Below are 68,245 nucleotides of genomic sequence, written 5' to 3'. Positions count from 1 at the left end.
CAAGGGAGCCGGCCTAACAGGAGACTGTGCCCAGGATGCAGCTGAGTCTGAAGGGCACACAGGAGGCCTCTGAGGGCTTGCCCCCGCCTCGTGCGAGCAAACTGAGCAGCCCACTGTGGGCCCAGGAGGTCCCCACAGAGGTCAGCTCCCCACAAACCTTCCAAGGACTGTGCTGCTCAGTTAACAGCCCCCACCACCACCACCACCACCCGGCCCTGGAAGAAAGAGGAGTATGCATCTTATTGCAGGTCTAGGTAGGGCAAGGAAGGGGCAGAGGGGCCAGGTTAAAGCCCACCATGACTTGGCATTGGGTACCAATTTCAATGGAGTCTTCTTACATTGTTCAAGCTCTCCTGGGGTGTTGACCACCTGCAGGCTCAGCTCGGCAGCACGGAGGCCCTGGCCTGGTGCCGTGGAGTTTTCTAGTGATTTTACTTGAGGAGCAGGTGTCATGGGCCTAATGGCCCCATTGAAACAGTGTGAAGCCAAGAGGGGGGCCCCAGGTAGGGATTAGAATGGGGTCCAGAACTCAAGGTGTCTAGGAAATACTAGAAAGACATATAAGATATCCTCACCCCTTTCCCCCCAACAGGTGTGAGTTGGGGGAAGGGGCACATGGAGCAGGAACATGAAGAGCTGTTTTGTACAGCAACAGCTTTGCAGCTAACCTCTGGCATGGTCATTTGACATATCTATAACCTTTAACTGGTTGCATGGATATGTTAAATAGCTGTGGCCATGCTCTGAGCCAGGGGGATGGAAGGGACTTCCCCCCAAGATGTAACTGGTGGGCAGGTCCCCCGGGGTTACAGCACTTGCGTGGGAGCTTGGAAAAGATTGGCTCCATGACATGGGGCCACACCTGCCCAGACTCACAATGGCAGCCCAGTAAACTTGGAATAATACAGGAATGCTGGCAGGCGTAATGGATTGTAGGAGGAAATGGAGGTACAGAGGAAGATTGGCGCAGGGATTTAAACCCAGACTTGGCAGCCATGAGAGGGAGAACCACGTGGTTTTGCCAGTGTGCAGACCCCCACAGCTTAGGTGAAAAGAGAACCACGTGGCTTTGGCGAGAGTGAGGACCCCACAGCTTTGGGGTGCACTTCTTGACCATGTGGCTTAGGAAACAGGAGAGACTTTGCCTGGAAGAAAATGGGTACAAAGAACTCTTGCCAGTAGGCCATGAGAAGGTGCCACATGGCTTTGGATTAATTAGGGATCTTGCCTGGACAGCAACACAGCTGATGGTGCCAGCAGCCTGAATCATGGACGTCTACTTCTTTTCCTGAGATACAGTACCCCAAATTAGGGCAGGGGAGAAGGGAGCACTGTAGGTATCTGTGGGTATCCAAAAGGACTGATATTTTAATGAAGACATTAGGTCACTACTTTAAGTCTGCATAGCATTAAATAAACATTTTCTTTCCTTTTCACAAATCTCTGGCATTGAGAGACATCTTTCCTATGGTGATGGACAATCGAACCTGGTGGGGGGTCCTTTCCGTAATAGGATATCGCACCCCCTTGGCCCTGCGTGTGTGCTCTGCAACACCACTGCACCTTCCCTCAGGGAGGAGGGCCTCCCACCTCAAATGTCTGGGTGTAAGCAAAAGGGGACCATCGTACCATTCCATTGTTAGGTGGCCCTAAGAGTGCCTTGCACACAGTAGGTGGTTTTTGACTCTTGTTGAAAGCTGGGTAGCACAGAGTCTCCAGTCCTGGGAGCAGGATGTGCAGCTGCCTTAAAGCCAGATAAGGACCCGCTCTGTGGGATGTGAAAGCCTCCGGGTTGGGCCCCGCGGGAGCAGGACCTGCCCTAGACCACACAGAAGTCCCTGAAGTGGCTGATCGGAGAGGACGATGTCAGCTTGGAAGACCAGGCACTGAANCTAAGAGTGCCTTGCACACAGTAGGTGATTTTTGACTCTTGTTGAAAGCTGGATAGCACAGAGTCTCCAGTCCTGGGAGCAGGATGTGCAGCTGCCTTAAAGCCAGATAAGGACCCGCTCTGTGGGATGTGAAAGCCTCCGGGTTGGGCCCCGCGGGAGCAGGACCTGCCCTAGACCACACAGAAGTCCCTGAAGTGGCTGATCAGAGAGGACGATGTCAGCTTGGAAGACTAGGCACTGAAGTCCGGGAAAAGCAGAGCCTGCCTACCTTCACCCCAGGGTACAGATAGGCAAACTGAGTCTTAAAAAAAATTGGTCTTGGCTGGTGTAGCTCAGTGGATTGAGTGCGGGCCTGTGAATCAAAGGGTCAATGGTTCAATTCCCAGTCAAGACACCTGCCTGGGATGCAGGCCAGGTCCCCAGTGGTGGGTATGCGAAAGGCAACACCACAAATAGATGTTTCTCTCCCTTTCTTTCTCCCCTCCTCTCTCTCTAAAAAGAAATAAAATAAAATCTTTTTTAAAAAAGGATAGTGTTTAAAAACGGTGCCTTGTGCCCACCTCGGAGCTCATCTGCTCTCATGCTCGTCCTTTCATTTCTCCCTCAGTTTCTAGCTCTGAAAAGCATCGCAGCCACACCTGGCCCAGGTCAGGCACCCCACCTCTGCCTGCCTCTAGAACAGGGGCCGGCAGACTTTGCTAAGGGTCAGAGAGTGAGTGTCTTAGACTCTGCAGTCCACAGGTCCCCACAGCTCTGGGTTGCAGCTCCTCCACTCTGCCTGGTGACCAGAGAGCTGCCGGAGACAGTATGTAAATGAGTGGGCGTGGCTGCGGTCCTTTGTTTACAATCACCGAAATTTGAATTTCATATAATTTCCACATGTCATGAAATATGACTCTTCCTTAATTTTGTTTTCGACCATTAGAAAATGTAAGAAACTATTCTTAGCTCAAAGGCTGTACAAACATAGGCAGAGGGCCAGATTGGGCCCTCAGGCCACAGTTTGCCAATGTCCTGTTCTAGAATGTGCTGTCTGGGGGGACTGGGACTTCCAGAGCCACGGAGGCTGTAAGTCCTGTCACTCCAAAATAAGGGTGGTAATAGAGTGACGAACCGCTGTGGTTTCCCAGGACTGAGGGGTTTCCTGGGATGTGGGATTTTGGGCGCTGTGACCAGGACAGCCCCAGGCAAACCAGGACACTTGGTCACCCTAGGGGGTAATCATTAACCCAAAGAGACAAGCTGCAGGCCCTGGTCTAATGTGGCCCCCGGGGGGGCCTGCCCCATGCACTTGTGGTTTGTGGTAGGGCCTGTCCCGCTCGACCTGGCCCTCAGCAGGGAGATGCCCCCTCCTCCCAGTGAGAAAGCCTCTGTGGTCTGGGTGCTCTTAAAAGGCAGGAAGTTGAATCATCAGCCCCGGTAACGTCTCCCTCAGCCTGTGGGTCCGTCCCCAGGAGCTGGCTCTGCACTTTGTTTGCTGCTTCCTCTGGCCAGGAAAGCTCCAGAGGGAGGCTTCTGAGGGAAGGAGAGCCATTGAGACAGGTGGGGAGGAGAGTGGTATGTCAGGGCCACCCGGGCTCTCCCCCAGCTCTGTCCTGAGCTTGCTGTGTGGCCTCCAGTGACTCCCTCACCTCCTCTGTTTCTCGGCTCGGGCTTCTGCCACAGAAATGCTGACTCTCCAAATCGCCTTGAATGAAGAGTGTGCACGGTGACCAAAGTGAGCGCATCCTGGGTCCCTGCAGGGTTGTGTCCACTTTAGGACCAGGGATGCAGGGTGCTCAGACACACATCCCTGTCTCCCACTCTCCAGGGAGCAGAACCTGACCAGGCACCCAGGTTTGGGCTGCAGAGGCCCCAGAAGGCCAGCGAGTCTGGATCCCGAGGGCTGGAGGAGACGGGCAGCAGAGGAGAAGCAGGTTGGAAAGGGATGCTCGTAATGATGAGAATCGGGCCATCTGTTGTTTATCCAGCACTCAGTATGTGCCAGCCTTTGGATGAGCTCAGCTGATCCTCACGACGACCCTTTAAGACAAGAACCGTTATTTCTACTATATAAAGTGAGGCAAGTGAAACCCCGAGAGGTTAAGGACCTTGCCAGTGCTCACGCAGCTACCAAGTAGTGGAGCAGGTATTAACCATTTGTTAGACTGTGGCTTTGAGGCCTGGAGTCTGTGGCCTACAGTGGCACAGGGGAGGGATGAGCTCCCCAGAGAAGTCAAGGACAGGGTGGGGGCGAGTGTTCTTCCCTCCTGGTGCTGCACAGGGACCTCTGGAAAATACTTCGAGGTCTAGGGTCTAGTGGGCTTGGGGATCGGCCCCCTGACAAAGCAGATCACACCTCGTGCACTCTCCAGGTTGTCTCTTAGGGCCTAGTGAGGACACTGAGCACACAGCAGGATTTCGCTGCAGAGCAGGACCTGAGCTTTTACTGTTTGGTTCTCAGGCCCGGCATTCAGGCCACTGAGCCACACCAGCCAGGGCAGCATTTACTTTTTGAGCAAAGGCAAGTCAGCCCTGTGCCAAAGGTACCCCTGGATGTCTCTGTGCTCTCTCCTGCCCCAGCCTCGGTGCCACACTCACACTCAGGGGTGGCACGGGCCATGGGTCACAAGGCCCATGTCCTGTAAGGGAGGGGACGATGAGAGCTCTGTAGGTTTAACCACACTTAGCAGAGGACCAAGCCCACGAGGGGCCGGTGGAGTCACTAACAGGGTGTGCTTTCTGGAGCGGAGGGAGCCCCTGACTTAGCCTTCCTGGGTAATCAAGCAGGGAGACCACTGTGGAGAAAGAGGCCAACCCAGCTACCCAGGCCACTGTCCCCTTGTGAGCAGCAAGTTCAAAGCCAGGCTTAGGCAAACTCATCAGCATTTCTTACCTTCTCTGGGGCACCATGAGATTCTGCACGAAGCCCCGAAGCTGAGAAGGGCTTTGTTCATGTCTGCTCTGTGGCCGCAGACTGGTAGTCCGCGGATGGGGGTTCTAGAGGCTTTGTTAGCCTGAAGACCTACTAGGGGCCAGGCCTAGACTGAAGACTTGAGCTAGAGGTAGGGGGCCTGCAACCTGGGTGCAGTGGCTGAGGCCACCCTTCTGGCCCCCACCTGGGCCTGCATTAGACCCGCAGGCCTCAGGAGCCAAACTGTCCTTGCAGACACTTAGATTCCATTACCTGGCTATTTTGGGCAGACCTGAGCTAGACTTGATTATGGCAAATCTGAAATAGTTCCTTATTAGATGCGGCTGGCTCTCCCTTCCAAATGAACTTTCTGAGGACCCTTGGGGTTTTGTGGTGAGCACATCTGCCATCCTACTGTCCAGTCCCTCTGGCAGGAAAGCAAGAGTGGACCAGGAGCCCAGCCTCACCCAGGGCCTGTGCACAGGGTGTGAGCTCCAACGCTACCTGTGAGGCTGAGGGCCGGGAGGCACCATGCCTCCGGCCAGGCGTGGGTGGGCTCTGCCTCTTTCCTGCCTGCAGCGCCTTCCCACCAGAAAAAGGGCCGAACAGGACTGGCTGGTTAAGGACACTGTGGGACTATGTACAGCGAATGACAGTTCTGGGTTTCTCCCTACTCCGTGTGAGTGGCAGCCTGGGTGTGGGACCTGGGAGGCCCCAGTCTTTCCTTGGTCCGAAGGCCACTAACAGTCCAGTGGCTAAGAACATGTGGAGGGGGCCCTCTTCAGCCAGGGAGGTGCAGGACAAAGCAGGGCGGGTGGGAGAGAAGGAAGAGGCTGAGCTTCACGTAGACCCTGGGGTCTGAGTGCATCTCTGTCAGGGCAGGGCTGGGCCCCCCGGGCCGCCCCAGCTTCCCCTACCACACAGCCTGCACCTCTGGACGAGGCTCTGCAGGACGGCCTGCCCCTTCGACCCCTCCTGCTCCTGGGGGCCAGTTTCCAATAGGACTCGACTGAGGTATCACCAGGCTACCAAACTCTGGAGGCAGACCCAGCCCAGCTATGCCTGGCAGAGCCTCTGCTCTGGAGTGTTCGCCCTTGTCAGGGGTAGATGCCGACCGACCTGCCAGTGCTGGGATTTCTGACCCAGGGCAGGTGGGTGAGGGTGTCATGTGGGTCGGGGGGCCTTTTGCAAGTCCCTCAAATTTTGTCAGGTGGACAGGGCTCCACTGTAGCCCCGGTCACTGGTGGGGCCAAGTGGGCTCAAGGGGCCCCCAAGTGGTTGGAGCTCCTGGGATGTAGAGTGTGGCCAGAGCAGGGGAGACCACCCATCAGTCAGGACAGTTGGTGTAGGATGGCTGTGCCACGGAGGCGGGAGCGCGTGCCTGTCGTGGGGACATCCAGGCTGCGTGAGAAGGCTGGGCGGGGTGGCGAGGAGGGAACGGGCACATAGGTGAGAAGCTGGACTCCAGGCCTCCCTGATCTTGCCCTTGGCGTAGAACAGGGAGGAGGCTGATGGGGGATGGGTAAAGAGATGCCCCCCACTTCCCAGGCACCCTGCTGTGGACTCAGTGAGCCCTCTGGGCTGTGAGTGTCTTGGAAACCAGGGGAAGGTGCCAGCACTTCCGGTCAGTGTCTGAGAACATGTGCCTAAGAGGTGGGCCTGCTCACTGAGAGAGAAAAGGTGTCAAGACAAGGGGAGTGTGGGAGCAAGAGTCTGGGGGCACCGTGCCAGGCGGACAGAAGGACCAGTGAGCCCCCCTCAGGAGCTGTGTGCGAAGGCAGCAAGGGAGGAGGTGGTGAACGGTGCAGAGCTCTGGCCCTGAGCTTCAGGCCCTTCCGGGCCTTTGCCTACAGTTATGAGTTGAATTGTGTCCCCACAAAAGATATATCTTTCTCAGCCCCCTTATCCGAACGTTACCTTTTTTGGAAATAGGGTCTTTGCAGGTTTAATTGAGCTGAGATGAGGTCATTAGGGCGGGCCCTATTCCAGTAGGACAGATGTCCTTGTAAGGCAGGGGCGTCAAACTCATTTTCACCAGGGGCCACAGCAGCCTCGCAGTGGCCTTCCAAGGGCCAAATGTCATTTTAGGACTGTATAGATGTAACTACTCCTTAACTAGGGGCAAGGAGTCCTGCATTTGGCCCCTGGAAGACCACCACGAGGCTGATGTGGCCCCCAGTGAAAAGGAGTTCGATGCTCCCGCTGCGAGGAGAAGGAAATCGAGACACCGGCACAGGTGCACAGGGCCAAGGCCACGTTGGGGGAGGCTGCCGCAGCCACTGAGCACCTGGCATCACCGGAAGCTGGGAGAGGCCAGAAAGGCTCATCCCCTGGAGGCTTTGGGGGAGCAAGGCCCTGCCAACACCCTGACTTCTAACTTCCAGCCTCTGCCGCTGTGAGAGAACACATTTCTGTTGTTTGAAGCTACCCCTTGTGCGGCGCCCCCTTTGTTATGGCAGCCCTGGGAGACTGCCACACCAGGCTGGTTCTTTTTAAAAAAGCAAATTTATATATATATATATTTTTTTTTTTAATTTATTTTTAGAGAGAGGGGAAGGGAGGGAGAAAGGGAGAGAAACACTGGCTGCCTCTCACACTCCCCTAACTGTGGACCTGGCCTGGAACACTGACATGTGCCCTGACTGGGAATCAAACCAGTGACACTTTGGTTCGCAGGCCCAGGCTCAGTCCACTAAGCCACACCAGCCATGGTCATACTAGGCTGCTTCTGCTGCCTGGAACACCCTTCCACCCTATCCCTTCCAGCTACACCTCTCGCCACCTTCCAGGTCCATCACCTGCTCCATGCAGGGAGAGTTGAGTGTGACTTCTCTGTGTAACCCTACGCTGAGGCCCCCTTGTCCAGCAGATCCGTGAGGTTTGCTGGCCAGCCTTCCTCCCCGACTAGACAGTAAGCTCCCCAGGGCAGGGCCTGACCGTAGCAGGACAGCATAGACCTGGTACTCAGTGGGCACTCAGTCAATGTGGGGTGAATGGAGGCATAGTCAAGGGGTGCCAAGCCCCTCTCGGACTGGGATGGGCCTTCCACAGCCTGGCCCATCTGGGGTGAGCACTGGACCCACCAAAGAGAGGTACCAGCATCATTTACACAGGCCACCCCCAGCTTCTCCACTACCCTGTCCCCTCCTGGCCCTGTGTGGAGCTGAATGACTTGGGGAAATTCCCAACCTCCCTTTTCAGTGGGCCATTGGCCCTGTGAATTTGCCACAACATAACTGCGCAGGTCCCTCCAACAAGGGGACTGTGTCCGTGGCTCGATGACTCATGCACACTGCTCCATCCCGCAGCCTTGGGCGGGACCCAGGGCTGGGGACAGTGCCAGCCAGCGCAGGCTAGGAGCTTGGACATCCCTTTGCCCCAACCCAGTCCCCAGGAACAGAGTGTACTCACAGCTCCGGGACACAAATCTGGAAGCAAGGAGGCCACTCTCACTCGAACTGAGATCTGAGTGATGAAAGGAGCAGACAGAGAAACAGTTCAAAGGCCCTGAGGTAGGAAGGAGCTTGGTGTGGTCCAGATGGAAAAGAAGGGAGGGGAGGTGGGAGCAGGATGAAAAAGAGGCAGTGGAGGACATGTGGTTAGACGGGCCCACCTGGGAAACCAGGACCGGCTCTCCATTCAACATCCTTAAACTAGCCAACCTGCAAAGCCCCTTGGCTGTGTGTAAGTTTAACACATTCCGCGTTCTGCGCAGCACGACGCAGACATTTTGAGGGAGGGGACACTACTCTGCCTACCAGCGTCTCTCTCTCATCCTCTCGTCTTTCTCTCGCACATAGTTGCTGCGTTTCTGTTTTCCTACCCACCTACTTATGTGGGACTGTTGGCCTTTTCCTCTGGCCACAGTTTCTCTCTCTTCCTACCTCTTTCTCAAGTGTGAGCAGGTTATCTGTCAATCTACCATTCTCCCTGGCTTGAATCTTTCAATCTGATCCTTGCCTTGCCCTTCGGTCATCTCGTGAACTGACTTTGAAATGCAGTCTATCGTTCAGTTGTCTGTCCATGACGAGTTATCAAGCATCTGGCTCCATATTTGTGCATGTGCCACACGTGGGCATTCTCCCTCAATGTACAAATAAATTAAATAAATACTCCTTGAGTATTTAAGACATGCTTGCCATGTGCCTGGTTCTGTGTCCTGTGTGGGGGAGACGAAGGGCTGGTGGCAGCCCAGGAGCCATCGTGGGTCCTTCTTCATCACCATCACCACCACCACCACCATCACTGCCGATCTGTGCACACTGTCCGGTCTTGTTATCCACGTGGGGACCATCCCTATAAGGACCTCCCTGCCCAATCCAGGCTGTTCTAGCCTGCCCGTGGCTGCATGAATAACGCAGACTTATTTTAACTTGGTCTTAGATAAAGTGTGGGTAGAAAAATATATCTGCTGGCAACCATCTTATGCATCAAGTAACAAACCCTAAATTTAAATGGAAATTATTTTTAGGTTGTCTGGGCAGATAGCGCGGAAGATGGGGACTCCAGAGATGTGACATCAGGCCTGCGTGGGCATATGCAGACACACAACACACACGTGGGCACACACAGGCACACGTGTGCCCTCTCTTCTTCCCTCTTCCTCCATGTAGTGGCTCCTTCCTGGCTGCCTCCTTTTCTCCCACAGCCGACCAGGGCCAGAGCAGACACTTCACTGACTCATGACCTACCTCACCTTGTTTCCAGTCTAGGAATCTCACCTCTCCACCTTGGCTGTGAGGTCTACCGGGGCAAGAACTGTGCCTGCTCTTTCTTGGACACGCCCCCACTAGCCTGGCCAGCCAGAGGAATGGACACCTAAGAGCTGCTGGCCTTTCCTTGATCTCTGAGGGCAGTTGGGGAACAGGGAGGTGACAAGTTAGATGCCCAATAACAGAGGCTCTCCAGAGAAGCCCCCCCCACCCCAAGGAGACTGCCTCTCTTGCCCCAGTTGATGCCAGGGTAATGCAGGGCTTTTCCCGGTAGAACTCTCCTGGAGGAGCTGTACCAGCTGGACAGGCTGTCTGGAGGTGGCCCCGCCGGCAACTCACTGGACGAGAATCCCCTCGCTTCCAGGCATCCCCACTGCACAGGCCTCCAGCACCAGGTCCTGTCCGAGCCGCTCCCCAGGGCCCTGGCTGGAGATCTGGCACAATGGGAAGCTGCTTACCGCCTGCCGGAGCTGCAGGTCCAGCAGTTGTAGTGCCTAAGACCAGCCCAGGCTCATGAGCCACTCTGGCCACAGCGCTAAGGGAGGACGGGCTTGCTCACCCGTGCCTGCAGGAGGCTCCCAGGGCAAACACCTTGCATCCTGGAGCACTTCCCAGCAGTGGAGGCTGGTCAAGGCGAGGACACCATTGAGGAAGCCTTGACTGGGGTGAGGCATTTCAGGGCCAGCCGGCCCTGTTGCTTCTGGTTCCATACTGTGCCTGGGTCCCTATCTGTATACCTGATCCCATGCACATCCAAGGTATTCCCTCTCCCATCCTATGGTATCCTCAGGGCAGAGGTCTCATCCAACACATCTCTGTAGCCTGGAGCTAGCAACAATGGGAGTTGTGTGCAGAGCCTATCTGTATTGGTTCGAAGCCCACACCAATATCCCCAGCCCAGAGCCCTGGCCTCACACAGTCTCCACCTCCGTCACCCAGCCCAGGGCCTTCACTCAGTAAGTTTCATGAACTGTGTAGGGCCCACCAGGTAATGAATTATCCCCACACTTGCTGCCTAAAGGAGCCAGGCTGGGCCAGACATCCTCAAGCCAAATAAATGTGCTGGGAAGAGATGGCACTCACTGTCGGAGGAGGGTGTCACACTCGAGGCCAGGCTGCTTGGAAACTTCTCTCTTCCTACAATGGTTCCCACCCCAACCTGGCCCACACCCACGTCCCAGTGGACAGAAGGCCAAGTGGGGGTTTCCACGCCCTGCTGGATCTCAGCCTCCATGGGAAGGCTCCGACATGGACTTGCAATCTCAGGCTGGGCCAGCTATAGAAGCCAAGAGGACCTTTCCATGGGGACCCAAAGAGAGCCAAATGGGCCCCATGCCACCCCAGAGTCACCACTGGGGCTCGATCAGACAGCAGGCTTCTCACCCCTGCCCTCCAGGGTGACCCTCTGTCCCACCCCTTGGTTGGGAGCACGTCCCTCTGTCCCAGTGATGCTCCTGTCCCTGCAGAGTTCAAGAGCCTGTGGGGCCGCCCGCACTGCTCAACTGCAAAGGGCTTTGGGGGCCCCACTCCTGCCCAAATCTCCACAGCCCCTACCCCACCCCCTGGCCCTCCCATCACAGGCAGCCTGTCATCAGCTTGGCAGGTATCTTCCCACACACCTTGGTTTTTTCCATGAAATTACATATAGCTGGGTGTCTGTCTCGGGATAAAAAGGTAGACTTTTGCAAGTCTTTTTTAACGTGAATGCGATCATATTGTGCGTATTAGCCTGAAACTTGCTTTATTTCCAGGTGTGTAATAAAGTGGTTCATTATTTGTATGTTCTGAAACTTGCTTTCCACGGCACTCTTACTAGGGTTCTTTGTGCATCAGACACACAAAACCACACGATGATTCTCCTTTGTATTGTCTTCTTTTTGCACCTTGGCGGACATTCAACCTCTTTCCAGTTTTTCACTGCTACCACCTTCGCTGCCACGACATTCCGAAACATCTTCTCAGGCCCTCGTCAGAGGGTCTGTCAAGTGCAGATCCCTGAGAGGGGAGTGCACACCATTGTCCCCTCCTTCGACTTGGGGCAGCGGCAGGGGCTCACCTTTCACCCTCTGGTGCCAGTACCAGCGCACTTTTCTGTACAGAGGGCGGTCCCCTCTGGGGGAAGGGCCCTAGAACCAGCTGGGAGCTGCACGTTCTGCAGTCCCCTGCACTGCCGGGGCCCAGGCAGACCCCGCCCATCTCCTGGAACATCCTCCACCTCCTGTCCCACCTGAATTGTCATCTATCTGCAGGTCGATCCAGACGCCTTTTCAAGAAACCCTCTTGACCATTCCACCCCACAGGCTCCCAAGATGGCTCGTTTGGCCTTGATTGTCCTGCACAGGCTTAAAGGGCTCATCTTCCTAAAGGGGCCAAAGTCCCTTGAAGACAGACTGCCCTAAGACAGAACCTTGCTCGTACCAGAGCTTGTTACATGCATGCTGTTTTTAATAAAGCCACGTTCGTTACCTCCAGTGTCACTACGACCTCCTCAGCAAATGAAGGCGAGGGTCTTTGAAGACAGCCAGAACGGGGGATTTGCTTTGATTCATTGGAAACCCTGGGAAAGGGTTGAGAGGGGTTTGCTTGAACTGTTCAACTTGACTTGGAGCCAGTGGCTTTGGTTCTTGGTGGTTCTTGGATGCGGTCAGGCCCCTCAGCTCCGAGTGGGGCGTCTCACACTCTGATTCTCGCCAAGCTGGCCTCTGACTTGGCTGGAGTTACTGTCTGCTGCCAGTTTCCGGGGAGGCATTTGGAGGCCCCAGGGGTCTGCACTGCCTTCTGCCATCTGTGGCCACTGGGCCGGGTCTGAGACTCTGAGGAGGGACAGGTGGCCTGGCTGGCACATCATCCAGACATCTCCTGGGGCTGGTCAGCACCACCTCTAAACCAGTTGGCACAGGCTCTGGAGGAGCACCTCTCCCAGGAGCGCGTTTAGAGTGCGCACAGGGAAAGCCAAGGCTGGATCTTGCTAAGGCAGTGTCTGCAGCCACAGACACAGCCCTGGGCAGCTCTCTCTATCCCAAACCCTCACTGCTGCCTCTGCCTGGAGACTCGGAGGCAGAAGCAGATGGATTTGCCCTCTCTTGAATGTTAAATTATGTGCTTTGCATGGAATAGGCAGCCAGCAGATATTTACCGAATGACCAACAGAACGAATGTTCTCCCTTTCTCAGAAGAGGCCACCTAGAGCCACAGACTGCATGTGGGAGACAGAAGAGAGTGTGAGCAAGCCACACCTGCTGCATCTGTACAATCTTCCCAGGTTTTGTTCTCTGCCTTCGGGACTCCCCAGGTTTCTCCTGGAGCACTGATGTTAGGGCAAGTGATTCAATTTTCATAACCCTTGAAACCTGTTCTATTTCAAGGGTGACCCTTGGACCAGCAGCATCAGCAGCATATGGGAGCTTGTTAGAAGTGCAGGTGCTCATGCCCCACCCCAGACCCAATGAATCAGAAACTGCACTTGCACGAGATGCCAGGTGACCATGGGCATGTTGTCACTGGACAGCTCTGGCCTTAAGCAGCTAGTGATTGAACAGAGGTTGGCTGCTAGAAAGTGTGGCAAACTACATTTGCCCACCTTGACAATTCAAATTATGAGTCAGATATTTTCTGTCTCTCCGGCCCTTGAATACTGTCTAGAACATAATAGGCCTGCAGTAATTATTCAATGAATACATGTTGAATGATTTTTCTACTATTTTCTCAATTTAGCATGCTGAGCTTCTGCTTCTGGACATAAATTACAAGTTATTGGACGGAATTTTTGTTCCAAATAGGGACCTCTGGAAGAACAACTATTGTTAAATGAGCAATTACTGAGTGCAGGCCAATGAGGTACCATGTAGATAAGCTCTCAGTCTTTTACAGAGTGTGGTTCAAGGCCAAGGGCATCAAACATGACCAGGTGCTTGCTAAAAAAGGTGTATCCCTGGGCCCTGCTCCAGACCTGCCCATTGAGAACCTTTGGAGGTGAGGCTCAGAAGTTTGAGTTTTTTAAAGATTTTGTTTATTTATTTTTAGAAAGAGGGGAAGGGGGAGAGAGAGGGAGAGAAACATCAATGTGTGGTTGCCTCTCTTATGCCCCCAACTGGGGACCTGGCCTGCAACCCAGGCACATGCCCCAACTGGGAATTGAACCAGTGACCCTTTGGTTCACAGGCCAGCACTCAGTCCACTGAGCCACCACACCAGCCAGGGCAGAAATTTGCAATTTTAACACACATCCCAGGCACACTGAGGTTTGGGAATTATTTCACCCCCAGTTTACAGAGGAAAGTAAGCCTCAGGGAGGTTTACTGACGTGCAAATTTACAGAGCTGGTGAATGGGGAAGATAGGACTCAGACCCAAAAACCAAAACTGCCCAATACCAGATGCACAGTTTTATGGAATTTCTTAAAGATTTTTATTTATTTATTTTTAGAGAGAGGGAAGGGAGGGAGAAAGAGAGGGAGAGAAACATCAGTGTATGAGAGGTGTATCCATCAGTTGCCTCTCATACACCCACAACTGAGGACCTGGCCTGAAGCCAGGCATGTACCCTGACTGGGAACTGAACCAGCCACCTTTCGGTTTGCAGGCTGGTGCTCAGTCCACTGAGCCACAGCAGCCAGGGCCAGATCCACAGTTGTAACCACATTGTCTGTGACAATGGAAAAACTGTTGCCGGGGCTGACTGTATATTTGTGTGAATCTCGCGTGGCCCTCAAGTTGGCTATATCGTGAACTCTTGGAAAGAAGCAAACGTGTTTCATTTTTCTCAGTATCTGTAGCATCCATCACCATGCCCAGCACCTGGAAGATCCTCAATACAAATCATGTGAATTGAATTTCTACAAATACATGATTACCCGTCTCCATGAACATAAATGCACAGAGGACATCTCATCTTCAGGTAGACTCTTAGAACAGGCTCTGGCACTGTCGGCTTCCCTCCTTTCTCTCGGACCCACTCAGTCAGACCTGTGATCACATCACTCCCTTGACAAGGCTACTGTCAGCATCACCAGTGACCCCAGCCTGGCTAAACCTGATGGCCAGCTGTCAGTCCGTACCTCACCTGACCCCTGGGCAGCATGGGACACAGCGCTTTCCTTGTCCCCCCAATTCCCTTCGCCTGGCTTCCGGCATATTCGTCCTACCCCTCTGGATGCTGCGGCTTCTTTTTTTTTTATCTCCCCTGTCCCCCAATTTTGGTACTGTGGTAAAATATACAGAACGTAAAGTTATTATTGTAACTATTTTGAAGTGTGCAGTTCCATGGCATTAAGTGTATTCACACTACTGTGCAGCCATCACCACCGTCCGCCTCCTGAACTCTTTCGTCCAGCCAAACTGAGACCCTCCCCGTGAACAGTAAGTCCCCATCGCCCCCGCCCCCAGTCCCTGGCAACTGCCACTCTATTTTCTGTCTCTATAAATGCCACCACCCCAGATAGCTCATACAAGGGGGATCATACGGTATTTATCTTTTCGGGACTGACATTTCACTTAGCACAGGGACCCCGAGGCTCCTCAGTGCTGTAGCGTTCTGCAGAGTTTCCTTCCCTTTCAAAGATGAATCATATCCCGCTGTATGTAACTACCACATGTGGCTTATCCACTTGTCTGTCAGCGCATTTGTCTGTCCGCGTGCGTTGCTTCCACGTTGTAGCTGCTGTGAACACGAGTGTCAAAGTATGTCTTCAAGACTCTGCTTTTAATTTGGGGGGAATGCACCCAGACATGAAATTGCTGGGAGATACGGTTATTCTGCTTTTGAATTTTTTGAGGAATGGCTGTTTTATTTTACATTCCCACCAACAAGGCACAAGGGCTCTAACTTCTCCACATCCTCAGGGACACTCCTTCGGTCTGTTTGTTTCTTTCCGTCGTCATAGCCATCCCGGGGAGTATGAGGCAGTCCCCCACTGCAGTGTTGATTTGCATCTCCCTGCCATCAATGCTGTCGAGCACCTTTTGTGTGTGCTTATTGGTTCGTATCTCTTCTCTGGAGGGATGTCGGGATACTTCTTTTTCAACATCATCCTGCTGATTCCTCCTCCCCTGGCAGCGCCCAAGGGCACGATCCTTGGACCTTGGACCACTTCCCATTCTCCCGGCACTTCCTCAGCGACCTCCGACAGCCGGGTATCTTTAAGTCGAATCCCCCGCTGACCGCTCTCAAATGATACCTCCAGTCCAGAGCTGGCCTCTGAGCTGAGGCTGCTGTTTCTAGCTGCCTATGGGATGCCTTAGACGTCTAACAGGCATCTTGAGCTTACCATGTCCAACACCGAGCTCCTTATCTCCTTCCCCCAAAACCTACTTCTTCCACAATTTCCCCCATCACAGTTCATAACGACTCCACTTTCCATTGGCCCAAGGCAAAACTCTTGTCCTCGTCCTTGACCTCTGGTTTTCTCACACCCTGTCAACAAACCCTATCAGAGCTATCAGAATGCATGCAGGTGCTGACCGCTGGTGCTGCTACCACTGTGGTCCGAGTGAACATCGCATCTTGCCTGGCTCATTTCCGTGACTGCTTACTGTCGTTCTGCTTCAGCCTGTCCCTCATCTAGCACCAGAGTAACCGTAAACTCGAGCGACAGATGACGCCACGCTTCTGCTCAAAACTCTCCATATTACTCCTGATAAAATCCAAATTTCTAATCATTGGGCTAATAATGCCTTATACAACTCTTCCGTGTACAGGTACATATTAGGGACCTTCTTGCCTCAGGGCCTTTGTACTTGCAGCTCTCTCTGTAGACACGGTGGCTCTCAGCCTCTCGTGCACTGTGGCCCCCCAAGGCAGTCCGTGGTGTTTGTGGGCTCCTTCTGAGTGTAGTGTCTTCAAACCCATAAAAATGAGCTACATAAATAATACAGAAAATGAATTATATTGAAATACAACCCTCAAAATATTTTAAAGTGGGTAAATAGCAATATATGTTTCTTATTAACTCATTAAATTACAAGAGCCAGCAGCATTTTGAAGCAGTGATGAGTATAATATTTTAAGATATTTTCAACAACTATAACGTGATATGAAAATATCTGTGATTTCTCCTAGCGACAATGTCACAGATGCTGCTAATGTCACTGTGATTTGCGGTCTGCAGTTACAGTCAAAGAACATGCTGAATTTTCATTAGTGAAAAAATATTTTTTTTCTCTTCTAAGATCACCACCCCCTGAATTCTATCCCCAGATCCCTAGAGGGGGGCGTGTGGACTCCAAGTTAAGAACCCCTGGCTTAGGATGCTCCTCCCCCGTCAGCCCTCACGTCTCACCCCTTCCCGTCCTTTACTAAAAAGCCACCTTCTTGNAGTGATGAGTATAATATTTTAAGATATTTTCAACAACTATAACGTGATATGAAAATATCTGTGATTTCTCCTAGCGACAATGTCACAGATGCTGCTAATGTCACTGTGATTTGCGGTCTGCAGTTACAGTCAAAGAACATGCTGAATTTTCATTAGTGAAAAAATATTTTTTTTTCTCTTCTAAGATCACCACCCCCTGAATTCTATCCCCAGATCCCTAGAGGGGGGCGTGTGGACTCCAAGTTAAGAACCCCTCGCTTAGGATGCTCCTCCCCCGTCAGCCCTCACGGCTCACCCCTTCCCGTCCTTTACTAAAAAGCCACCTTCTTGGTGAGCTCTTCCCCGAGGACTGTATTGAAATTGCATCCCCACAGTCCCTCATTGCCCTTTCCCACTTAATTTTTCTCCATAGCAATTACCCTCAAATATAATATATATTTTTTGCTTTCTAAAAAAAAACCCATGTTAGCTCCCTGCACCAGAAAGTGGACTGCATGAGAGCGGGTACTTTTGTGTGGCACCTGGGTGCCGCGTCCCCAGCACACGAATGACCCCGGGCACACTGGAAACGCTCAATAAATATTTGTTGGGAGGAAAAAAAAGACTGATTATATCTCTAAGAACTCTGTGCTTTCCTTTTTTTTTTCTGTGAAAAGTTAATGATTTGTGAGACTTTTAATAAACATTAAAGAGTTATAATTAGCTTTACGGTTATCGTTCTGTTAACATTTTCAAGGTTAACCTTAAACAGTAGCAGAGAGCTGTAGAAAGCCAAGGATTTTGATGCGGCTTCCAGTCCTAAGCAAGAAGTGTCTTCCAAGGACTTTTTAGGGGACATGGGTCATACTCACTCAGGAAAGCTACCTCAGAAGCAAAGTGCAGCCCATGAGATTCTTTCTTACCTATATAGCAACCAGGCCCCCATCCGCAATCGAGCCAATGATACCGGTACTTTTTATTTCCCGCAGTGTGGCAAAATGGAAAACACATGGGTTTCAAGGTCAGCTGGGCTAGGTGCCAGTTCTGTACCACTTGCTAGCTGTGTGACTGGGGGTAGGTAAGTTACTACACCGCTCTGAATAATAAGAGGATGCAATGGGACAGCTCACACAGGACACAGCACAGAGCGGGCGCTCTGTCACTGGGCATTCCCTCCCTCTCCCATCTCTCTAGGACATATTTTCACAGCTTGCCAGGGTTTGTGGAATCCTGGTGGCTAAGAGGAGCCTGTCCAGTCTACTCCTTGAATGTAAACGCTCTGCAACTAGACCTAACCAGAGCGGTGGTCTCCTTGAGCTGCACCCGGCCCCCCCCCCCCCACATCGGTGCCTTCATTCCCACCTCAGATGTGTGGCTGAGGCTGATGTCTGGACCTGGACCACGAAGCCCGCCATCTGTCAGTTTCTTCTCCCATCTTTTCCTTTTGCCCACACTGGGAGGTCTCGTGTTTGTTCTCAGAGACGGTGAGACAGAAATCACTGATCTCCAGTTTTCCAGGGTGAAGAGCCTGCAGACAGCACATTCTCTCCTCCAAAATGTGGGCTCCGGGGAAAGCCCTAATGTGCACCATGCAGCCTGAGCCGGGCCTTGTTTAACACATATAGCATGTATGTGTACATATGGTACATGTGTGTGCATGCACACACATGGCCTGAGGAACCCAGCCACCACTCTGTTCCACAGACTAGGAAAAAGGGAGCCAGAGAGGAATGTACTACTGACGTCCACATCAGCAGCTGCTAAACTGAAGGGTCAGGATTAGAACCAGAGCATTTAACCATTTTGTTACTCACTCAAGGTCTGCCACCTCTGCCTCTAACCACTGAGCTTGGGGTTAGGCAGATCCTACCAACCCACTAGGGAGAGCGAGTGAGGTCTATGGGGGAGGTGATGCCCAGCTACTCCCTCTTGCCAGATAAGCCTTCCCAGACTTTGTGAGTGAAGGCCAGGGAAATGCTGCACTGACTTCCTTTGAGCTCCTATTTCTTTCTTGTTGCAAAAAGTGCTATTTCAGACCCATCCTGCCCCTCTTTGTTATGTAGACAATCAGCCCCATCAGAAGATGTGTGTTATTATGAGTTTATTATTAGATTTATTTGTCCTATAAACAACAGTGTTAGCTTATAGCACCCACAGCAATCAGGAATCTTCTTAATTGTGACATAAATGTCACCTTATGTAAATTAAATATTTATCTTCCCATGGAAGGGGGTGGAGGGAAATGAAAGAATAAACAACCTTCAGTCTTGGAGAGGGTAGTTGGTTGCTGGCTCAGTTCATAACTCAACCAATGTGCTTTCAGAGTCAAAGGTGAGCTGAAAAAAATTACTGGATCATCTTTGAGGGCTGCCAGAAGGTAGAGGGAAGAAAAAGTTGGCAATGACGCCTACGGATGTTGGGTCAGGCTCCCAGGTCTCTCCCACTCCCAAACCCCACCTGAGGCCAGATCACCTCCTCCCCAGCTGGGAGCATCCGGAGTCGGGTCGGCTGCAGTTGCTTCTCACTCCTCCCCATCCAGGAGGCCAGCCCTGCTCCTTCCTCGAGAGAAGGTGAGCGCGGCGGGCACTACGGGTTGAGTGGGTGTGGCCCGAGGCTCCGGGAACAGACCCAAGGTCCCGCCACCGCTCGCGAGCCGCCCCACAGCCCGCCTGCTGGGCGAGTGCAAGCTCTTCCAGAAACTGCAAGGATCCGAGCGCACTGTTTGTGCACCACAAGGTCAAGTCGGGAAGTGGAGCCGGAGGAGGAGGGGCGAGGAGGCAAAGGGTGGGGAAGAGGGGCGCCCCGCTTCCTCACCTAGTGCCAGCCTTTGGAAGTTGTCCCTTGGTTTTTAACCCTTTAGGGGGAATGGGAAGGGCAACCAAGGGGGAAGCTCCTCTGGGGCCAGGACATGCAGCCAGCCACCCACCCACCCATCACTGCGTTCCCCACCCCCCGGAAATGCGGGGCAGAGCTGGGTGCGTGGAGGCACCCGAGCGGGAGGAGGGGGCAATGAACCCCAGGGGGATCCTCTCCATGGGCCGCCCCTCCTTTCTTGAGGTCGCCCACAATTTCAAGTTTCTCCTGCCCCAGATGTTAGTTTCCAGCTGCTGTGGGTGGGGGAGGAGGGCCGCGCCCCCTCCCCCAGACTTGCGCGGGCCCCTCCCCTCCGCTCCTGCCAGCACTTTCTTCTCACTTCTGGCGCTGTAAAACGCCACGCGATTTATTCGATTCCCATTTTTAAACCAGCGATTCAGGAGCAGGGCCTAGGGCTAGGGTCTTCCAGCGGTGGAGCCCGGGGAGGCGGGTGCTCAGTGCAAACCTCCTTCCCTCCGCGAGTGTCGCCTTCAGGCTATTTGCAAAGAAACGTCTTTTTGACGCAGGGAAAAAATGGCAAATTTTAAGTACGTCATTAATATGGCGCCAAAAGATTTTTTTAAGTATAAGCTTGCTTTTTTTTTTTTAAGGTTGCGGGGGGCGCCGCCCGGGTCTGAGGCGAGAAGGGGGCGGGGTGTGAGCAGAAAGTGTGAGTGAGAGAGTGGAGGGGCGGGGTATGTGTGTGAGTGTGTGAAGTGTGAGCAGACCTGATGGGACTTGCACGGGCTCAGCCGCCGCTCGGGCCCGGCCCTGGGGACAGGGCGGGCTGGGGGCGCCCCAGAGCCCGTGGGAAGTCCGGGCTGGAGGTGCAGGCAGGCAGGCGGCCCGGCAGGGCACCCTCCCTCCTGAGGCCTGCAACGCTACCTGGACCCGCTGTTGAAGCCAAACAACTGGGCGCAGGGAGGGGGGCGGGAGACGGGGGGCGGGTGTCAGGAGTGGAGATCCTACTGAATAAGAAAAAAGTGGCTACTCCCCCTCCCTTGCTCCTCCCGCTTGCCCCCACCCCCACCCCAACACATTTTTTTTCTAAAGAGATCACAAGGAAGTCTTGGTTTAAAAAGAAACAGAAACATACACAGGGGTTTGGTGAATGGTGCCGACCGCGGCCATCGCAGTTGGAGGCTATTTAGGGGGGGGAGGGTGAGTAGCGTCCATGGAGTTACTTTGCGCCCACTCCTAGGTGGCAAGGGCTTGGGTCCCGTGGGCTGAACCGTCCCCGGCAGGGGTGCGGGAGCGGGGACGCCGCGGGCCCCGCCGCCTCCTTCGCCGCGACCCCGGATGGATGCGCGCCCCCCGCCCGCCCGCGCCGGCCCCAGGAGCTCCGAATTTCGGGAGCATCCTTCCCGCGCCGGCCCCTGCCAAGGCGCGTAGCCGAGGGCAGCGCCCCTCGGAAGGGCACCACGGAGCAAGGTAAGATTCAGCCCCCGGCGATGGGCCCTGCGCATCTCCACAGCGTTATTTTGTGTTTTTGCAACAGATCTGCCAGCGCTCCTCGCTCTCTCTCTCTCTCTCTCTCTAGCTCGCTCGCTCCCTCTCTCTCCTGCTGGCTGCCTGTTCTAGGAAGCCAGCGCGCGGGGGGAGGGGGGATGCACAGCACAGGAGAGAGAGATTGCGCATGTTGGTCAGTCGTGTTTAAAGAGTACATTGCGGGGAGGCTGAGAGGGGCGCATGCAACAACAACTTTTGGAAGGGTGAGTTTGGCGACCTTCTTTATTAATGACTGCGGCAAAGCGCCCCCGGGCCGGCAAGGGGGCGCGGGCGGGCGGGGGCGCGCTGGGGCTGCAACTTGCCCCGCGGCTACAGCCGGGCAGAGGGGCTGCGGCGGGAGACCAGTGCTGAGGAGAGGTCGCGCGGCCGGGGAGGAGGGCTCAGAGGAACCGGAGCTAACTGCCCTCCTGTCGCCCCGAGTTTCATTTTGTTGATACGCAGCACGTCCGGGCGCCGAACCGGGCTGAGCCGGTGCACATGACCCGCGCTGGGCTCACGTGCAGCCGGCCGGGTCCCAGACACCTTCCGGGGGCCACCGCCTCCGCCCTGTCGCCCCCTCTCTGGGTTGGGTGCACGCGGGCGCTGCACGCGGGGGCAGCATGCTCAGCTCCCGGGCGCGGAGGCTCTGCACAAATTAAACAGATTTTTGTAGGGGTGGGGGACGCCCTTTCCAGGTAAGTATGTAGGGTGCGCAGCCCCGGCCCGGGGGATGCGGGCTGGGTCAGGGGCAGCTCCCCCCTCCGGGGCTGCGCGGGAGTCCGGCGGGGGAGAAGCGCTGGGAGAGTGGAAATGTACCCGCGGCGGCCGGAGCGGCGGGTGCGCGCCCGCGGGGCGACGGCAGGGGGCGTGGCCCTTGTTTACCTTCTCCCAACTCAGCCGGTTCGCGTCCCGCTCCGGGGATGGTTCTGCAGTCCCTGGCCCTCCGCCTCCGCCCCTGCGCCCTGGGTGGTACCGGGAAGACGTAGGCAAGTGGCAGCCCCAGCCTGGACTTAACACGCCCGACCCTCAAATGAGTGACACTGCAGCCCCCGCCCCCACCAAGCACCGCTGCAGTCCCTCTCCCGGATCCCCGGTCCGGCCCCGCCCCCGGCAGTGGCATCTTCCCGGCCTCACCTCCTTCCTCTCTTCCTCTCCCTCCTTCCCACCCACTCGCCTGCGCCTGCGGAGCGGCTCCCGCCCGCCTCCTCCCGCCTGTGTGCAGACTTGTGGCTCCCTCCGGTCCCTTCCCGCCCATCCTGGGCCCTAACACACCCTCTTCTCCAGGCCAAGGGATGAGAGGGAGTCATCCTGTTATGTCTGAAGATGGGGATGTCTGTGAGGTAGGCAGGCAGGGAGGCTTCACTGTACCTTCCAGAGGCCCAGAACACCCCCCCAACACACACCCAGTTCCCTATCATACACAGCTGTTCACCCCCCAAGGGGCACGGGGCCCTTACTCGCTTCACCTAAACCCCTTCCCCTGCCCCAGGCGTCCAGTCCACCTCTCGGCGCTGCCCTCGGCCCCAACCGCCTCTTGCCCTTCCTTGGCCTGGGCCGGAGCCCCCTGCAGCCACCTCCGGCTCCTCCTCCCGGCTCCCGCGGTCGGAATCACGCCGGCGCGCCTCCAGCCTGCGGTCCCGCGGACTGCCTCCAGGGGCAGGCTGGAGGCGCGTGCCGTCCTTCCCCCTCCCCTCCCGCCCAACCCCGTACCCTCTGCCACCCGCCGGGGCAGTTGACTTTTCTTTATTTTTTTTTTCTTACCGTCTCCGCTGCAAGTCTGGTGCCCAGGGCTGGTGGGGGCCGGAAAGGCCATGTTTCCCTTTGCCCGGTGCCAAGGGCACGCTGCAGCGGGGAACTCGGGTCTCTGCAGATTTCCAAACCCTGCCGCTGCACTCAGCACACCCCCTCCCCAGCCCCTGCTCGTGTGCAGGATTCTGAGTGTCATCCAGAGGCTGAAACTCTGCAGGGGGGTCATCAGGGGGCATCATATTTGCACTCAGCATTACCGAAGGGGGTGGGGAAGCGCTGAGTAGGCGTGGCTGGCTTTCCCTCTTACCTTTGCTGAAAGGGGAGGGTCCCTGACCTTTGAGCCCAGGCAGGCTCAAAGGAGGACCCCTTTGCGGTTCTGCTTGCAAACTGAGTCCGGGTCCCGGTGGTGGTAGGGCCTCCTGGCCCCTCTGCCCAGGGCGGCATTAACTCCCTTCACTGGTAAAATTCCCAGTAGGACATTTGGCAAAAGGGCCTGGCAGGGAGCTGCCAGCCAGGGCTGGCCCTGTTTCCTGGGTTCTCAGGGTGCTGGCTTCTCCCCTACCCTGACTTCCTCTCTCACCTCAGGGCCCCAAGTGAACGCACCATCCCTCCTGTCCCATCTTCCTGGGGCAGGTTGGGACCTGCTGGCAGGGGAGGAAAATAACAACAGAATAACTGTAAGGGGAAGGAATGAGTAATGAAGCCGACCCAGGCAGGGAGGAGGGCTTTCATGTTTAAGAGATGCTATTTGCTTTTTAGGTCACAGGCTGCAAAAACAGGCTTTGATCCGAAGTGGGCGAATAATTTATTGAGAAAGTTTGCATGGTAGAAAAAAAGGGCTGTTTGTTTGATCTGGAGCCCTCTTAGTTGTCCGAAGTGCTGTTGGCTGTTGTTCAGAGTAGAAAAGCATTTGGTTCCACAGCAAATGCCTCGCAGAGGGAAGCCCTCGCCCCAGGCAGCAGGACTTGCAGGGAATGTTGGATGTGAAACTGTTTGGCCAAGGGTCTCCCCAGCACTTTTGGAGATGAAGTGTTTAAGGATAAAGTTGTTTGGGCTTGAGATGCAGCAAATGTTTCCAGAGTGTTTCCCATCCAACAGGCTTTTCCTTTCCCTAAATTGCCTGGCTGAACAGTCAGTAACGCCGATCCAAGGGGCTGTCAGAAATCTCACTTAGCTTTCATGGCAGGTGAGGTGGGGCGGCTGGTCCCCAGCCCCCAGGTGCACCCTGGAGTGGAGGTTAGGCGTTTGACACCAACTTCCACATCCTAGAGGTTGGGAGCAGGGTGTTTTGGTTAACCAATGTTCCAGTTAACGGAGTGACGGCTGTCTTATGCCTGAGACCCAGGTCGGAGGCCTCCACGTCCAAATTCGCCCCAGTTCATGCAGCAGGCTCTCCGTGGGCCTCACACTTCTCCCTTTAGGTTCCCTAAGGGAAGGCCGGGTCCGAGCTGTGAGGAGGGGAGTGCGGCTCGCTTTCCCTGCCCTCCACCTAGGACCCTTCTCATGTGGCTCAAAGCCTAGGACTCCAGGAAGGTTCTCAGACAATCCATGGGAACTTGGAGTAGTGGCCGCACTCAGGAGGGGTCGCCCAGTGGGATGGGGTACACCATCTGAGGTTTAGCTTTGAACGCTGGCTGTGCAGTCACCAGCATGTCAATTACTCTGTGCCTCAGTTTCTTCATTTACAGATAGAGTTAGTGACAGTGCCTACCATAAAGAAGACTAAACCCAAAGCCAGGCATGTGGTAAGCGCTTGATTAGTATTAGTCGTTCTAACTATTATTAATGACCTGGAGAGGGTCCAAATGCAGCTTTGACCTTTGATCTCTCCCCTTTAGGCTTGGCCGAAGAGCCAACCCCCTTCTCTGAAGAAGGGGTCAGAAGGACCCTGCCGTTGCCAGTGGGCAGCCGTCTGTGGGAGCAAGCGGACTGAGCTCTGCCCTCTCTGAGGTGGAGAGTAGGGCGAGAGGTGCCGAAGGACAAAGTAGACAAAGCCCCTGTCACTCTCCCAGGATCCCCTTGGTATGTCCTCAGAACGGGGCCTGGAGGGTGGGTGCGCGCTGCATGTTTCAGGGGAGCTGGGTGCACTCCGGGACACTTGGAATGGTAGGTGGGCAGTGATGGGTGCAGGAGGAGAGGTTGGGCTTCCCTGTGCGCGGGGAGGCAAGTGTGAGGGTCTGTGTGTACAAAATCATTTCTGTAGCGGCAGTTACTGCCCCTGAGAAGGCTTTAACGTTAATGAGAGATAGGAAGGAGCCGGGCCCTGACCCCTGTTTAAAGCCGTTTAAGACTAGCAGTTCTTGTTTTCTGAATGTCTGGCCTTCCCGACACAAGGAGGCTCTGAGGACAGGTTTTCCAGCCGAAATATCATTAAATTGTATTAGCATCTTATTACACACACGCCTTAGTGGTCTGCCTCAGACAGGGAGAGTTTTTGTTTCTCTTTGAGAGATTGTGTCTGGAATGGTAAATTGCCTGCCTGAGAGCCTCCCCCACTCCCCTTTTTTGAAGGAGGAAGACGAAATCCTGCTGCGTGTGGTGGCGGTCGGGGCAGGCCTGGTGGCCCCCAGAGAGGAGCGGCCGGAGGCCAGGTTGGGGTGTTTTAACTGCCCGGGGAGCGGCTGCAGTAGCAGGCCTGAAAGGCCCACTGTTCCCAGGGTCAGCTGGAAGGGCGTTAATGGAGGCCCGGGGTGTTTATTTGAGTTTATTTGCAGAGAGGTCTTTAAAGGGGGCTGGCACTGGGCATTGGTGTTTCAAGTCCAGACCCAAGGCCCCCACTAAGACCAGTGACCGGCGCTGCCAAGAAAACATCTGCCACCAAATTGCTGCCCTATTACTGAGTTGGCACTGATCGTTAGCCAAGAGCCCGACCAAATAGAGAGCCCTGGAAAACGTGTGAGGTTAAGATGTGGAAGAGGGCTGTGAGAACAGGGCGAAATCTAGGGCCGAGGTGTTTGTCCTGTGAGCTCCAGGCAGGCCCACTGGACTGTGTGGTCCCTGCACGTCTACAGAGAGGGGACGGGAATATCCTTGGCACTCTGCACATATCGAGCCCCTGTCACGTGCTGGGTGCCGTACGAGGAGGGAGCTGCGTCTCTAGCAGGGATCCAGGTGGGCTCACTCCCATGGACCATGAACTCTGGAGGAGGTTTAACGGGTAGATTAGCAAACAAACTGGGGTGGATGCCCTGAAGACGCTGAACAACGGGCACTATGCGTAGAGCCCGTGACATTTCAGTGGAAGCCTGAGAAATGAAAAGTCAGACGTACCCTGGCTCCCGGGACCACTACAGGCAGAGGGCACTCGGACTGTGTAGGGGTCCCAGAGCACCGACTGTGGAGTTTGTGTCAGGAAATGCGAGGAGGCAGGTGTAGCTGGAAAGTGGGGGGAAGGGCTGCTGGGCAACATGCATTTGTGAAGGTTAGGGATGGTCTTGTGGTCAGGGGCTTGAGTGTTACCCTTTGGTCAGCAGGAAGCCTTTGAAAGATTTTAAATAGGGGCATGATATGGTCTGATTTATACTTTTTGAAGATCGTTCTGGCTGCTGCAGGGGTCCTGGATTGTGAGAGAGTGATGTGGAAGCTGGGAGGTCAGTGAGGAGTCCAGGCGGGAGACGAGAGGGCTTGGACCGGCTTGGTGGCAGGAGAAATGGGGGGAAGGTGGGTGGGTTCATCCTCCCATCCACGAAGGTGGCGCATTCTGCAGGGAGAGCCCACTGGGCTTGCCAAGGGTTGGCTGTGGGGTAGAGGATGCACAGAGAGGCTGTGGGGGTGCTGCTGCATTGGGGTGACCTTCTGACACCCACACTCCCAAAGATGAGCTTCCTATCTGCGTCTCCATGCTGGGGACAGTGTGGGGAAGCAAACAGAAGGGAAGGGACCTTTCATTCCTTGAGTCTCCCTTGTAGGTGGGAGGAATGTGCCTTGTGACCCCCCCCCCCCGCCCCCTGCAGAACAGACCTTGCCTGGGGAGAACCTGGAGGGGCCAATGGAGAGGGAAAACCTAGAGGCCAAGGTCAAGTCTCAGCATCCCCAACCCCCACCTGTATTTGCAGTCTCCGACGTCAGCTTTGGTAAAGGAGTGCTCCCTGTCCCCCTTGCTAGGATGGACGGTTCAGGGATCATGGGGCTAAAGGCTCTCCCGCAGGAGAGCCCCGGCCTCATCTGGGGCTTCCTTAGCCACCGGCCGAGGACGCTCACCCGAGGCAGGGAGGCCTCTGGGGCAGGCTTGGTTCAAAGGCAAGAAGCTTCACTCACCGACAGTGACTTTCCTCTGAAGCCCAGTTATTGTTTCAGTCAGGCCACCACCAGATCTGCCCCCTTAGTAACACCCTGCCCAGGAGGACTCAGGGCTGTGTGACACAGGGCAGGGTGGACAGGCACTGGCCGAGGGTGGGATGTGGGTCTGCACACTGGCAGGTCCCGGGCAGCAGGACACAGCGTTATGAGAAAAGTGTTGGTGTCAGGGGTCCTCATATAGAGGACCTTCCCTACTGTGCAGCGTGGCCTGGAGGAGGAGGAGGAGGAGCCCCCCAGGTGGGCACCGGTAGGAGGTCTCTACCTGGCCCAGGGCCGCTGTGGTATTCATAAGCGACACCTATGTGGAGAGCCAGCCACCGCGCTCAGGGCCTTCTGCTGCTCTCATTTACGTTCACCAGCTGATTCTGGCCCAAAGACGTGTTTAGTTTGGCCCTCTCCAAGTGTTTTTAAAGTTCTGAATCAGTTGCCAACATTTTAAGTTCAGGAGATTTATGTAAAAATCCAGATCCAGTGTGTGTCCTCAGGGAGGTATGTATTTCCCATGGTCCCTGGTCTGGCGAGGGGTGTGGCTTGTGTGCTATGTGAGAGCCAGGCTTGGAAGTGCCCTCTTTGCTAGAAATGAAAAGAAATGCGTTGCACAGCCCACTGCAGGGGGAAGCAGGTGGGTGCCTTGGTAGCGCCTCTCCCCGACTCCTACCCGACCAGTAGGGTAGGCAGCTGGGTAGGGAAGATGTAGGTTAGAGTCAGGGATTTGTTTAAACTCATTCTCCGACCCCAGAGGACAGTGAGGACGGGCGGCCTTGGGCGGTAGAGCATCACTGCCTGCAGGCGCTGCGCTGCTCGGAGGCAGGGAGGGCTAGAGGTCAAGAGCATGGCCTCGCATGTCAGGTTTCTTAAAAGCACTGTGGTCTTGGGCAAGTCATTCCACCTCTTTGCTTTGTTTTCCTCATCTGCAAGAGGGAAGCAACCCTCATGCCCGCCTGTTCCCATGGTCTGTTCTGGGGGCCTTGTAAGGTCCCCGTGTACCACAGCGTCCCCCACCCCGGGCACAGTCAGTTGTCCCCACCACCTGGCCGCCCTTGCAGCTCGTACTGCTGGGCATCCCTCCATACCCGCACCCCTTCTGCAGACCCCTTGTCTGTACCTTCAGAGCCGGGCCGTACACAGCCCCAGGGAACCTCCCTGTCATCCCAATCTCTCTGTTGGGGGACATGGTGGCAGGTCTAGTCCCAGGCAGGTGGGCCCTCCTGGTCAGCTCAGAGGTCTGCGGGGCTGCATGCAGTAGGAGAACAGTAGGAGAAGGGGAACCCCAGGCCTGGCACGGACAGATTTGGGGTGTTGGCAGGTAGCAGATAGGATCATAGGCAGGGCCAGGAGCCTGATAGGCCCACAGCTGGGCTGGGCAGTGGGGCTTTTCCCTGCTGACACGGGCTCCTTGTCGCCTGCCTTGTCGCCTGCCGTGAGCAGGGAGGCGGCCCAGGTTCCCGACTGGAACAGGGTGGAAGGTGCTCTGGGCCTGAGACCCCGGGCAGTTTAACAAGCCGCCTGGGGTGCTCCCCTCCGAGGGGCTAGAGCAGACTTGGCCACCCAGGTCTCTGCAGGATTAGAGGAAATAGCGGGTGGGAAAGCACTGCCAACAGGCAGGAGCTGATGAGGGCAGTTTGGTGCGGGCTTAGGGACCAGGCCAAGTGGATTCAAATCCAAGTTCAGCCAGTTACTAGCCAGACAAGGCACTGAGCCTCCCCAGTAAATGAAGCTAATAGCTCACAACTCAGCAGGTTGCTAGAAACTGGAGGCAGGTGAGAGAGCGTGGGGAGAGGAGCGAACTGAGCGTGGGAGAGCTGCCCTTCTTAGCTTGAAGTTAAAGATCGCAGTCGGGATATATAGTTGGTTTGTACTTTTACCTGGAGAAGGGCCCTGGGGGCTGGTGGGAGCCCAGGACCAGTCACCGCTGGGCCTAGTGTGTCTCAGGGACCCAGCTTGGAGCCTTCCTGTTCCCACCCCCATCTCCACCCTCCTGGTCACCCCCTTTCAGGACGTGTCCTCGGTGCTGACCGGGATGGCTTGTCTGTAAACTCAGGCAGCATGGTCCACCTCCTTCCCTCTGCCCTCCCCTCCTCGCTGGCAGCAGTCGCAGCTTTTGGATGGGGGTGGGTTCTCTGACGGGCCTGGGTTTTCTCAAGAGGAAGCTAGTTCTGGGCAAGTCCTGTCGTCTTAGACTCCCACTCCCCTGAGGCTCCAGGTTCAGGAGGTGGGACGTACAGCCTCCTCTCCCCTTCCCCACCCCAGCACAGGGTGGGTGGGGAGGTGGTGGGGCTGGCGGGGCAGGGTGAGTGTGGGGAGGTAGGTTTCTGGTGATTTGGGGGGGATTCGAGGGTTTCCCGAGCTGCCTGTGAGTACAGCGGGGCCTGCCTTTTGTTACAGATGGAAGAGAAGAGGCGAAAATACTCCATCAGCAGCGACAACTCGGACACCACTGACAGTAAGGCCCGCCATCTGGGACTCTTCCGGGGACAGCCCTCGAACAGCCACTGGGCCCACAGCCCGAGTGGGGCGAGGCTGTGCGGTCTCGGTGGGGATGAAGGCATAAGTTGGACCGGGTCCCTCTGCTCGAGGGAACTCGCCCACACCACACCCCCGGGGTCTCGAGGTCCCCTTTGCTCCACTCCCTCTACCCTGAAGGTCTCAGCCGCACCTGTTTGGCTCTGGTGGGGACAGACCTGCTCCTCTCTGGGACTCTGCCTCTGTGGCTCTGGCTCCCAGGCCACATCCCCTCCCTGTGGTCCTCCTGTGGAGTCAGGGCCCTAGAGGAGGCTTCTACACGGCCCTTAGAAAACCTGTCTCTGTTGTAAGGACCTGATAAGTATGGTTACCTAACACCTGGTAAGCTCCTGTTCAGACGGGTCGTGTCTTGCTCTTTCCTCATCCCCAGCTCAATCGGGCACATCGCAGGTGCCCAGAGAGTGTTTGCTGAAGAAATGAGTGAAGGGGTCTGACCTTCACGGGGTCTCTCTGATAGGCTCTCTGAGGTAGGCTAGTGTATGGGCTGAGGGTGTCCTTGGGATGTCTAGGGGTCGGGGGACACTGTCGAGGAGAAAATAGGGCTCCCTCTTCTGAGATCTGGGGGCCTGGTGTAAGGCGAGAGCTTTTCTGTAGTGGTAGCAGGCAGCTCTTCTCAGCTGCCCCAGGAGCAAGGAGTTCCACGCTGCCCTGGGTAGGAGAGACTCGCTGCCAGGAGGAGCCTGCCTAGTGGAGGAGGCTGGTGGACGCCCAGGCTGAGGAAGGGGCTGCGTGGCCACGGAGGCGGGGCCTGGAGCCCCACTGCCCCAGACCTGCTGGTTCCCATAGCTAATGAGCACCCAGGGTTAAGGAGACCACTGGGGGACCCTTAGAGCTCCCAAGATCCACACCTTCCCCCCAAGGGCCTGAGGCAGGTGCACTAGTTTGGCAGGTTTGGTCCCAGCCCCTGCCCCCTGCGCAGGTCTCATTCACTGTCCTCTGGGGTCTGTTGGCTCAGCTTGGCTCTGGTGTCAAACCTGGCCAGCCCTTCCTCCCTGTGGCAGGAGATCACAGCATCCTCCTGCTCTCCGCGGCTGTGACCGCACTGCCTGTGGCCTGGCTCAGCAGAGCCAAGACGAGCAGCATCCTCTCAACTTCACTGCCTGCAGAGGAGCCCTCGAGGGCCGCGCACCTGCGAGGGGTGGGCGTCTGGGCCGCGGTAGCCACATTGGATCCGGGCCAGGCTGGTGCACATTCTTTTCTCAGCAGCCCCCCCCCACTGTGCCCACCCATGGCTGCTGCCCCTTTGACCCACAGGGTGGAGGCCACAGCCCTGTCGTTCATCAAGGGCCTTAGGTCTTCGTGACAGGAGCTGAGGTGGCACTGTGTGCTGAGACGGCAGGCGTGAAAGCCTCTGATTCTCAAGACCACCCTCCGAAGGCAGGCGGTCAGTCTCCTGCCCCCCATTTTATAGAAGAGCACCCCAAGGCTCAGAGAAGCTGTTATTTGCCCAGGGTGACAAACTAGTAGTTGGCTGAGCCAGGGCTCAGGCTTGGTCTGTGGGTCTGCGGCTCTGCCCCGCCTCTGTCTGCCCTCTGGACATTCCACCCAGGAGGAGGCCAGGGACCTGAGAAGGCAAGGGACTGTCGTGGGTCACACAGGAAGCTAACATTGAGTGCCAGTCATGGTCTTTTATTTCCCAAGCCCCTCTGGTTGGTGGAGGGGAAGTTACGTCCTCGTGGATCACTGGAGAGGCCCAGAGTGGGGACAGGCCACCAGGTGCTCGCTCACAGCGACGCCACCTCCTGCACCTTCAAGGACAGGCTTCTTGGCCTTGGGGGTGGGTGGCTGGTGTTTGTGGCCTTCCTTGGGCCCCTAATGGGCTTTTTAAAAAATCTCTGCAGGTCACACTACATCTGCCTCAAGATGCTCCAAACTGCCCAGCAGCACCAAGCCGGGCTGGTCCCGGCAGAACGAGAAGAAGCCCTCGGAGGTGGGTAGTGACCAGTACCCTACAGAAAGGTGAAGCAGGGACGGGGAGGCCAAGGAGCAGAGGCCTGGGGAGAGCAAGCTCCACGGACGAGTCGGGAAGCACTCCTGGCAGAGGGCACCGCTGTGGCTGGGCCAGGCCAGTGTGGCTGAGTGGAATGAATGGGGGGAGTGTGGTGCCTTGTAAGTTGTAAAGATGTTTCTATTGATCTGAGCAAGAGACGAAGCCTTTCCAGGATCATCAGCAGGGCAGTGACATATTCCAGTGTTCTAATGAAAGGAAGGTCCCACTGGCTGTCAGGAGAAGGGACACAGGTGGCAGCAGAAAAGATTCTGTTGCAGTTGACCAGAAGTTGGACGATGGTGGCTTAGAGCCCAGCGGCGGCTGTGGGGTAAGAGGAGTAGGAGTCAGGACACCTTGGAAGCTGAGCAAGGGTGACAGGGTTGCTGGCTAAGCGGAGAGAATGGATGCTCAGAATCACCCAGTTATCTGCTCCTGATTAGGACCAGTTAACATGCCTTTGACTTTGCCGCCTTCCTTACTTTGACCTGTGGCAGGTAGAGTGGCCTCGGGACCTGCCAGAGGGGTGGGGGTGGGGACGGAGTCCTAGAATTCCACCCACCCAGGGCCTCGTCGCTCTCTCCTGGGTGTTCAGTGTGTTTCCCTGGGCACAGAGGAGGCCACGGGAGCACTGAGTCTCTGAGAAGGTGGGGGTTTTGAATCAGGCCTTTGAGAGAGGTGGTGCCTGCAGTCTACATACAGAGTAGACAGGCAATGGGCTGGAGGCTTTAGTTTTTTAATCCTTAAAGGTGCCGGCCCAGAGTTCTCAGTCCTGTTATAATAGGGAACTTAAGTTCCCAAAGTTACAGAGCCAAGACCTGAAGTTTGGGGGGCCAACAGTGCCCAGGGTGAGAAGGCCCTTGGCTTGGGGTGGGGGCGGGGCAGGGGCGGTATCTGTGCTCTGAGCCTGGGCCCTCCTCTTCCCGCCCTCGGCCCCAGGAGTGGTCTGGCCTAGGAGCGGTCTGGGTGAGAAGGGTCATTAGCCAGCCTCTGGGGGGTCTTCCGCAGAAACTTGCATTTGAAAAAGAACTCCCGGCCTCCTGGAGTTGGCAGACTCTGGGGCTCGCCCTTTGTGGGGAGTGGGGAGCCTTTGAGACTTGATGTTTCCCACACCCATCCCCCAACCTGTTGTCGCCTCTTGGCTGGTGGAGGAGGGGTGGAGATGGAAGGAGGTACCTCCAGGAATGTAGTCAGGACTGGACCGGAAGCTGGGAGGAGGATTCTATTCTTGAGGCTTCGTGTCCTCCTGGACTAGCCCCTGGGAGGACCCCTCCTCAACTCCACTGCCCACCTCTTCCTCCTGCCCTCCATCTGGAGACCCGCAGGGGCTCCCCTATTGTTATGGTTGAAATAGTAAAACAATAGCTACTTGTGTGTGCCCTGGCGGTCCTGGGAGGCAGTGATTGTCATGCCCTTTTTGGAGGAGAAGAACCTGCCAGCTGCTTCCCATGGCTGTTTGGGTTGGAGAAAGGCGGGGGAAGTTCTGAGGAGCTCCATCCTCCCTCCAGCACCAGTAGGAGGAGGGGCCGGCTGTCAGGGCAGAGATTGGGTGGGGGGTGGTGGCTGGACTGCCACTGACACCCAGGACAGGCTGGTGGCTGGGAGGAAACAGGTGTCAATGCAGGTCGAGGAGAAAGAGTGATTTGCATGGGGCTGAAAATTCCCCTGCCTCTCGGGTTTTCCAGCTCAGAGCCTTTGAACCTTTCTCCACCTAAAAATAGAGCCAGGCTGTGGTGAGGATGGTGGTGCTGGCCCTTTCTGGGGACTGGCTGCATGTGGCCCTGCGTTGGAGTACAGGAGGCCCCGCCCTCGGGTCCTGGGCTCCGGGAGGGCTGAGGAAGTCCTCCCGCCTGGAACGATGGCCTGGGACAAGCTTCCCTCCCCCAGAGGCTGGAGAGCAGCCTTCGAGGTTTCCCTCATCCCCTAAGTGAGGAGGCTGAGCCATCGCCACCATAAATTCCAAGCTATCTTGGGGCGGAGAGGAAGCTGTCATTGAAAGGTTCCAAATTATTTGGCTCATGAGAAGGTGGAGACGAAAGGGAGGATTTGGCAGCAGAGAACGTTTGCACTAAATCTTGCTGGGCTATAACCTTCTCTTTCTGTGACTGGTGTGGAGAGGACGGCCTTTCCAGTCTACTGGGCCTGGGGACTGAGGGCCCTGTCCCCGGGAGAGTAAGAGGCCTGTGGATGGGGTGGCTGTCATTCTGGTCACAGGGTCTGCTCTCAGTCTGGCCCAAGTCCCCAGCCAGAATGTTGGCAGAGTGATGCGGGTGGTGCAGGACCCCCTCCCTGGTAGCCACACAGTTGGTTCCCTTCCTCTCCTCACCTCTGAATGGAGACAGTGACGGAGTGGGGTGTTGAGGACTGACAGTACTTAGCATAGCAGCACCTCGGGCCCATAGTGAAGTCAGCAGCTATGGAGAGGGCTGGGGTTGGGTTTCCTTGAGACCTGAGGGGCTGTCCCTGTGGTGACCTGCCAAGGCCCTCCCTTCCCAGTGCACACTGAGGGTGCAGATCTAGAGACACCCTCCATACCAGAGCCAGGGGACCCCGGGCAGGACAAAGCACTCGGATCAGGAGTCAGGACCCTGGACAGGGCTGAGGCCTTGAGGCCCAGAATCTCATTTACCCTTAGCCAGTGGGTGGCCTTCCTCAGTGGGAGTGGAAGGTGGGTGCAGTCCTCAGGCCCCCGGGGCTGTTGGGACAGGCCCTGGGGGCCTAGGAACCTGGGCCGGGGTTTCTGATGGAAGTCCACCAAGTCTGAGGCTGACCCCCGAGGACTCAGGCAGCTGCTTTCCTCTGCTTTGCCCGCCAGCAGCATCCCAACAAGGCCAAGCTCCTGTCACTCCGTGATTAAGTCAGCCAGGTTAGGCCCGGAGGAGGAAGCGGGATTATTAGCCTGGCCTGGAGAGGCATCAGTGTAGAATTTGTGCGGAGGCCTTGGGTTTCTGACTTGACGTGTCTCACCAAATGGCATCACTGTTTGGTTGGTGGTGCTTAACACTTTGTGGGTCGCATCTGTCTGAGTCTGATGGAGATCACAGACCACCCCCAGGAATTCTGACTTAAACGGTCTGGAGTGGGGCCCAGGTATCTGTGCTTTTAAAAAGCCTTCCCCCTAGAAGCCAGGATTAAGAATTACTGCCATAGACCTTTCTCCTAATTTGCTAAGACAGGAGTTGCAGCCTGGTTGGGACTTCCTGGAAGATCCTGAGGTTGCAGGGAGGAGGGGAGCCTTTCTAGCCTGATGCAATGACCTAAACAGAGGCAGAGAGTGTGGGTGGGGGCAGTGCCCCAGCTCACCCCCACCCTCCTGGAGGCTAGGGGACTGACAGGTTGCTGCCAAGCCCTTTGCCTGGCAGGGCAGTTCAAGAAGAGACCTGTAGCCTAGCTGCTATGGCTCAGTGGATTGAGCGCCACCCTGCGAACCAGAGGGTCCCTGGTTCGATTCCCAGTCAGGGCACATGCCTGGGTTGCAGGCCAGGTCCTCAGTGTGGGGCGCACAAGCACCAAGCACACATTGATGGTTCTCTCCTTCTCTTTCTCCCTCCTACCCCCTCTTTCTCAAAGTAAATAAATAAAATATTTTTTAAAAGAGAGAGAGAGACCTGGAAGCCGCTGTGAGGCTGTCTTCCTCGGGCCAAGGCAGAGCGGCCTGTGGGGCCAGCCACACGGTGGAGGTTTCCTCCAGGGAGGCTGCTTTCAGAAAGTCGGATGCTCAGAACTCATCCAGTGGGCAGGCCCATGGATCTTCGGGCCCAGGGACTCCTGGTGCTGCTTAAACTCAGCACGCACACGGGGGCATGTGACAGACCCTGCCTGGCACTATAGGGGCTGAGGTGCAGGTCCCATCCCCGGGGAGCTCGTCCTCGGGCTGCAGCAGGATGCAGGTGCCCACACAGGAAAGTGTCCGTTACTCGGGGTGCAGCCAGCCCAGCTACTGAGGGACTCCGTGACCTTGGGCAAATGACTGTTTCTTTCTGAGCCTCAGCATTGTCATCAGTAGAGTCCTTCCCTACAGCCTGCATGGACTTCCCGGTCTGTAGATGTGATGGTCCTTTCCTGGGACCTGTGGAGCTGTTGGGGGGGGGGGTGATCCAGGAGTGAGCGGAGGTGACACTGGCCTCCCTGGGACAGAGACCTGGGTGGTCCCAGAGCAGGGTGGGTGGGAGCTGGGATCCAGCTCTCAGCTCCCGTGTTGCTTTTTTTAAAGTTTATCTTATTTTTTATTATATTTTCCACTACTATATTTTCCACTATTAAACCCCCTTGTACCCCCCCTTGCAATCACCACACTGTTGTCCGTGTCCATGAGCCCTTTTTCCTTGTTGCCCAATCCCTCCACCTCCTGCCCTCCTCCCCACCCCACTAGCTGTCATCTGCTCTCCATGTACAAGTCTGTCTCTGGTTTCCTTGTTAGTTGAGTTTGTTCATTAGATTCCACATATGAGTGAGATCATATGGTGTTTGTTTTTCTCTAACTGGCTTATTTCACTCAGCAAAATGTTCTCCAGGTCCACCCATGCTGTCACAAAGGGTAAAACTTTCTTTTTTTACAGCTGAGTAGTATTCTGCTGTGTAAATGACTGTGGTAGTTTTATCCACTCATCTACTGATGGACACTTCGGCTGTTTCCATGTCTTGGTGATTGTAAATAATGCTGCAATGAACATAGGAATGCTTATGTTCTTTCGAATTAGTGTTTTGGGTTCCTTCAGATATATTCCTGGAAGTGGAATCACTAGATCAAAAGGCAGACCCATTTTTAATTTTTTGAGGTATCTCCATGCTGCTTTCCACAGTGGCTGCACCAGTCTGCATTCCCACCACCAGTACAGAAGGGTTCTCCTTCCTCCACATCCTCGCCAGCACTTGTTTTTTGTTGATTTATTGATGACAGCCATTCTGACAGGTGTGAGGTGGTATCTCACTGTGGTTTTCATTTGCATTTCTCTGATGATTAGTGAGGTTGAGCATCTTTTCGTGTGTCTACTGGCCATCTGTATGTCCTCCTTGGAGAAGTGTCTTGAGCAGCTCCTCTGTAGGCCCTGGTGACAAACTAGTACATCTCTGAATGAGGGAATGGGACCTCTTTGCAGGTTCACCACTGCTCAGCCTCTGCCGGCACTGGGTTGTCCCCAAGACCCCCAGTGTTGGGGAAAGTTCAGCGAGTGAAGGGTGAGAATACAGGTCATTGGCTTAACCCTTTGCTTTTAAAATGAGACCCTCCTGGCTTGGGGAAAGGCAGGGGTGGCTCCATTGTGTTGGGGCACAAGACCTCGGGATCAGTAAGATGCCTTCCTGGAGGGCCGAGTTGGTGTCCAGGTGTCGGGTGCAACCTGATTCATGTTAACACAATGATGGTGTATGTTGTGCTGCCACGCCAGGTGCCCACTGACTTGGGAGAGAAAACAGGAGAATCCCCAGGGAGGTTCTGGGCTGCCCCGTGGTTTCGAGCCCTGTTTGCAGCCGCAGCCCGTGTTGCCGGGAAGCGGGTGCCGGTGAGGGGAGAGCCCCGCCGCCGAGCCTCCCGCTGCCTCCCTCTGGGTCTGGTGTAGTTGGAAACAGTGCTGCTCCCGCCAGCTGGAAAGGCCTGCTAGCCTCTGGGACTTGTCTCGCAAAAGAAATGTATGTAATAAATTCTCTTTTAAGAGCAGGAAGTGCTGTTATCCTTGTGGGAGAGAAAGAGATGTTGAGAGAGAGAGAGGACGGGTATTTGTGTGTGTTTTTAGCGTGTGATCAAATGTGGTAGCTTGGATGAGACTCAGCCTTTATTTTGCTGGTGTTTTATGCCTAATTTTTTAGTATCTTAACTTTGCTCTTGGCTGAGATACTCATAATCAGGCTCCAGCCCAGGAAAGGTATTTTTTTAAAGAGGGAATACCTGGCGGGTTTGCAGGTAGCATCGCGGTGGCTAAAGCACAGTGCAGACCTGGCATCAGCGTTAACGTCCCTCGGTGAGTTTCAGTGCGCATGTCTGTGGGAGGGGCGCTGTGAATTAGGTGAGATCACTGCTCTGGGTGTAGGGCTTGTTCTGTCACCGCGGGGCGGCTGCTCTTTGCCACTACCCGTTGTTTCTGGTGAGACGAGGTACTCAGGAAAAAATGGATCAAAATGAGATATCCAGTAGGAATTTCGCTCGACTTTTCAGGACAGACCCTCAGACATCCTAAGGAGGGCCGGGGGGCGGGGGGGCGGGTGCCACTCCGGGCTCTGCACTGGGGCTCCGTTTCCCTTGGCTTTGGGACTGACCAAGACCGGCTCCTGAAGCCCACTGAAGAATCTTCGGGGCCAGCCCATCTGCCAGGCAGGACAGGGAGTTTCCGAGTGTAGCCACACTTCAGGTGGATCCGAGTTCATCCATTCGCTCACTCACGCCACAGGCATTTCTTGAACCCCTGCAGCATGCCGGCCCTTGCTGCTGATGGTGCCCTGATCAACCTGATAGGAGGCTCTGCCTCTCCCAACTCGGACATCAGAGCGAAGGGACACCAAACAAATACAGACACAAACAATTCCATTTAGTGATTGTGGCAGGTGCTAGGGCCTTCCCATAAGTAACGGACTTCCACTTGGTCTGAATACTGTGATACAGTAATTTACCCTGAAGAAAAGGAAGCAGAGTCCAAGGTCCTGGGATGAACTATTCGTATAATATCCACTAGTCATGTGGTTGTATTCGAGAGCTCACTGCATGGCACGGTGAACGCTGCCCATTGTCATTGTCTTTATTTGCTTTTGGAGGTCATGTCAGACTCCACTGGTATTTTCGGGCAGAGTCTGCTTTGGGTTCTCCCTGCAGAAATGGGGGCAGAAAGCTAGACAGACTCTGGTGAATGCGAAGGGCCAGGCCGTGAACTGCGTCCTCACTCCGGCCAGAGCAGGGTCTGCCGCTCCCTCCAGAGCTGCGCCCGCACCTCTGGCACTCAGATGGGTTATCACATTAGAATTTTAGACCTTTGAACACTCTTCCCACCGTTTGAAGAAGCTACAATTAACATCTCCTAAGCAGCTCAGCAGAACTTGGTTGCTAGGCAACAGGCCTTTAACGACAATTTGTCCATTTCTGCCAAAAAGAGAAAAATAGTAAACACTCACATTCTTAGAAAATTGCCTGTTTTCCAGCTTCTAACTTTCTTGCCACAGAGAGGCCTCCAGTTCATCAGCGTCCATTTTATTCTTTATTTAGTTTCTGCAAATCATTTAGAGACATGTTAGGAGAATAATTGAGCCTTTTTTCCGAGCCTAACCTCTGGCAACTCAGAGGCATCTGGGTTACAGTGAGTTGCCGTATGTGGGCAGGTCTGACGTAGATGGACGGAGGCTCCTCTGAAAGGTCGTGTGCCGGCGGTAGTCCCGCTGCAACCCAGGACGGTGGCACAGATCCCCAGAAGACTCCTGAGTCCTTCAGCCTATGTCGGCACCTAGCACCTGCTGGGCCCTGTGTGCACCCCTGCACTCAGCTTGCTGCAGGGCCAGACCTCACTGAGATGGCCTTCTCCTGGGGAGACGCGGTGAGAAACCAAGAGATTCCACACTGGGGCTGTTGGAGTTCCAAGGAAACCAGGAACCCAGCCTGGCATTGGGGAAGTCTTCCCAGAGCAGATGTGGGCTGGACTGAGACCTTGAGGCTGAGGCAGGCCACCCTGCTTTGGCAAGGGGCAGTGTCCCAGCGGACCCCTCCCCTGTGCTGGCAGAGCAAAGTGCTCTGAGTACCTCAGTGGAGAGGGCTCGGGGCTGGTGAGGCACACTCTGCAACTCCCCTGCAGCTCTGCTTGAGGGCAGTTGCAACTTGCAAAGCCTCTGTCTGGTTTGCATAATGCAGCCCTTGCAGAAGCCACCTGATTTGACTTCGGGTTCACTCAAGGGAATTGACAGAAGTGACAGTGAGCCTTGTGGCCAAAAGGGGCAAAGGGGCTATGGGGTGGTCGTCGCCTGGGTTCTTTTGCCACTTCCGACATGGGGGACCTTGTGTGGGCTATTTAACCCAACTGAGTCCCGGGGTTTTCAACGGTAACATGGGGGTGATGGCAGCTCCTACCTCAGAGCTGGTGTAGAGACTAGTAATAAGTTAACTCAAGAGCAGCTGGTATGAGGCATGCAGCATCCTTTAGGTGTTACCTGGCACCATGCGGTAGTGCCGCCCTACTGTGCTTCCATGAGTCCTCACCTGAGAGGGCACTGGTGTCCCATCTGCCACCTGTTCTCTCAGCGATCCAGGACGAAACTTGCAACTGTCTGGAGACCATGCTTCTCTCACTCCTGGATGCCCCTGGCCAGGCTGAGCCCAGGGACCCCGCCTGCTCTGAGTCCTCCCGTGCCAAGCCTGTCCCTAGGTCAGGGTCACTTCTCCCAGCGGGTCTGGCTGGCATGCTGGTCTTTCCAGCTCCCGCATGAACAGCACCCTGGTCCTTAGGCTTTGAACCCTGCACGCCAGTCGCTGCGTGTTGCTTGGTTCGGGTCCGTGTGCTTGGGGATTTCAGCTTTGGGTGTATCTATGAGGCATCTCGCCCTGTTGACAGGCGTTCAGAAAGCACTCCCAGGAGCCAGCTGGGGGCCTCAAGTTCATCAGAGAAGCCCTTTCACTCATTCCCTCAGCCACTGCTTACTGAGCACCTACTATGTGCCGGCCCCTGTTCACTGAGAATGCAGCAGAGAACAGGACAGGTGTGGCAGTGAGAGGGTGTGACACAAGCACCATGAAGACACCAGTTAGTCATTAGAATTGAGAGTGCCCAGAGGTGAGGTTGGACGATGGAATGGGAAGTGGCGCCCTGGGCATTCGGCGCTCCCTGGGTCAGGGGGTCAGGGGGTCAGGGAAAGGATCCTGGAGGAGGAGGCACTTAAGCTGCAGCCCAGGGTGAGGGAACAGTGACAGGTTTCACACTCACTCATGCCTCCCTCGAAGGGCACAGAGTGACACTGGGCTCTTGAAGGTTGATTCCTGGGGTGGGGAGATGAGCTGACGGAACGGGCAGCGCCCCGGGGCTTTGACGGGCGCGCCCCTTGGCCTGCCCGGGCTGGGAGAACTTGGAGGCAGTGATGGGTCCCCTGTGGGCTGTGATCGCCCGCTGGGCTTGGCCGAGGCCTCAGCTGGGAAAGGCCCCCACAAAAGCACCGAGCGCCCGAGTCCATGTTCTTGTGTCTGCAGCTCACTGCTTGCTAATAAGATATGCAAATTATTGGGGCTGTAAAATCACCACATTCCATCTTCTGTTTAATTAGCATTTAATTGTAATCTCATTTTAATTTTTTCACACTGGCACCCTAATTAAATGTTAGGGTATTTGTCTTAACGATTAAATTATATTGGCAAATAGAGTCTTCAAGAAACTTGACCTTTTTCAAGCCAGGGCCCTCTCTAGCTAGGTGCGGTTGTTAATTAGATTTCTGCAAGATGCTGCTCCGAACCCCCTTGGTGCAGCCATTTCAGTTGTTTTCTTGCTGTTCTGGCACTAGATTCGAACCAGACGGGCGCAGACAGTGCGCTGGGCCCCCGTCAGGCAGAGGTTACCATGAATGAGTTTGTCGTGAGCCACCAGATGCTGGCTTTTCCAGAGGGGGGCGGGTTTGGAGTTTGGTCCGAGTCTAGAGCACTCCTTGAACTGGTGTCTTTGGTCTGAGTGATGCCACCTCATCTTTAACTTGTGATTCTCACAGAGGATCACTGGGGACACTGGTACCTAAGCAAGGCATGTAGTCTGGAGCTGCCACCAAGTCCCACAGCGGCCCTTCCTGGGAAGCCACAGTGGGGTCAGGCAACAGGGCACAAGAGTGCCCTGATGCACTGATGGGGGTACAGGGGCTGGGCTTGGAGGTTGTTCTGGGGGGAGCCTGGGAGGGCAGCAGACAGAACGTTGGGAAAAACAGTTTCCTGAGTGACCAGAACAACACCAAAGCTCGGGGTGCGCCCACTCCCTGGCACGGCTCTGGGGGAACTTGGATGACCTTGATTGAGAAAGAACTCCACCCCACCTTCTTCCTACTCATCACACACACACGGTGGAGTGGTAGGACCCCTGCTGAGCAGGGACTCCCATGTCCTGGCGCTGGAGAGACCTCGGAGACCCTGACCTGTGGGAAGCCTTCCTCTGGGCTGCCCCAAGCCCCACCCACTCCACTGTTTGCACAAAGTCCTGCAGTTTGTGCACCTGGGGTGGGTGCCCTGCACTCTTTACATCACCACTGGGCCTGCAGCACAGTGTTGCGACTGCCAAACACAATTGCAGGCCTTCGACGGAAAATGCCGAACAGTCACGTAGTGGTGGCACTGCCTTCGCAGAGGCCTTCCTGCCATCTGACTTGTTTCTTTTGTTTCTTTTGTGCCTTTCCCAGCCTTTCCTCTTCCCTCCGAGGTCCACTCCCATTCATCACTCTGGCCTGTAACAAGTCAGAGCACATGTGAATTCAGTTCAGCACATTTACTGAACATCGGCTATGTGCAAAAAGCCCTGTGTGGGGTTCAGAGAAGATGCGTTATTGTGCTTACTGGGTTTCCTGGGCATCTGACTTTGAGGGGCGGAAAGCCCACCCGAGTTGCGCCTGCCGTGTCCTCCCCCAGGCTGTGGAGCAGACCCCCCTGGAGGCGGTCTGAAGCCACCCTCCCCGCCCTTGCTCCCAACAGGTTTTCCGGACGGACTTGATCACAGCCATGAAGATCCCAGACTCACACCAGCTCAGCCCGGATGACTACTACATCCTGGCCGACCCGTGGCGACAGGAGTGGGAGAAAGGTGTGCAGGTGCCCGCGGGAGCAGAGGCCATCCCAGAGCCCGTGGTGAGGTGAGCTGGGCAGCCCAGGCTAGGGGCCCAGGCCAGGGCGGGGGCAGGGGACTGGGAGTACATAGCAGGGGACCTTCCAGTCCTGGGATTCCTCTCTAGCCTAGCTTTCTTTTGTTAGATTTTTTAGCCCATAAACCATTGAGATGTTCCAGAAATACTGGCAGTTTACTTTTGAGGCTAAGCCCTTGGGTTCGGGCGCAGCGATGGACCAGGCAGCCGGGATTCCAATGGCTACTCACATTCATTGTGACCTTGGGCCAGAAGTGTAATCTCCCTGGGCCTTAGTCCCTGTGAAGTGGGAATGACGACAATGACACCTCCCTCCTGCGGTGGTCTACATGACGTAGGGAAATGGTGTGCAAAAGGCACTTGGCACGGGGTCTGGCGTGCGAGTGTTCAGTGAAAACTGGCCGTGGATTAGCCTGAAGTAGATCCAGACTGGGTCCCACAAGCCCATCTTAATCAGGGAAGTCTTCAGACTTTTAGTGAGTCCTTAAGACAGGGATAAGCCATGCTCTTGACTTCTTAAACCTTTTTAAGGAGTTCTTAGTGGGAGGGAGTGGTGTGCACACAGCAGGTGCTCAGGAAGTGGCTACTGTGACCAGCCTCCTAGGAGGCCCCCTGCTGGGGCTGGGTCAAGGCCAGGTCCCCTCTGGGCTTGTGGGTCAGAAAGAGACCCCTGGGGCTTTCGTCAGGAGGTGGCCTCGTGGCCATGGGCCTTGCCTCCAGCAGCAGAGTTCAGCCAAGTGCTTGTCTCTGCTTTCTGGGAAACTGTCCAAGTCACGTCTCAGGGCAGAGGGGCCTGCCGCCCTGGCCTCCCCTGCCCACCAGCCCGCCAGGGCTGGGCAGCCTGTGTAATTGGCAGCCCCATGGCTCTCGCTTAGGCCCATAGGACCAGGCCTGGGGCAGAGATCACAGCCATTACCTCCAGTGACATTGGCACTGTTGCTTCCTGGCAGCCATGCCCGTGACTGGCTTGCAGACACCCAGGGCCCCCATGGTGCCAGGCCTGAGCTGGGCCTGGGATTACAGAGGCAAAGCAGGCTAATCCCTGCTCGGGTTCTCTGTCAGGATTGGGTGCTGGGCAGGGCTCATCATCCCGTAGCTGCTGAGGCCTGAGCACCTACCAGCGCTGGTCTTTGTCCTTGTGAGAATCAGGGAGTCCCAGATTTCTGGAAGGGAGCACGTGTGGGATTAGGAGCAGGAATTTAAACTCCCCACCCGCTTCGCAGGGCCAGACCGAGAGTCGGGCTCCTAGCCAGCTTCACACCCTCGCCACTGCAGACTGAGGTGCTGTCTGCCCTCTTGGAGCCTGTTTCCCCACTAAGAACAGTACCTGCCTGATGGCGTGGTGCTGAGGACTGAGTGACAAAACATGGACCGAGGGCCCAGAGTGATGGAGGGGAGGGACTGGCTGCCAGCTGGGCAGAGAGAGGTGAGTCCTGATTAGGCCTGACCCAGCAGTCCGTTCCCTCTCCTTGAAGTCAATGTCAGGTGGTTCCGGAAACATCTGCTAGCCTGGGCAATTGATTACAGATGCTTCCACACCAGTAGCTTGGGTTCCATCGGCTTTATCTGTTGACATCAGGAGGAGGGCACGTGTTCAGACTGCTCTGGCTCTGCTAGGTGCGTTCCCTGCCTGTGTGCGGCTGGGGAGCAGGGGAGAGGCTGCAGTGGGCGGGGCGCTCTCTTGGAGAGATCTGCATGCCCCTCCCCCTCCCCCCCAGCCTCTGGCCTCAGCGCCACTCGGCCCTCCCCTGGAGCCCCAGTGGTGGCCGCTGGAATGGAATCTGTGACAGGAACTCGCTTCCTGAGAACTCGCTGTGCTGAGCGGTGACATTCATCTTCTCCTTTAGTGACCCTGATGGCCCTATAACATGAGCACATATTGCTGTCCTCATTTTATAGATGAGGAAGTCGGGAAGTTCCGGGGAATTCCCTGCACTACCCGCTAGTGGGGCCTAGTGGGCGGGGCCAGGAAATTGCAGGTCCTGGGAACACCCCTGATCACCCCAGTGAGGCCCAGAGAGAGAGCCCAGTGCCCTCAGCACCCAGCGTGCTGGCTCTGGCTGCCCTGCCTTGCCCCCCCCCCCCCCCCCCCCCCCCCCCCCCGGCCCTGGACAGGTGCCCCCACCTCATGGTCTGAAATTTATCTAGGTAATGAGAATTTGTCTCGCCCCAAGATCGTGAATTGAGTGAGGACCTGTAGTGCTCCCTCAGGGAGGCCAGAAGACTCAGCCCACGACTGAGCCAGCCTCTGACGTCTGTCTGTCTGTCTTTTGGAGTAGAGACCCCTTGCCTCTCCCAGCTCCCACCCCAGCCACCCGCCTCCTCCCAGCTGACCTCAGTACAGCTGGCTGCTGCTGAGACTGAGGCCTAGGCCTAGGATCAGGTTGGTCCCTGCCTGGTGTGAGAGCTTCCTCCGCAGCCAGGGCCAGAGAGGCCAAATGTATGAAGGTGAGGGGCCCTGGAAACCCAGGAAGTAAGTGTTTTTTCTCATGTGAGCCCTTAACCCCGACCTCCCAGAGAAAGGAATGTGGTTATCAGCCCCAGGAGCTCTGGCCGGGTGGCAGCTGCCTGAGCACGCAGGCCAGGGTAGCTAGGCCAGTGAGTGGGGGGTACTCGGACAAGGTCATCCAAACCCCGACTAAGTATGTGCTGGGGGCACAGGCAGAGCAGGGCCCTGACAAAAATCAGCCTGTGTCTTTAAAAGAATGTATTCAAATAAGAGCTCCGTGAGGAAAGGCAGGGTTTTGTAGGAGTAAGTGTGTTGGTGTTGCTTCTATTTGAAATGACCTGAGGGAATTCGAGGAGCCCATTATCATTGGCATTACCTAAGGTCTTTCTTAATCTGGGCATCTGGGGGGGCCCTAAGCCCTTTCCCTTTCTCCCTGCCCCCCACAACTGCCTCTGGGCCTCCCTCCCTGCCTGGAGGCCATTCTGTCTCCTTCATCCTTCCTGCCTCTCTTGCTGACGCCTGGGGCATTTCCTGGGGCATTTCCTGGAGTCCGGGGCTCTGCCCTCCTCTCCCCAAGCTGCAGCTGAGTCACAGCCCCTGGCAGCCCTGCCTCCGACCCCAGGAGGCCTCTTGGGCCAGCGAGGGGCCTCTCAGCCCCAACAGGGCTGGCCAGATGGAAGCCAGGCTCCACAGCAATAACCATGGCAACCAGTGGAGGGGGTGGGGAGCTGGCATTTTGAACTGGTATCGGGAACTGAGGGGCAGCACACCGCTGAACTGAGAGGGGACACTGCCCTGCCGCGGTCACAAGCTCTCAAGCTCTCGTATTCTGTGTCAGAGGGAGCAAAGTGACACCCAGAGGTTTCACAGTACACATTCATACATACAGGGTATGTCCTGTGCCAGCCACTGTCCTGAGAGTTTGCATTTCCTCCTCGTGCCAACTGTAGAGGCGAATGCTAGGGCACGGAGAAGTTCCTACCCAGAGGCACACAGTCAGTGGTGGAGCCGGGCGCTGAGGCCTCGTCCCACAGCCTGGGCCCTTCCAGCTGCATCGGAGGCAGAGCCATGGCCTGAGGGAGGGTGTTCCTGGCCTGCAATCCTGGGACTACAGTGGGTGCATCTTCATTTCCAGGGGAGGCGGTTTCCATCTTGGGGTGGGGGGATACAGCAGACCGACTCCCTGCTCGGGTAGCATTCTTTCTGGGGAAGGGACAGGTGTGTGGACAACTCTGGTCTCTGTGATAGTAGACCTTTTTTATGTGGAAAGGGCCACCCTGCGCTGCAGTGATGTAGCTGGGGAGGACTCTTCACCCTAGAGGAGACCTGGCTTCAGTTCTTCTTGGGCTGTTGGTAAGGAGGGGCCAAAGCCTGCGAGAGCATGGCGGACAATCCCCGGCCTTGAGGGGTGTGCTGAAGGACCTGGAGCCCACCTGGCTCTGTGCCATTTGTCCAGAGTGGCTGGCATTGGAAACCGCCTAGGACAGAACTTGGAATGCCCCCTGCAGGCCGAGCAGATCCAGGTCCCAGGGCTTTAGCCAAGGCCCGGTGCCCTGATTGGGGGGAAGGGGGGGCAGGGGGAAGGTAAGGCGTGCTCTGAGCAGAATGGCTGTTTATGGGTGGATGTGCAAGGGCTGTGGGTCAGCCCCACTCCTATCTGTCACGCTGCCCCACAGCCCTTTGCTGTCCTGTCCTGCTTGCTCATAGTCATGTGAGACTGTAGGGCAGGCAGGTGGGGGGAGGGGAGTGTAAGAAGGCAGTGGAAGGAGGTGGGCCCCACGTGGGTCAGAGTCTCACACCTCACTTGCCCACCAAGTCCTCAGCTGGGTGGGCCAACTCACTGGATGCCCCAACTCACTGGATGCCCCCAGACCTGGCAAAGGTAGCAGCTGAGGGTCCCTCCCCTCATGACACCCCCTCTTGATTTCCTAGGATCCTCCCGCTGCTGGAAGGCCCCCCTACCCAGGTGTCCCCTAGCAGCTCCGAACTTGGCGAGGGCTCCCAGCCTGATTGGCCAGGGGGCAGCCGCTATGACCTGGACGAGATTGACGCCTACTGGCTGGAGCTCATCAACTCGGAGCTCAAGGAGATGGGTAGGTTGACCTGCCGGGCTGAGAATGAGGTCGAGGCAGGCCCAGCAGGGTGTCCTTCAGAACTTTAGCATCTTCACGCTCAGGACGGCAGCCAGAACCAGGCTTTGGCACCAAGTGGCCTTGGGGTGGCAGTCCCTACAGCATTGCTGTGCCTCCGTGTCTGTGGCTGTCAAATGAGGGCAGCAGCAGCACGTGACTATTTGGGGGGTGGGCGGGTGATCGGGACTGTCCCATGAGGAGTGAGAGGGCACACAGGCAAGTTGAGGATGACACATGCGGCGGGTGTCAGAGGGTATGGGCCTCGTGGCCGGAGTGCACTGACATGTCTCGGGGAGGGCCAGCTCTGTCATACTCAGCCCCCGTCAAAGTCCCCCCGTGGGATTCCCCATGGAGCCTGCTGCATCCCAGAGCTCCGTCCCTGTTATCCACACGGACATCTGACGTGTGTGTAGCCACAGGCAGGCCGTTCAACACCAGAGCACGGTGACGGGCCAGCCCTTTGGGGTCGGACGGCTCAGCTCCCTCAGTTTTCAGACCACGTGGCTGAGACCCGAGACAGTCAGCCTGGGCTCCCAGGTCACCGCAGATGAGCGGAAACCCTGCTACCCATCTGCCCCCAAACACCGGGCTCCTCACGTGCCCCCTCATTGTCCTCACAGACAGGCCAGAGCTGGACGAGCTGACGCTGGAGCGTGTGCTGGAGGAGATGGAGACGCTGTGCCACCAGAACATGGCGCGGGCCATTGAGACGCAGGAGGGGCTGGGCATCGAGTACGACGAGGACGTCGTCTGTGACGTGTGCCGCTCCCCCGAGGGCGAAGACGGCAACGAGATGGTGTTCTGTGACAAGTGCAACGTCTGTGTGCACCAGGTGGCCAGCCCCCAAGTGCCCTCTTCCACACGGTGCCCTCACACACGGCCCCTGCCTGGGCGGGGCTCCCCGCTGCAGGACTGCAGCAGCCCCTCTGGCACTGGCCCCCAAAGAGGAGGGCAAGGTGGGAGGGAGGTACTGGCCTTAGTGCCCCTCGGGGCCAGAGACCCACAGGGCCCCTGAACTGGGCACTGTCAGCCAGTCCTGGGTGAACACCCACTGGGTGGTCCTTCTGTCCTCGCCTGTCACCTCCCCACAAAACACCCGGCCCCCACCTTCCTCCTCTGTTCCTCACTGTCCTGAACATACAAAGAGGCAGCACTGTGTCATGACTGAGAGCAAAGCCTGGAGCAGGGCTGCCTGGTTTCAAGCTGTGGCTCTGCCCTTTGTGAGCTCTGTGGCTTTGGGCCAGTTTCTTAACCTCTGTGGACCTCTTTCCTCAGCTGCACGGGAAAGTAAGTTGCGAGGTCCGAGTTATTTGCTTTGAACAATACCGTAAGAGCCCCAGGTATTTGTTACCGTTGTTGGTATTATGAACGTGGCCTGACCTGAGTGGCCACCCTGCACCTGATCTTCTGCCCAGGACTCTAGGTCTTGGGCATCCCTGGGCCTCATTTGCAGAAGGCTTGACTGGACACAGTGCACCCACTCTGGCCCTGACTCCGATGCCTGCCCCCCACGCTGCTGCTGCTGCAATGTCTCTTGGGGAGCTCCGAGGGCTCCCCTGGCTGGGTGGTTAGGCAGTACCCCCATATTTATCCTTATCCTTATGCCCAATGGCTCTTAGGCATGCCTGGGAGGAACCCCCTTCACAGGTGCCTGTGAGGAAAGGTGAAAGGTTGCTCCTTGCCCTCCGGCAGTAGACGCACCAGAAACTACTCAGCTGGAGGCACTTCTGAGTCCCCTGCCAATCGGGACCCTCCGGCTAGAGTGTCCTCCCCAGCAGAGGGCAGACCTGAGCCCTTTCACAGAGGTCTGTGTCTTGGGCTTGGAGGAGCCCTGTGTTCCTGCCCCTCAGGAGGTCTCCTGGCAGCTCCTGGCCCAGCCCGGTTGGGCTGGCAGCACCCGTCTCTGGCTACTGACCAGACGCCCACGGAGCAACACCTCTGACAGTGGCCACCCTACTCTCCTCCCAGGCCTGCTATGGGATCCTCAAGGTGCCCACAGGCAGCTGGTTGTGCCGGACGTGTGCCCTGGGTGTCCAGCCAAAGTGCCTGCTCTGCCCCAAGCGAGGAGGAGCCTTGAAGCCCACCAGAAGTGGGACCAAGTGGGTGCACGTCAGCTGCGCCCTGTGGATTCCTGAGGTGGGCAGGCATGGGGGTGGGTGGTCCTGGGGATCAGCCATGGGGAAGTGGGTCTGCGTGGGACTTAGTGCTGGGGGAGTAGAGCATTTGAGGGGGACACCTGCAGGAGATGGAACTGCAGGTGTTGGGCCTGGAAAACACTAGGGGAGCAGCCCCCAGGGAACCTCCTTGTGGACTTGGGCAGAACTCAGGTGGTGGCCTCCAAGGGGAAATGGGATTTGGGGCTCCCAGGGGGACCAATGGTAGGTCTGAGAGCCAAATGAACATCCCTCAGCTGACTCCGGGGAAAAGCAGGTAGTGGGTTCACCCCTGTCTAGGCAGTGGCTCAGCCAAAGTCAGGCTGCCCTTTTAAAATAAAAGTCAGCAAGCTGACCTAAGAGGAAATTGGGTGGCAAGCCTAATTAAGAGTCGGATGGTGGGCCTGCTGCCAGGACTGGGGCTAGGTGGGGAGGGCCCACGTAGGCTGGGCCCACAGTGAGGTGGCAGAGGCCCTGGGCTCCCAGAAGGCATCCGTTTCACTTGAAACGGGAAATGCTGGGATCACTGAAGTATCAGCCCAGCCCCGCTGTGTGCTGGGACCCAGAATGAAGCCTTACTCCAGTGCGGCCTGTGGCCGGAAGCAAGCCAGGTGGGCCTGTCAGCAAGTGGCCCTGGGCTCCCGGCCTGAAGGCCCTTGTTGGGACCACGTTGCAGGTTTCTGTGATGATAGAGGTTGTCCTGGCAGTTGTCTCTTGCTCCCAGATCTGCATCTGGGAGGCAGGGACTCCCACTGACTACCCTGGGCTGGGCACAGCAGGGGCAGAGAGAACCAACAAGGACCCCACTGCAGGGACCCTTCCATCCTGAGGCATGCGCTGTGGAGAGGCACAGGTCGTGCCCAGGAGATGTGGACGTGGGCCTCTGTGCCCACAGGAGGGACAGGAGCGCTAAACCAAGGCTCATCCCCATTGGCCAGCAAAGCCTCTGGTGGCCTCCAAGAAGAGATGCTACCCTGAGACCATTATTTTGATGCCCAGAAAAATAAATAAAATAAATGCAATTTACAAAAAAGAGTTCTGAAGATGCTATTGACAAAAGCCTCAGGTGCAGAAGAGACGGGACTTCACATGTACTCACCTGGACACACACACACACTTGGAAACATCTGTCTTGAGGCCACACAGCCATAGGCACACGCTCAGTTACACCTGATGTGCACTGTCCCACACAGTCACAGACAATGGCAGGCTTGTCACAGGTGAGCCCACACTCAGCCAGCGGTCAGCTTGGGATAGACAAGAAGGACTCGGGATTCAGGGGCTCTCCCGCTGCCCTGTCTGCCCCCTCCCCCTGCCTGGTTTTGGCAGACTAGAGGCTTGGGGATTTGGAGGAGAAGAGGTCTGATGTAGCCCCCTGTGTCCCGCGCAGGTGAGCATCGGCTGCCCCGAAAAGATGGAGCCCATCACCAAGATCTCGCACATCCCTGCCAGCCGCTGGGCCCTGTCCTGCAGCCTGTGCAAGGAGTGCACAGGTACCTGCATCCAGGTGTGTGGCCGCCTTGCCCTGCAGCTGCCCGGGAGCCCAGATGGGAGCCAGGTGCCGCCTCTGTATGCACCCCACCCCCAGCCCATCCCTGTGGTGCTTTGGACGAATCCACCGGTGGGACCCAGACACCTGGGACTGGAGTCAGAATGCCACCTGGGAGGCATTGCTCCATCCCAGTTCCTCTAGGCACAGGGTACAGGCCCAGGGAACCAAGGCTCTCCACCCCACATGGGGCAGGGCTGCCCCAGCCACAGCAGTGGCTCCCACATCCTAGTGTGACCCTTGTTACCCAAGGGCCTCATTCAGCATCTTTGGAGTGGAGCTGAGAATTTACATTTCTAGCACGTTCCCAGGAGATACTGCTGCTCCTGGTCCGGAGGCGGGGGTACCCTTTCTCTCCCCCGGCTCTCTGGGGGTGATTGTCATTGCAAACATCAGCTCTGCCTCCGCCCGTTTTTGAGGCCGGCAGAATGGCTCTGAGTGCAGAGCACAGCGAAAACAGTCACTACTAGTTGGGTGGGTTGTTGCTGACTCAGTTATCAGCTGCCCACAGCCATCATCTGAGGCTGGGAGGGAGGGGCGGGCCCCAAATTGGCCCTAGCTGCCCAGGCAAGGGGAGAAGGAAGAGGTCCGAGTCCAGCCCCCCTTCCCAGAGAACATGGGGGGGGGGCAGTTCCCCATTTGAGATATGTTGAGGGGCAGAGGTGGCAGTGACCTGTCACCAGCCTCTTCCAGTGCCTCTCATTCCAAAGTCATTTCGTCTACATAGGCATGCAGCTTGTCCCTAGAGTAGTAGGTGCTGAACCCTATTTCCTTTCCAGCGCCCTCTTCCTACCTGCTCTAGCTCACTCCATACCTTGCAGGATGTCAGGAGCCCATGCCATTGTATTTGAGGGCCCTTGGGGATGCTCACCTCCTTACCTCCCATCAGGACTCCCTTTGTGCCTGACACCGCCCTTCCTGTCCCCTCAGTGTTCTATGCCTTCCTGCATCACGGCATTCCATGTCACATGCGCCTTTGACCACAGCCTAGAAATGCGGACTATATTAGCAGACAACGATGAGGTCAAGTTCAAGTCATTCTGCCAGGAGCACAGTGACGGGGGCCCAAGGGTCGAGCCCACATCAGAGCCAGTGGAGCCCAGCCCAGCTGCTGAGGACTTGGAGAAGGTGACCCTCCGCAAGCAGCGGCTGCAGCAGCTGGAGGAAGACTTCTACGAGCTGGTGGAGCCGGCTGAGGTGGCTGAGCGCCTGGACCTGGCCGAGGCGCTGGTTGACTTCATCTATCAGTACTGGAAGCTGAAGAGGAAAGCCAACGCCAACCAACCGCTGCTGACCCCCAAGACCGACGAGGTGGACAACCTAGCGCAGCAGGAGCAGGACGTCCTCTACCGCCGCCTGAAGCTCTTCACGCACCTGCGGCAGGACTTGGAGAGGGTGAGTACTCCCGTCACCCCCCACTCTGCCGACAGCCGTCCCAGGAGGCCTTTCGAGCCACCCTCACTGCCTGGAGCCCCTGTGGTTCACCGGGACTCACGTGAGCTCTGGCCCGGGGGCTGAGGGCCTCTGGGTCTCAGACAGGGTGGAGGTGAGTGATATTTTGCAGAACAGGTAAGAATCCAGCTCTCAGGTCCAAGACCCAGCCCTTTCCAAGGCTGGGTGAAGAATGGGGGACCCTGCCAGGGCCGTGAGGCCTGGAGATAGCAGAGCTGGGGCCAGGGCCCAGGCTTCCAGCTCCTTGTGGCTTCCAGCCCACTGGGGGCCTCTGAGAGCCCTGCCTGGTCCCTGCACACAAGTTGCTGTTTCAAGTCAGAGGTGGGGAGGGATCTGGGAATGACCAGTGAGCTGACTCAGTGCATGGGACATGCACGTGCTGGGCCTGGGCAGGGAAGACAGGTGTGAGTCGGGCTCCCCGGGGTGCCGGTCAGAGGAAGTGAGCAGGGGGGAGAGTGTCTGGAGTGGCAGCAGCCTGTGTAGAGAAAAAGTACGGGGCCGGGAGGGTGGACCAAGGCAGCCTAGAAACTGCCAGGACTGCCACTTCCTGGGACTGTCCTGCTGTGACTGCCACTTCCAAACACAACCTGCAGGAGGAGTCACAGGCCTGCAGGGCGAGGGCGGCCGGTTGACCAGAACCCCCGGTTGTAACCTGAGAGATGGGGGTTGTTGGCTTGGTCCAGGGTGGCAACTTTGGGGCTAAGTGAGACGAGGAAGGGGGAGCTGTGGGGGCTGGGGAGCAGAAAGAGTTGCTTTCCTGGAGCAGGGAGGCCTCCCAAACTTCTACTCTCTCCTGCGCCCCCAGAAAGGTGAGGGGGTCCTGCCTTCTGTGGGCTGTGCTCTCGAACTTGGCTTTTTGGTCACCCTTCCCCTGCCACCTTGGGTCGGTAAAGTACCACCCCTAAGTGGAGGGCAGCCCAAGGAGGAGACAGGATGTTCTGGGTCCTGGGTTCAGTCCTCTGAACCCCAGGTGCTGGGCCGGCCTCTCTTCTATGAGACACTCAGTTCTCGGGTGCCAGGGCCCATGGGGTCTGTCAGTGTTCTCCATGGGTGCAGACACACCTGCCCCTCCCCCCAGGCCGTGTCAGGTAACAGCCCAGGATGGAAGCATCCTGCGGGCGGGTGGAGGGAGGCAAAGTGACAGGAAGCCATGTGTGTTCTGAGAGTTGGGTTTAGACTGAATGGGAGGAGGGTCTGTCAGAGAGAGGGTTTGCCTTATTCTCTGTTCAGCCCATATCCGGGGCAAAGCATCTTCCTCTCAGTCCCTGAACCTCTCATCCCCTTGCTCGCTGGCACAGGCGTGCCCAAGGTCAAGGCTTCTAAGGGCTAGGATGCAACCGAGCCAGCTGAGGCCAGCTCTGGGGCAACCAGAGCTGCTGCTGATACCCCTCTGGTTGGGGGACAGAGTCCTTCAGAGCCGGGTGTGAGCCAGCCTTTCCTCCGGGAAGAAGGGGCAGGGCCGGCTCTAAGTCTGTGCGGCTTCTCAGGGCTCAGGAGGCCCTGTCACAGGGCTGCACCTCCGGCCACACTGAGCCAGGCTGGCAGCACCAGCTGGGAGTGCAGGGGGGATGTGCACAGCCACATGCTGGGTCGGCCCCTCCAGGCCCAGCCTCAGGGCCTGTCACAGCCGCATGCTGGCGACTCGAGTGAGTGAACAGAGCCCAGAAATGTGCCCCTGCCAGTGACCTGGACACCAGGCCCTGACTGTGGCCCAGGGCCGATGGCCGGGAGTATCTGGCCTATCACTGGGCACCAGTCCAGCCCTTCCCAGCTCTGTGCCTTCTGAGTTTCGGTTTCCGCTTCTCTGGTTTCACTTTCCTTGTCGGTAGAATGGGAATGAGGATCAGACTAACTTCAGGGTCACAGTGAGGATGGGGACAGAGCTTAGCACAGCACCCTCCACTGTTAGAGGTGGTTGTCACTGCTGCCCTGGCTGGTAGCGGGTGACCCGCTGGGGAGGGTGAGCTCCTCTGGGAATTGAAAGGCAGACCCAGTGCCTGGGACCACAGGACATCCTACCATAGATTTGCCCTCAGGCCAGGCAGGAGTTTTGCTGAGAGACCTGGAGCTGGGGCTGAGCTGCTCCCACCCGGGAATCCCATCTGCCAAGGTGTGCCTTTCTAACCTGTGGCCGTAGGGCCTCTGACCCGGTAGGCAGCTTGGGAAGGCATGGCCACTGCAGCTCCCGGAGGTATTCACAGCTGTCAGAAAAATTGCAGTGCTGACCTGCAGCCCAGGGAGCGCGCTGGTGTCCCCTAGCAACCGGCCGCAACCGGCAGCGAAGGCAGTTCAGGCTGCGTGGGGCTTCCTGCCTGTGACCCTGGATCTGGTTACCAGGAATTCATTCGAGAACCCGGCCTGGCCTCAGCAGAGGACAGGGCAGGGGCGGCCCTCCGCACACACTGGCACACACCATGGCGGAGGAGAGTGCTGTAGGGACTACTCAGGCCTTGCTTCCCTTAGCTTTCTCAAGAAGGAGACTCTGCCACCCCCAACCTGCTGGCTGTCCCCCGCCCCACCAACTAGTATCTGCCTCCTCCTCAGTTAGTCTCAGCCCCTTCACTGTGTCCCCAGTGCCTGGACTGTGTCCTGCTTGGCCTCCCACCTGAGCGGCCTTGCCCTGGGCAGCCTTGGCCCCCGGTGCTCTGGCTCCTCACTCCTTGCCTCTCCCATCTCTGGGACTTTCCTAACCCGGCAGGGCCCCCACCATTCAAACCCTGCCGCCTCGCTCCAATCTCCACATGCCCTGATCCCCAAATCCTTAGCCACAGCCTCTTGGTCTCCTACTTGGTTGCCCCCCAGACTCTTTGCCCTGTGTGTCCCTCATTTTGGCATTAGCTCACCCCAGGCCCTTGCCCCGTTTGGAGGCCATGCCCCTGGCACAGCCTCCCCCTAGGAGCCAGTCTCTGCCCACCAAGAGCTGTCCCACAGCAGTGAGGAGGGGGCCCCCAAAGTGCCTGTCCCCAGCCTCGGCAGGACCCAAGCCAGCAAGGTTCTGGGCTCCCCAACCCACCACCTCTCTTCATGCCTCCCCAACCTCGTCCAGGGCCCCCCTCTGCCCACTTCCTGGCTTTGCTGGCCCCTCTGTCCCCACTCCCTGAGGGTCCCTCTCCAGCCCCCAACCCTGCAGCATGGAGTCTGCCTTCCTCTGCTCTTGGTCTCCACGCTTCCGCCCGCATTCGAATCTGTTTTCCCCTCTGTTCTCTTTGGACACAACCCCTCCCTCCCCGTCTCCCTCTAGTCATGGGTTTCTGCATCCCGCCCCCCACTGTCCTTCCCTGTCATCCCACACTGCCCTCACTTCCTCGCCTCCCACTCTGGCCAAGCTCCTGCCACCACCACATTCCAGAACTTTCCAGCAAGGCCGACAGCCTCCGTCTCCCTGGGCCCAGCAGCCACTTTCCCGTGCCCATCTCCCAGCCCGCTTGGCAGTGGTCGTCGGCCGTGCCTTGTTCCTGAGTGACATTTCCTGTCGGCGCTCTGACCAGATCCCCTTCCACACCCCAGCTCGAGCTCCCTCTTGGAGTCAGTGCGCACAGGCCACACTCGGCCGGCCTCTCCGGGCGGCACTGACCAAAGAAGGCTGGGCTCGCGGGGGTTCTCTCTTGTCTTCTGCAGCAGCAACCTCCAGGCATCCCTGGTGGTGTAGGGTGCCCTTCTTGGGGGGAAAAAAACCAGAGCATTTATTTGTAGTATGTGGTATTTTTAATATCTATAACCACTGCTTATTATAAAGCAAGCATTCAGGATTTTTAGTAGGATCAAAGAACATACCAGTAGCAGTTCTAATATTCCCCTACTGGGCTGCGGTGAGCCATCCAACTCAGGAGCCTGGGCAGCTGCCTGCAAACCCCGGCCTGGGGCAGGAGCTCTGATTCCACAGTCGCACGTGAAGTGTGTGTATTGTAGAGAGTTTGATAGGCCCCCAGGCCTGGGAATCTGTGTTTTAATCAGCCGCCCATGGGGCCTGGGTGCCAGCAAGTCCTCTGGGTGTGCTCAGGGACATTTCCCCTGCAGTTCCACACGGAAGATAAAACCCAGGAACTGCCTCATGCAGGTTTTAGGAAGTAATTAAGTATGATTCTTGGTTCTTTGGGGGAGAAATTTGCCACTCTGGCCTCACCTCACTTGGCTTCTCACAGTCAGAGGTGAAGTTTAGGGTGAGAAACTCCACAGTGGCATGTTCTAGGAAGGAAGGCTTTAGAAGCCGGAACCTATCGCTTGTTGGCCTTTTGGCTCAGATCAAGCTCAGATCAGTTTTCTGTTCTGACCAGTTTAACACCCGTCACGTCCTCTATCCCAGGACAGCATGTCTAAAGGGGTTTTAGAATGAGGAGATGGAATAGGAGCTTGCTCCGTCCACTCCACGCATGAGCTGGTATTGCAGTACTCCCAGGAACAGTGCACAAGGAAATAAACAAATAAAAGCTGGGCCTCGACTGACTTGTTTTTCAGTCAGATGTCTTGGCTGGTTGTTTCAAGAGCCTCCAAAGTGGCCACAACCCCCCCCCCTCCACCACCACCACCACCATTTGTCTTCATCCCCACGGACCCCGCGCACACCAGGCCCTGTGGCTGCCTGGAGGGACACGCAGGGTGGCTGCTGCAGGGCGCAGCGATGGCCTCGGTGGGGGGGGGGGTGCTCCAGCCAGGACCCGAGGGACCAGGGCCAGCCCTGGGAGGGGAGGAGTGAAGAGCATCTCGGCCCAGGAGTCGGATACACACCAAGGCTCCCAGGCAGAAGTGGGCTGGGCGCAGAGGGAAGGCAACGGGGGCAGTGCCGTCCTGGAGGACTGCTGGGACATAGGCTGGGTGGTGACAGTGGGCCAGGTTGATGGAACAAGGCTTCGGGCTGTGGCCGTGTTTTGCGTCTTGGTTTTTCACTCGCCATCTTCGATTCCCGGGGCTGCCGTAACGAGTGCTGCAAACGCAGTGGCTTTAAACACAGGACTGACTTCCTCCTGGTTCTGGAGGCCCGAGTCGCCCGGGTTGATTCCTTCTGGGGGCTGAGGGAGGGTCCATCCCACCTCTCCCAGCTTCACCCAGGCAGCCCTTGACCAGTGGGTCCATGACTCCGTATCTGCCTGTCCGTGGTCATGTGGCATTCTTCCTGTCTGTCTTCACAGGGTCGTTCTTAAGGATACAGGTCGGTGGATTTGGGGTTCACTCACACCCATTATGACCCCATCCTAACTGATCACTTCTGAGGCTTCAGACGGACACACACACGGGCAGGGCCACTCTTCAGCCCCGTGCAGAGGCTGTGGGAGGATTTACATTTGCAGGAGATTTACATTTGCATGTCAGGAAGATTGTCCTGGGGTAGCAGGGGCGTCCGTCTGAATGGCTGGACGGGGGTGCCGAGAGGTGGGGGGCCGATGGCTAGGAGTCATGTTCCAGGAAGGACTGGTGGGCATGCTGGGGGATCGGCTGTGGGGGTGGAGGAGGGGCGTCGTGAGGGGTGACTCCGGGCGCTCAGCACTCAGACACCCATCAGGGGTCTGCACAGTGTGGGCCTGGCTGAGCCTGGCGCTGTGGCCACAAGGCCACACTGGGCCTCGCCCCTGCCTGGCCTGTTCAGCTCTCTGTGATCAGCTCCCTCTCGGCCTGGTGGCCCCCTTCTTCAGGAAGCCTTCTTCATCCCCCCTTCTCCAGGGCTGCCTGGTCCTGCCAGGACGTGGTCAGCATCTCTCTACCCAGCTGGGCAGCAAGTCCTGAGGGGAAAGGGCCCCGGGTGGCACTGCTCAGTGCCAAACCTGGGCCCCCACACAGGAGTTCGCAGGGCCACCGGTGCGCCAGAGCAGAGCTGCCAGGCCAGGGCTGCCCCTCGGGGGCGGCCTGCTGGTCACACGTCAGCGTGAGCCCCACTGAGAGTCTGTCCTGCAAGGCCAGGACCGGAGCAGGTGTTCTGGGCTCTCCTTCACAACCAGGCCCAGGAAGGAGATGAGGATGTGCCTTCCGAGAGTTCTGATCACAGTCCCCACTCTCCCGTCCCCCTGGGCTGGGCTCTGACAATAGGCCTGGGTGCCAAAGCCCGGAGGCCACTCGCAGGCCACTCTGGGACATGCAGCCTGAACTCGCCCTGGAAGATGGAACCCATCTGGAGACAGGGAACTGGTTTTGGCTGGAAGGAACCAGGGGTCCAGTCCAGCAGCTCCTGGCCAGCTGTCCCTGCTGCTGGAGGTTCCAACCTAGACCAGAGACGACACCAGAACCAGGAAGTGTTTCCAGGGAGGGGCCTGGTCTCGGCCCATGGGGTGACCAGTGGGAGTGGGCATCGTGGGCAAAGGTGCCACATACACAGGTGCTTCCTAGCTGGTGTCAGAGTCAGAGCCCTGCCCTTCCCTGTGAGGGGTTCTGTCTCCAGCTGCGCAAACGTGGCCACCAGGGCCTGGGGGCCCTGTGGGGGCGCAGGTGTGGGCTGGCTCAGGTCCCAGAGCAGGAGGTAGCACCAGGTGGCTTGGGGATTGCCTGTCTGCTCGAAGCCATTGTGCTGGGGGCCTCTGTCTTCCAGGCACGTGGCCTTTAGTGTGTCGGGGCAGGAGGTGCTTTTCCCCCTGTGGCTGTAGAATTTCCTTGATGGGAGGAAGCCTCGGACTGAGGGCAGAGGGAAAGATTCGGTGACCTCACGAGGTCCGTCCCTAGGGGAGAGCAGCCATGTTAGGAAGGCCTCGGGCAGCAGCAGGGCTGACCCGGCCAGGAAGGCGGGGCCCCAGCTTGAGCTCACCTGGTCCACTCTCCTCACTCTGGCTCAACTGGGGCCCAGGGCCAGGCTGGGCTGGGCTTGGCTCCAAGGTTTGGATCAGAGAAGCATGGCTTAGGGCTGAGGACACGCTCCAGGGCTGGGAATGGATTCCCAGATGCACCAGGCAGGTTAGGCAGGGGTGGTCAGCCTTCAGTAAGGCAGGCAATCTCTCTTGTGTCTCCCCAGGTTAGAAATCTGTGCTACATGGTGACGAGGCGCGAGAGAACGAAACACACCATCTGCAAACTCCAGGAGCAGATATTCCACCTGCAGATGAAACTTACTGAACAGGACCTGTGTCGAGGTAGGCACCCTCCCCACCGGACACCGCCACCTCAGGGTGCACGCTCTCGAGGGGCTGGCTGCCAAGGAGGGTGTGTCTGTGGGGCCTGTTTGGGGGCCCCCACCCCTACGCTCCATCATTCGATTACTTGGCCAAGATGGGGACCTCCCCAGGGTCCCAGGTGTGTGCTGTTAGGCAAGAAGCCAGAGGTTGGATTGCGGGCATCAGACCTGCCCTCATAGAGCCTTCTGGTGCAGTGGGGACACCCAGGTGGTGCCAGGGACATGGTGGTTTGGGGGTAAATTGTATGTGGGCACACGCAGGCTAGACCTCCTTGTGGCTCAGTGCTGGTGCTGGGACAGGAAGGGCCAGAATGGCAAGTGTCCCTGCCCGGTGAGCCTGCGTGTTGATCCTGAGGAGGGCAGCCGCCATGGTGAGGGGAGAGGTCCCACGCACTTTCTCCCGGACCACATATGGGATTCGGGCCCTGCGCCAGCGTTTTTTTCCTGTGTTTTCTTTTTATTCTCTTGCGTCATGTGCCTTTAACAGCCCTGGAAACCAAAGGCCAAAGAAGCTCTGATACTGTTTTTATCTGGTGGTTATGTGTGTTGCCCGACGCAGGGACCCTTCCTAGAGCGTTTCCATGTTAAGGGGGGCAGTGCATGGCCCCAACAGCGGCGCTCTCGTGTTGAATTACATGCAGCAGGAAGCACTGGATGGAGAGAGATTTGAGGCAGGGGCCGCCCCTGCCCTCTCAGCCTCTGGGCCAGGCCGGGCCTGGAGTGGACAGAGAAGAGGGCTGCCAGGCCACCACCAGAGCAGATGGCAGTCCCAGGTCCTGCCCACCCCTGACTGAGACCCAGGGATGCCAAGTGCAGGTGGTGGGCAGCGTGGGTCACAGCAGAGCTCAGAGTTCTGCACGTGCCCCCAAGCTCAGGGCGAGCGGCTTCCCGGCTTTGGGAGCTTTCCCAGGCTCCCCTCGCCTGCTGATGCGCAGCGAGCACTGACCGAGCGTGGAGGGGAGGCCAGGCCTGTGCTGGGCACTTCGGGGCGCACTGCCGTCGCCTGAACTGGCGAGGGCCCCTGCCCTAGGGGGGCTCGCCATCTGGGAAGACAGCAGGCAGTGGTGCCAGTGCAGGGGCAGAAGTGTGCGGGGTGGCATCAGGGCAGCAGCAATTCTGTGCTGACGTCTGCGGCTCACAATTGAGGCGGCAGAGGGCAAGGCGTACAGTGCCCTGCCGCAGGGGACTCCAGAACCACGTTTAGGAGCCTGGGGGGCCCACAGCCCCGCATCGGCAGCTCCTGGGCCCGAGCGGCTGTAGCAGGCAGGACGCTGAAGAGAAGACTGGTCCGCCTCTGCCGGAAGCCAAGGGCTCCCTGTTTTTGTGCTTGACCCCTGGGGTGGGACATAGGCGACAGAATGTGGCCAAGGCTCGTCTGGCTGGAGGGCTGGAGAGGGCTGGAGAGGGCTTCCTGATGGCGGTGATATTTAGGCCGTGAGCTGAACCAGGTAGAAGACAGGACAAGGAAAAAGCATTTTTGGAGCATGTCTTGTAGAAACTGGACGGAGGCCAGTGCAGGTGCAATTAGAGCCGATGGAAGAAACCCAAAGCGAGGCTGAGGGGCTTCCGGGGTCGGCTGCGTGAGGTCTTGGGACCCGCAGAAGGAGTTCGGACTGTGCTGAGGACAGTGGGGGCCTCCCAAGTGTGTGCACTGGTCCCATGTTACAGAGATGGAAACTGAGGCTCAGTGTGAGGCTGCACAGGGAACCGACAGCAGAGCCAGGAAGATTCCAGAGCTGGGGCCACACACCCAACACTCTTAAACCCGCATTCAGAAAGTCCTCCAGCCAGCAGTGAAGAAGCTGGGAGAATATTCCTGGCCACTGGGCCTCCCCCCCACAAGCCCCTCCCTGCTCCAGTGTTGTCTGTGGCCCCTTGGACCTGTGTGGCCGTGGACTGAAGGCCATGCGTACACCCGGGCTCCCATCTCCTGTCTGGCCTCAAAAGCAGACCAGGAGGCCAAGGCAGGAGACTGGCTAAAGGGGGCTGTGACCAAAGCCTCTTGATGGTGTTCTGTCCACCTTTATGTCCACCTTCTTGGCCTGGACTTCAAGGTCCTGTCCTGCCCACTCACCTCCAGCAATCCCGCCAACCCCCAGGGCTCCCCCAGGACCTGTGGACCGTGTAGGTTGGGCTATCACGCAGGCCCTGCCAAGTGGCCCTCCCCCCTCGTGGCCCTGTGCCCTCCCCAGGCCCTGCCAGAGCAGCGGTTACCACGTTCTCCCACACTGTGTGCCCCTTGACTCCCTGGAGCCCCAGGTACCCAGGGGCTCTGAGGCTGGGGTATGGAGGTAGGGCAAGGTGTGCTGGGTGGGAAGGTGCCAGGTGAGGGAGGGCTCCCGGGATGGCATGCCGTGATCTTGGTTCTGGCTGAAGCAGCTTGGGATAACCCCCTGCTCTCCCTTCCCCTGGCGCAGAGCGGTCTGGGAGGAGAACAAAGGGCAAGAAGAGCAACTCAAAAAGGAAAGGCCACGAGGGACCAAAGGGCAGCCCTGAGAAGAAAGAGAAGATGAAGGCGGGGCCTGACTCGGTCCTGGGGCAGCTGGGTGAGTAGGTGACCATGCTGGCCTGGCTAGCCGGCCTGGCTCACAGCGTCACTTGGCTGGCAGCCCTGCCCCGCGTCAGGCCAGCAGGGACCACCGGTGCCCCCACTACACATAATGGGAGCTCCAGGAGGGTAAATATGCCCTTCTTTGCCCTGGGACTCACACCTTCCAGGCACGAAGGCGACCCCGGGGTTTCAGAGCCCAGCGGACACCCTGAGGAATTCCTGTCCTGCAGACTGGAGGCCACGCTCAGGCGGCTGACGCGCATCCCCGGGCCAGGGTCTGGGATAGGAGGTTTCCCCAGCGGCCCTGAAGGGACTTCCAGGCCATCCGGGCCCTTCTGGGAGCCCCGTGCTTGGAAGCAAGGGCCCCGGAATTCTCCACCCTTGTCCCAGTCTGCAGAAACCTTTCCAAATGGGCGACTCTTCAGTACCAGGGACCGTCATGGGGCCACCCAGTGAAACCCAAAGGAGTGGCCAAAGGCTGGCCCAGGCTATCTTCCTGTCAGACCTCCTTACCACTGCCCCATTACGCCGAGCAACCCTCAGGGAGACCCCCACAGTGGGCTTTATGCCCCAGGACATCCTGTGCGTCCCCTAGGGCACACGTCTCAGGGACCCTGGGGAGCCGCCTTCCCAACCTCATTTCTAGCACAGAAGCGCCAGGTCGTCTTCATTACCCTCAGTACCAGGAAGGGGACTGCTTGTGTGTCCGATGGGAGGCCCAGTCTCACCAGCTGTCTGGAGACCTGAGTAGAGAGGAATGGCCCAGGGCTAGAGCAGGCCCTGACATCCAGGAGCGACTTTATACCCTGATACCTCCCCACCCTGTTCATGCCTGACACCTTTATCCTGGTTCCTTGCTTTGGAAGCTCTGAGAGGCAGTGCTCATAGAAACCCAGCGCCCCCTGGTGGCTGGAGGGCACTTTCCTCTACCACCCACTCCCCTCACCCCTCTGCACCCTGGGGATGGGGATGGGGATGGTGGGCAGAGCCGGCCTCATGAGTGTGCACTTGTGCAGTATCAAAGGCTCTTGCTTGGTTTAATGTTCTACTGTGGGCACCTTGAAGTTCTTCGTAACTTTTGAACAGGGAGCCTGTGGGGAGGAAGGTACCCGGAGGCATGCTGGGTCAGACAGGGCTTCCTGAAAGAGAGTCGGGACCTGCACCTGCTGGCATCTCACCGTCCTCCTCTCTCCCCGCCGCCAGGCCTGTCCACCTCCTTCCCCATCGACGGCACCTTCTTCAACAGCTGGCTGGCGCAGTCGGTGCAGATCACAGCAGAGAACATGGCCATGAGCGAGTGGTCCCTGAACAACGGGCATCGGGAGGACCCCGCCCCGGGGCTGCTGTCGGAGGAGCTGCTGCAGGACGAGGAGACGCTGCTGAGCTTCATGCGGGACCCCTCGCTGCGGCCTGGCGACCCTGCCAGGAAGGTCCGCGGCCGCACCACACGCCCGCCTGCCAAGAAGAAACCGCCACAGGACGGGCCTGGCTCACGGACGGCTCCGGACAAACCCCCCAAGAAGCCCTGGGGCCAGGATGCGGGGGGTCAAGGTCAGGGTCAAGGACCACTTGCCAAGAAACCACCACGGCGAATGCCTTCTCACTTGCCGTCCAGTCCTACAGCTGGGGACTGTCCCATCCCAGCAGCCCCCAGGAGCCCACCGCTGCTGGCCCCTGACACCCCCGACGAGGCAGCCTCGACAGCTGCCGACTCGAATGTCCAAGTGCCTGGCCCTACAGTGAGCCCCAAGCCCTCTGGCCGGCTGCGGCCATCCCGAGAGAGCAAGGGAACCCGGAGGTCGTCGGGCGCCAGGCCTGATGCTGGGACAGGACCGCCTTCTACTGTGGCTGAGAGGCCAAAGGTCAGCCTGCGCTTTGACGCTGAGACAGATGGCTTCTTCTCTGACGGGGAGATGAGCGACTCCGACGTGGAGGCCGGGGACAGCGGGCTGCAGCGGGGTCCCCGGGAAGCAGGGGCTGAGGAGGTGGTCCGCATGGGGGTTTTGGCCTCCTAAGTCCCCCCGCCCTCATCTCAGGCCCTGCCCTAGTGCCCCGAGGAGGCCTCAGCCCAGACACAACTGCCATTTCCAACCTGCTGAGTGTCTCAGGCCCTCGAGGCCGCCACTCTGTTGTGGTTTTATTTTTAATATAGAGTGTCGAGTTCCACACTGTTGTCTTTCCTCTGTGCTGGCCGAGGATCTTAGGACTCCTTCCGTGGCCCCAGCTGCAAGGGCTGGGCCAGGTCCCGGCAGCGCCCCTGGTGCCGCCGAGGCATCCTCACCCGGCCCCTGTGGCCCCGCTGGGCTCCTGGCTAAACACAGGCAAAGAGAAGGAAGCTCAGGGCGCCAGCCCGCCGCCACTGGGGGACACAGACTGTCGTTTGGGCATTATTTCATGGCAGATGGGCCAGGCCAGGGCCTGCCCACCTTGCCCTCGAATCCCACTGGAGTCCATTGGGGGGGGTCCTGCTGCACTCCACTGACCCCCAAGGAAGTGTACACGTAAGCGGCACCCAGCAGAGTCTACTCACTGTCACAAGCACAACGAGCTCATACGAGAAAGCACTGAGGGCACAGAGGGCCCCGCCGGTTCCAGGGGACCCACAGCCGTCCTGTCGACCCACATCTAAGGCCTGCCCGCCCACCCCGCCACCCTCCACTCCCTTGCTGCTCTGCCCCTGCCAGCGCCCAGCCCTGCAGCTCTGGGAAGGGGTTTCCAGAATCCTTCCCGCGCTGTGCCACTTACTCAGGGGACTCCCAAGCAGCCAGCCGCCAGTGCCAGTGGAGGGCTGCCAGGGAGGGCCAGGGCCCAGACCGGGGCGTGGGCTCCACTCACCCGCTGCAGAGGGTCGCTCCGGGGCTCCAACTTCCTTCCTTCCTTAGTGGCCAGTCTCAGCCGAAGTCTGGTCACTCCCAGACAGCTGCCCAGACCAGACCGGTTGCCTTTTCAAGTTTCCCAGTCCGGCTAAGAGATGAGCTGCTTCCTCGGTTTCCTTTTGGGAACTCCTCCTTCCAGCTAGCAGTGGGATCCCGGGGCCCAGGCGGCCGTGTTGGCTGCTGGGGCTGTTGAGTCGTGCTGGAGGCTCCTGGTTCCTCTCCCTCCGAGCCTTAACCCCCTTTCCCAGCCGTGCCCTCCCCACCAGCCCCCTGCCCTTCCTCCTTACCCCGCCTCCCCCCAACCTCCCAGCCCCAGGTCCCAGGTAGTCGCTTGGAAGAGATTTAGTGGAGTGGCCCCAGGGTGATAGCTCAGGGAACAAACAAAAAAGGAATTCAGTGAAAACGTGTCTTTTTTTTTCTTTTGTGAATTACTCCTGGGTCACTTCCGCCACTGGTCATACGCCAGAACTTCTCCAACAAGAACCTTGCAAAAGTCCAGTGAATCAGTCGAATCATTCTGTGGATGCCAAAGAATATTTTGACCATAATACAGCACAGCCTGGACCTAACAACTTGTCACTTGGACTTTTTTTTAATGGAGTTCTTTAGCAACCAGTACAGAACCACGTTCGTTGCGCACACCAAGGAGACAAGCCCGAGCTCTTGGAAGAGGATGCGGTTCTGCTGCTCTACCGTGGGAACCAGGGACCGGGTGCTGGGTTCCAGGTCCCGGACCGGGCCCACCTCGAGCTTTCCGAAACTCAGACTCACGGGGGGAGGAACACTGGCGGCGAAACTGGCACGGCCAAGGTCTTGGCCACAAGGTTCCCCCGCTGCAGACACACTCACCCCCGACTTCAAAACTATCAAGGTACGACAGTGGCGTTGTCATCGATACTCAGTTTCATGTGAATTTTAGCAAAATAGGAAACAAAGATAAGAACTAAGTGCAGGGGATCGGACAGACGTGTCCAGTGGGAGCAGACCCAGCGGGCTGCAAGCATTCTGGGCGCTGGGATGGCACGAGCCACTGGGCAGAGGCAAGCCTGCCTGCCACCTCGGTAGTCGGGGCCAGTGCAGCCTCAGCAGCAGCCTCCCAACCCAGTTCTGTTTACTGCCTTTGAACAGACCTCCTTCCTCCCCGTGCTTCAGGTCACGGCCTTGTCTGTGCTGGACCGCCCAGTCTGACCTCGCAGGGATAAAAGGGAAGAGCTTCAAGAACAACCCAACTCTCCCTGGGGCACGTGGGGTAGGGGGGCCAGGGATGGCTTGGGTCCAGCAGACTCGGCACGTCCCCCTGACCTCTTCCTCCACCGGGAGGCACAGTCTGGGCTCCCTGGGGGCGGAAGAGACCCGGGTGGGGGTACGGTGGGCCTGGTGTGGGCAGGGCAGCCAGCCCTCTCTGGGGGCCTCTGCTCAAGTTGGCCTCTGGGTTCTGACCCTCTTCTGTGTGGACGCTCGCTCTGTTTGGACCGGGTCATTCCTGGAACAAACCCTAACCTTTCCTCAGCAGGCGGCTGTCCACCTGCAGGGTGTCCACCAGGCTGCCAGGAAGACAGGACACCGGTTTCCACTCCCTTCCACCATCAGCCACGACCCCTCACTCTTTTTCTAGCCCGCTGCCCACCCTGTTCATGGCTCTGCCACCCTCAAGGTAGAGGCGAGAAGAAGGCGGGAAAGGCCTTTCCAGGCCAGAGGCTGGGGCAGACCTTGCACTTGACCACACCAGCCCTCAGGGAGGGTGAAGCTGCTCTGTGACTCGTTCTGGCTGTCATGCCCATTTTCCTGACCCCAGCTGCCCACCACCACCTTCACCCCCATCACAGTGAGAAAGGATAGTGTGCAAGGAAAGTATTTTTGTGGATCAGAGATGTATTTTACAACAAGTAAGGAGAAGAGAGGTAGCGGGTTTATTTTATTAAATGAGCTCTGACCTGGTGGCAGTGCGTGAGCGTCTGTGAGGGGCTCAGTGTCCTTGGAGAAGCCACCTTGGTTCCCAGATGTGGGGCTGGACTGCAGATGTGTGCATATGCGCATGCCAGGGCCCATCCCGTGTGTCCATGTGCACGCGTGTCGCTGTGTGCCATGGGCGGGCACACTGGGACTCGCTGGGGCAATCCCTAGAGGATCAACTGCTCTACTCGGACATGGCAGCGGCCGAACTTGGCATTCCTGTGCCTGCTGCTGGGGTGGCCGACCTCTGCCCAGGCCCAGCTCTGCAGAATGACCTGGATGCCTGAAGCAGGGCCCCCGGGGGCGCCACTTCCCACGCCCCTGGCCCATCTGGCCACATTGGCCAAAGAGCTGGGGCTGGAGTCCGGGACTTTCGGTTGTTCTTCAGGGCATTTCCTGCCACCTTGTCCCTGGGATATGCAGCACTGTGCTCCACGTCGGCTCGGGGTGGGGGGCGATATGAATGTCACAGGAGGGGATTCCTTCTGTCTTTGTTTCAAAGAAAGTGATGTGCCATTTGTTAATATACAAGAGAAATATTGAAAATATATTGAAAAGAGCAATTTTAAATTATTTTTGGCTTATGTTGCAATATTTATTTTCTTGTATTAGAAAAGATTCCTTTGTAGAGAAAAAATGTATTTTTCATTAATGCAAAGACCTATTTCTCCTTTTTGTACATTGTCCGTGTTCGCTCCCCATAACAAGCAATAGAATGTATGGCCACCCCAGTGTGGCCGGCGCCTGCCGTGCCCTGCATGACTCTGTGTTGCCGCTGCTACGTAGCTTTCAGCCCCATCCTGTCCTGCTCACTCACGGGGGGCTTCCCGACCCGGCCCCCACCAGGGCCTGTGTCTCGGGGCCCTCTGCACTCCTCATGTGTTGGCAAACGCAGTTAATAAAGCAATGTTTTCTGTGCTGGCTGGTGTGAGGCTTCTTCATTGCATTGAGTAGGGCAAGGGGTCCGAGGGTCCTGTGCAGCCACCAGTGGGCTCCGTGAGACATGATAGTGACGGCCACAGTGGTCACTCAATGCAAGNGACCCGGCCCCCACCAGGGCCTGTGTCTCGGGGCCCTCTGCACTCCTCATGTGTTGGCAAACGCAGTTAATAAAGCAATGTTTTCTGTGCTGGCTGGTGTGAGGCTTCTTCATTGCATTGAGTAGGGCAAGGGGTCCGAGGGTCCTGTGCAGCCACCAGACAGTGGGCTCCGTGAGACATGATAGTGACGGCCACAGTGGTCACTCAATGCAAGTCACACCAGGGGCCGTGCTCAAGGGCCAGGTTTCTTCGGCTCCTCACTGTTGCCATCCCCCAGACTCAGAGCAGGTGAGGGATGTCCCTGAAGCCACCCCTCTGGTAAGAAGTGAAGCCCTGTGTCACAGGCAGGACTTCGGGATTCTTGCCACTCCCGTGGACCACCTGCTTGGGGCAGTGGGAATGTTTGTAGGCAAGCTTGGATGTCTGTCCCTACATCGGGGAAGAATTTTACCCAGGGTTGTTTTTCATTCATTGTTTTCTGAGGACGAACTCCTCTCCAGGCTCTGGGAAGTGTGGGAAATG

General features: G+C 57.2%; 2 protein-coding genes and 1 non-coding gene across 23 annotated transcripts; 2 read left to right on the top strand and 1 right to left on the bottom strand.

Annotated features, from left to right (window-relative positions):
* Positions 1 to 19,423: 19,423 nt before the first annotated feature.
* On the top strand, positions 19,424 to 67,220 carry JADE2 (jade family PHD finger 2). Of its 12 annotated transcripts, XM_037059530.1 has the most exons (15): positions 19,424 to 19,524; positions 20,843 to 21,072; positions 24,717 to 24,900; positions 29,563 to 29,620; positions 30,656 to 30,838; positions 31,542 to 31,630; positions 42,312 to 42,469; positions 46,860 to 47,020; positions 47,680 to 47,891; positions 49,028 to 49,195; positions 50,603 to 50,719; positions 51,692 to 52,156; positions 59,145 to 59,262; positions 61,721 to 61,849; positions 63,058 to 67,220. In XM_037059530.1, the coding sequence occupies exons 4-15, from the start codon at positions 29,563 to 29,565 to the stop codon at positions 63,867 to 63,869; spliced, it is 2,670 nt and encodes an 889-aa protein (XP_036915425.1). In that variant the 5' UTR covers positions 19,424 to 19,524; positions 20,843 to 21,072; positions 24,717 to 24,900; the 3' UTR covers positions 63,870 to 67,220. The 12 variants fall into 12 exon arrangements, with proteins under 12 accessions (XP_036915425.1, XP_036915431.1, XP_036915427.1 ...); XM_037059532.1 differs by lacking the exon at positions 20,843 to 21,072 and having other exon boundaries at positions 19,426 to 19,524; XM_037059529.1 differs by lacking the exon at positions 19,424 to 19,524 and having other exon boundaries at positions 20,346 to 21,072.
* LOC118996228 (serine/arginine repetitive matrix protein 3-like) lies at positions 21,354 to 23,260 on the bottom strand. Of its 10 annotated transcripts, none has more exons than XR_005068451.1 (3): positions 23,186 to 23,260; positions 22,012 to 22,091; positions 21,354 to 21,775 (listed from the first exon to the last, which is right to left on the bottom strand). XR_005068451.1 is itself a non-coding variant. In XM_037059540.1 (3 exons), exons 1-3 carry the CDS (start codon positions 22,940 to 22,942, stop codon positions 21,644 to 21,646), a joined length of 264 nt encoding a protein of 87 aa, XP_036915435.1. In that variant the 5' UTR covers positions 22,943 to 23,061; the 3' UTR covers positions 21,354 to 21,643. The 10 variants fall into 10 exon arrangements, 1 of the variants encoding a protein (XP_036915435.1); XR_005068443.1 differs by lacking the exon at positions 23,186 to 23,260 and adding an exon at positions 22,587 to 22,745 and having other exon boundaries at positions 22,012 to 22,138; XR_005068444.1 differs by lacking the exon at positions 23,186 to 23,260 and adding an exon at positions 22,587 to 22,745 and having other exon boundaries at positions 22,012 to 22,133.
* On the top strand, positions 56,430 to 56,625 carry LOC118996234 (U2 spliceosomal RNA). The gene has a single exon (XR_005068452.1). It is a non-coding gene; the product is annotated as a U2 spliceosomal RNA (small nuclear RNA).
* Positions 67,221 to 68,245: the final 1,025 nt, after the last annotated feature.

This window comes from Sturnira hondurensis, unplaced genomic scaffold (assembly GCF_014824575.4).
Source record: "Sturnira hondurensis isolate 20B ecotype Veracruz unplaced genomic scaffold, ASM1482457v3 Scaffold0011178, whole genome shotgun sequence".
Taxonomy (NCBI): domain Eukaryota; kingdom Metazoa; phylum Chordata; class Mammalia; order Chiroptera; family Phyllostomidae; genus Sturnira; species Sturnira hondurensis.
This window is presented reverse-complemented; position numbering and strand designations above follow the sequence as displayed.

Bases quoted from the DNA above. Each gene is read 5' to 3' on its own strand.
- LOC118996228 (XM_037059540.1), bottom strand. From the start codon at position 22,942: ATGGCCTTTCCGGCCCCCACCAGCCCTGGGCACCAGACTTGCAGCGGA. The intron at 22,092-22,890 runs GTAAGAAAAAAA...GGTACCACCCAG, and splicing joins CCAGACTTGCAGCGGAGACG to GGCGCAGGGGCGGAGGCGGA. The intron at 21,776-22,011 runs GTAAACAAGGGC...TAATTTGTGCAG, and splicing joins ACCGGCTGAGTTGGGAGAAG to AGCCTCCGCGCCCGGGAGCT.
- JADE2 (XM_037059527.1), top strand. From the start codon at position 21,249: ATGCACAGCACAGGAGAGAGAGATTGCGCATGTTGGTCAGTCGTGTTT. The intron at 30,839-31,541 runs GTGGGCGTCTGG...AAATCTCTGCAG, and splicing joins GGGCCGCGCACCTGCGAGGG to GTCACACTACATCTGCCTCA. The intron at 59,263-61,720 runs GTAGGCACCCTC...CCCCTGGCGCAG, and splicing joins TGAACAGGACCTGTGTCGAG to AGCGGTCTGGGAGGAGAACA.